Below are 60,655 nucleotides of genomic sequence, written 5' to 3'. Positions count from 1 at the left end.
GCTACGGCGTGATTCCCTAAAGCGACTTTTAGATACCAGAGATTTCCTACCCGAGCGCCCGTGGCTACTACATTGCCCTCACGAGTAGTCGCCGGGGCCGGACATGTCGTCGGGTGCTCTGTGCTTCATACACGAAGCGACAGGCTCAAACAAATACGGATGTACCCTAAGTTCATGATCCATTATTATAAGGGAATTAGAACATTTGTGTGACCACAGCGCTCTGGGCTTCCCGAACTTTTTGCTCGTTTTCCCGATCAACGTTGTTGGCTGTGACAGCTTAGCTGAATAGCTAGATTTTAAGAAGAAATCAATCAAGCTGAAAGCATGAAGCGTTTTCTGCGTTTTCACACTCGCCGGTCGTGCATGCCCGTACGGCGCACGAAACAGCTTGCACCACACATGACGCGGCAGCTACCGCTCTTCGCTGCTGTCCAGAATCAAGGCTGCCACGAAAACCAAGGTAAACGTGCAAGAGAGGATGATGGTGTGGTGAAAAATTGTGCTAGGGATTGTCATCCAAGGTGATTTCGAAAGAGGTGATCGAATTTGTATAGCGATGCGGAGCACCGACCGGTCGCGGAGGCTCGTCGACGGCAGCAAACAAACCTGCCCGAGCACGAGATGCGGCGAGAGGCCGATGGATGGCGTTAGCTTTGCTCAAGAAAGAGCACAGCACCGATCGCTAGAATGACTATCAAAGTAGGAATAAGGTTCCACATGCGAAAAAGGGGATGATTGTGTGGTGAAAAAATGTGTCATTCGCAATTGTAGAGATAGCAGCGATCTCACTTGGTGCTAAGCCTAAAGTTCTCAACAGCAGCGGCGATCCGTGCAACCTGAGCCGGCTGGAGCTGTTGAGGAAAGCGATCTGAAGCTCGTCGGGGACCAGCGTGCTGCGCTTGGGTTCCTCTACCTTTTTGGGGGCATTGCTAAAACATGCGTATGTGCAGCAATGCCACGTTCCGCTGACCGGCCGAGCAGCGACCCGGCACCAGCACCTCTGCACGACGCGGCAACCGGCGGCGGCCGCGCTGCCTGTGCGCATTGCAGGCCGCTACACAGAGCTTGTTCCCGCCTGTCCAAATGTTAAAACAAAGTTCCACATTCGAGGATGGGGATGATGGTGGGTTGAAAAATTGTGCTAGAAATTGTGACTAGCGCTGGTACTGAAAGCGGCGAACCAATATCTGCGCAACTTCCCTGCACCCATGAAAGAAGTCGGCGATGAGTCGTCGGGGGAGAACCGAACCCCTTTCTAAAGCTCGCCGCGAGCGAACCTGTTGCGTTTATACTTCCCTCAGGCTCTCCTATTCTAAGGAAAGATTGTGTGAGCCCTTTGTGTGAGCCCTCCATTCACCAGATGATCTTCTGGCTCATATCTCAACGGTAACAAAATGAGATCTTCAGGCCGAGCGGTCCCCGCCGCGCCGGCAGTTCCGGATATGACGTCGTCTGCCACCAGCCAATCGCGAAAGGCAGCCAGGGCTCTCAACGCGCCCGAGGGCAAGGGTCGTTTGTATTGACAAAAAAAGATGGTTTAGGTGTATTTACTGAAAAAATAAACATGTTTTTCGAATTCAGCGTCAGGAAAACCATGCTGTAATACCCCCAACAAAATTTTTTTGAAAGCTCTTCACCAGCCCTTTAACAGAAATACCCAAGAAAGTGGTGGGGAAACAGCCTCCCCGGTAGCGTAGTGGTCATCGCACCAGACCGGTATTCTGCAGGTCGTGGGTTCGAATCCAACCCGGCGGGGATTTTTTTACCACTTTCTTTCTGACTAAAAAAATTCTTCATCTGTTTCTGTGTCCTAACGCATTCCCCCCTTTGGTTTCAGAGATCTTCTGGTATCCCTAGGGTTCTCGAAGCCCTGTTGCGTATTTTTAGTACCTATCCTACGAAAAATTAATCGCACTACGCTTGATAGTCAATTGAAAAAAAGTTTTCATAAGAATGCCGCATCAACTTGAGTGTGTCAATTCAATATGAGCTAAATTCATACTTATCAACACAATATTGTTCAAATTCAGGGCGCACTTTTTGATTATTTGTGGCAATAAGCTTCCCCTAGCTGACATGTAAAAGATATCATTTAATAGCTGTGACGGCGTTGCATTTAGGTTCGGTAAAAAACTTCAGCTTGGCTCTCAAATTAGCGTTAGGATGATCTAGCTCATTTCGAAAAAAAAAAACGTCTGGAATGCCTGCAGCTCTACAACGCCCTGGGCATCCCTCATCTCCCGTCGTGTCCCTTCAGTAATGCTGAAGAGACGGGACGGGAAAAAGCGATGATCCGACAAGTGCAGTTTGGCACACTATAACTCCCTTCCTGCTGCAGCATTACATAAGACCCAAATACCTGCATTAATTTATCCACAGGTTGGGCACGTGTGAGAGCTGCCTAGTTCCAGTGGACCTAGAGCCCTTGCTTTGAGCTAATCTGTTGTACTCAGGGCCAACAGCAAAATTCAACCCTAACGAGCTCTGGCAGGTGCCTGCCGCGTTTGTTCTGGGACCTGCTGCTCTGCCCACTGACAGCAGGCTTCTCGCACTTTGGCACCGCGCCTGAGGGGCACATCTGGAGAAGACTTCTATAGTGGTACATCGGCGTTATGAGCCTTACTATCCGCAAAGGCCCAGAACCTTGCTTGCCCTGTTCTTCCCCTTGTTTTCTGGTCTTTTTTTGACATTTTACAGCAGCCTCCCAGGGGAAATTTAGGTGAACAAAGGTGTGAAACAACAATAACAATCAGAGTTCAATGCGGAGTGTTTTGATTATCAATGATATCGGCTCTAGATAATTGTCCCTAAACGCTCCGGACTTATGACGGCCATTCTTCAGTGTTGTGCATAGTGAACAGGGACACTTATCCTTTCAAGGTTTGCCAGCAACAAATATTCGAGGCAAATCGCCGAGTCTGAAAAGTGCCTGTCTTTTCAAAACTGCATGACGAGGCACATGTTGTCTTGCCCAGGTATCGTTATTTTGTGAAAGGGACACCCTGAAAAAGGCTGAGGCTGCTTTAACCCAATGCCCTCAAATTATTCTCTGTATTTCCCGTTTTGTGTTTCCGCCGCCGTCTAAAGGAGGGACGGGTGTATGGGACGACTTTATGTAAGGCCTAACATAAACCTTTGACGTATTATGCTGCTAACTACCCAAAGCGGTACGTACGGCGAATATGACGTGGCTTCGCATGTACTCGCCGCTTGACATAGAATAAATCTGACGCTGGTGCGTGACGGCCTGGCATTTGACCAAACAAGAAGATTGAGGTATAACGAAGTTACAGCTATTCACAGTCTGATGTACAATTAGTCTTATGTTTATTGGCACGTCGTTACGCTCAACGCCAAGGCAATGTGAAGCAAACATTGAAAAGGACAGGGGCCCATACACATAGGGGTGTATCACTGAGCTGGGAGTAACTAGCACTTGGCGCATGCTATGTGCCCCTACAGTGTACAAGGTAGTCCATAAGCCACACACAAGTAAAGGCACTCCCTGGCAAAGTTAAAAGGCAACCGACAAAATAAACATTTCCAGGCCACAGCAAGCTACAACCTTCCGTGGAAAAGCTGCGATTTAATCTACGTAGCGGAGAGAGGCAGTTTTAAGCAGGCTCCAGCAGTACATGCACAGCGTTTAAAAGAAGAACGTATTATCTATTGCTCTGGTCAGACATGGAGACGCATCTCAAGATGAAATAAACTGGGCTAATGTCAAGATAATCAAAGAGAGAACTGGACCTTTCGGCTTTACTTCGAATCGCTGACATTCCAGACCATGGAGCACACAATTGTAGCGGCAAGCCGCAGAGCCGCAGGCAGCAGCATTGCGTGCGCCAACAGCGCGTTTACCCGCTGGGAGGCTCGCGCGTCCCTGGCATGAGCAGTGTGGACGTCCCTTCGTTCTGGAAATACAACCAGCTTGACTCCGTGGTCCGGTCCTCTCCTTCAATGCCTCCGTGGCATGCGCTCTACCCAGTCATTCGCTATGACGGTACGTTCCTACACGAGCACGCACGTTGCCTACGTCACATCCTAAAGGAACCTAACCGAATCCCTTGGTCCCTCATCTTCCTTTTGGAAATGGCTTCCATACAGAAGCCTAAACGTCATCTATTTTGTAAAATTTTGAGGTTGGAATAAGTAAGACTTTAATTATTTCCAGGTGTATATTTCCCAACTATTACCCTCCACCCGTCCCGGATTTTTTGGTTTCGTTACTCACAATGCGCAGGCAGTGTTACAAACCCGCACAAAAGCTCGTACCCGCAGGTGCCCATTCTATGTGGGGTGACTTCAGCCCTCGCAGTGTTAGGTACCAACAGCGCAGGATAAATAGGAATACGGGTATTCTTTGGCGCTTATCATGGAGTTGATTTGTTTTGAGCGGCTTACAAAACACACATTTACCTTCACACTGTAGGGACGCAGCTACTACGGATTGTGCGCTTTGTGGTGACAGCGCAGTGAACGCGCGACGAACACAGATACGGACATCAGCCACTATCCGTCATAAGCCCTGTGCGTGTTTGTACGATAAACAGTGATCGGACAAGTAACACATGTGGTGCGTACCAAACCCGGAACATGCGCACAACGGCCCCGTATGGTATAAAGGCTGCTCTCACAGGTGTGGTAGGGGGAGTTCGACGAAACTGCTCGGTGGCAGCAGAACCAGGATGTGAGTAGCAAGGGGCAAACAACCAGACCGGCGACCCCTGGTCAGCTCGGAGAGAGAGAGAAAGAGAGAAACTTTAATCACAGTTGAAGTGAGCATATTATAATCAGCACATTTGGTGGGAGCACACGGAGTGGCTTGGTACAAGGACTCGAACGTTGTCGTGAGTGTAAAGCAAAGCGCCGTAATGTTTTCCCGCACAATCGGCGCAGTGCCTTCTTTCTTGTCGCGTTGTTTACATGACCGTATATGTTCCGAGCTGCTGTTTCAATAGAGTTTCTTGCAATATACACTACAGAGGAATCTGGCGCTAACGTCTATGCGGCTCACATCAAGGCCGTCTTTGTCGTCATGGACCGCCATTATATCATGTGCTCGCCTTAGTTTCATCATAGGGTTGGATTGTAATGTTTTAGTTAACGCAAATTTAAACAAAGTGCCACAAAAACGTGAAGAATAGTGTGCAATTATGTAAGTGGAAAATAAAAACAGGCTGTTTTAAAACGAAGGAAAAAGGAAGTAAAGCGTATTTTTGCCGGAACGGTTCTACCTGCTATTCCGCAGGCCAAGGTTGTAGGTACGCTGAATGTTAATGTTTGGGGGGGGGGGGGGGAACTCATTAGAGGCACTCATTTTATTACTTTTGCCAATATTTCAAATAATAAGTTGTTTGAAGAGTTTTCAAATTGTTTTGATCGTGCCTATGAAAACGTTACCTTCGTGGAGAACCGGTGCACCATCCACCAGCTAGTTTAACAAGAAAAAAGATAACGTGGCATTAAACAGTCGTGGACGGTGACAAGGTAGGACGCCTACAAGCGCCCGTATCTGCCGTATCTTGTCTACGTCGAAGTACGTTTTGTTTCTTCTTTTCGTCGGCTACAAATTTCGCGGGGGTATATTACCCACTCAGTCATACGTCCTTCGACTGCGGCATGACCAACGTCGGGTACGATCACGCACTGCCTGCCTTTTCACCGAACACGGCAGAACAGGGAGGATTTAGGCTTGCTTGTAGCTCGTAAACGTGTTAAAGCATAGTGAAGAACGCAAATCCCAAAACCGCTTAAGAATTCAATTGTCATGCCAAGCCAAGCCAAAAAGAGGGGTTTTCCCATAAACCCCCACGACGACATGGCTTCCGCGGCGCAGTTTCCTCTCTAGTGTACTTACTAAGAAACTCTATGGCTGTTTCTACTCACGTAATTCTTTTTGTTTTGCTGTCCCGGAATAAACCGAGGATTTCTGTTTTTTCGTGTCTGCGTCACTTCGTGAGGCAGGGTCAGGCTCGCGAACCTTTTGCCCATGAAGGAGGTTCCTTCAATACCTACAGAGCAGCCCCTGCCTGCCGAAGCCTATTTCGGCCAAGGCTTTACCGGGTTTTGAAATTTTTGTGCTAGTCGCATAACTGAGTCTTGGCATCGTAAGATTACAAAAGTCGTATGAATTATGTTCTTTCTGTCATGAATTCACCAAGTTGTTTAACCTAAACTAAACAGGTTTTTTTCTTCATGATACTTCTTCTTCCAAGTGAAGTTGAAGTGCGATTACAAAATAGACTTTGTTTCTTTTTAAGTCGTGCATTTTAGCATAAAAGCAACTCACCTTGTTTTCACGAAATTCACTTTGTACCCTGGCACGTCAAAACTCTATTTAAAACAATGCTATAAAAGGAACACATAATATCTCTTAGGTTGAAATCATATTTTTTGTTCATGGTGCATTCACATTTAACGTCGACAGATGTGCCCAGTGGCGATTTTAGTGCCTCATTACGTAAAACGTAGAGCTAAATGTCATAATATTACTTTTTGTTCTTGCAATTTTCGCAAATATGGAAGCAACGTAGTGGTTTTGCAGAGCGCGGAATTTGCAGACCAATGTTGGTTTTCCGTGGTGGTAGCCAGCGGGGCTTGACAAGTTAGGGGTGAAGGGAACCTCGTTTCACTCCAGCGGCAGCAACCAATTTATAAAATTACATAAAGAAGTTGTAATAGTTACCGAAGTTCTCGGAGGTGCGCTGGCTACCCCATTAAAAGGCAAGAAGCAGTTGCATGCACTTTTAAGTACACAGGAAAATGGAAGGGAAATAAGTCACTCCTACAGCATCCTTGATTGGGCATCGTACGGATTAACGAAAGGCTGTTGATTGTAAACCTGCCCCAATCGAGCAATGTCCACTGTTTTCAGTGTTACCTAGTATTCCAAAATTAAATTTTCCAGTAATCAAGACGAACCCTACCCTGTGCCGGCGTTAGCGTTTTCCACTATTGTATATATACCCATACATACATACATACATACATGCATACATACATACATACATGCATACATACATACATACATACATACATACATACATACATACATACATACATACATACATACATACATACATACATACATACATACATACATACATACATACATACATACATACAGTGCAGACCCGATAGTACAACTTTAAAGAGACCGCGAGAAAGCGCCGTATGATCGGGGTGTCGTACCACCGGGGTGGGGGTAAAGCCGGCCTTGAAGATGTTTTACGCTACAGGTGGGCTAAGAACTTATTTAAACTGCTATATTGTACGCGTTCTCGCGTAATTTGCGAACATTTAGCTGAAATCCTTTAGCTGACATTATAGCGTGGTCTTGCTACATTGACTTGCTGGAGCGGCCAGCGAGGGCTCACAATGGCGGTGCCGACGGGTAGGTGTCTCCACCCTTCCGGAGGACGCGCGTGAATTGAGGCACTCTAGCCAAAAAAACAGTGGAGTAACACCGCGGGTTTGAAAGACACTGATAAGCAGAGAGCAGAGATATATGGAGAAAGAGCGTCGCGAAAGAAAAAAAATTGAATCGAGTGTGCGGGGAAAGCGGCTCTTCTGTCATCACCGTGGGGTTGAGTCGTATGTGTTTTCGCGTTCGTCGGCGGCTCGACGGGAGCTCCAAATTCACGACCCGCCTGCCACCGGAACTTCGACTTCTCGCGGTTTGGAGCGTTGACGTACTGTTGCCACTGCTGCCGCGCGGGGCAGTCGCAGGTTGACTCCCGCTCACGACTACCGGCCTGCTTCCTTGCGTCTGTTCAGTAAGTCGGCCGGCCCGCCTGCAGATCTTTTGCACATCAAGCAGTGTCAAGCGGGGGTTAAGTATAAAGGTCAGGATGAGGCGGCGAAGCGGTAGAAAATATGGGAAAAGTGACGGTTTATGCACGCTATGGTCCGTCGTACAAAGCGACAGCGTGCACCCGAGCGTTGTATCACATCGGCGTTTTTAATGCATGGCTTCTATGGGGAGTTTGCTGGGACCGCAGTTATCAGTCGTAAGAAGCGGGTCATAGTAAGTCCGGGGGACGTATAAGCGGAGTTCTACTGCACATACATACATACATACATACATACATACATACATACATACATACATACATACATACATACATACATACATACATACATACATACATACATACATACATACATACATACATACATACATACATACATACATACATACATACATACATACATGCATGCATGCATGCATGCATACGTACATACATAAATACATGCCTGCATACATACAGTGCGCGTCAGGCTTGTCCAGGGCAAACGAGCGCACGGTTCCGGAGCATGCTGACGACACCTACTGATAGCAGCTGGGTTGGAGGTAGCTTGCCATTGCGCATGCGCGGTTCTCGAACAGGGTCTGGCCGGTTGTTGCTTTGCATGGGCCACTGTATTATGCAAGCGCCACCAGCCACGAGGGGCGCTTGTTTTCCACAGCGTCGTCAATGAGCGGTAACAGGCTAGATAGACGCGTCGACAGGGTACAATATCGCCGCAGGCAGTTACGTAATCGCACAAAACGACCCGCCCTAACCTTCAGAATATCACGCGATGCAAACGAACATCACGCAACAAGAGTGAACTGCAGCGCTTTCGGTCGAACCTTTTGAGCGATTACGTAACTGTCTGCGCTGATAATGCATCTTGTCAAATTACGCGCTTAGCTCCCGTGTCTTCACTTACGGCTGGCACTGCAGAACGGAAGCACACCGCGCGGAAGGTGGCGCCTGCAAATTTGAGTTGTTCATCTAAACGACGACCGGCCCGAGCCTGTACGAGATGCGCGAGCTCAACGGCATGCTATCTCCAACCCAGCCGCTATCAGCAGATGTCGCCAGCATGCACCGAAGCCGCGCGCTCGCTTGCCCTAGACAAGCCTGACGCGCACTGTACATACATACATACATACATACATACATACATACATACATACATACATACATACATACATACATACATACATACATACATACATACATACATACATACATACATACATACATACATACATACATACATACATACATACATAGAGCAACACACCACACAGGGAGATTGGCCGTGGCTGGGTAAATCATTAACCAAACATCCTATGCCTGTCAATCCCAATAGATCAGATATTTAAACGATTCAGTGCATCAGCTTCTAAAGTTTAAGAAACCATTAGTTCGAATCATAATTTCTTCAACTGACGCTGAAATGCGCAGCTGCCCTGAGGGGTTGCCCTTTACAGGTTACGGTAATAACCACATAAATACAAAAGGTTACTATTTGTACAAGCGCGGCATTTTTACATGTTACACGATTTTGACGTGCCTGGATAAGCTGTGTGCCGAAACAGTGTTCTTGCTCCAAAACGTGGTACAGGTGTGCCGTTTCGGCGGCGGGCCACCGTGCGTAAGTGTGGAGGTTCGCAATGGTCAACTCGTACGTGACGGGTATCCCCAAAATGTCATGAAAAGTGGTATATGTTTCCGAGTGCTGCGCCACAGGTGTCCCCATGCCTTTGATAGTGATACGCGTTTCCCTGTTACGGTTACCCTACTACAATTGAGCGGTTATTCCTTTTAGGATCATGCAAGCACAAGCATGCCTGACTAATACCTTACCCGCTTTTGACATGCCACTTTCCCCTATGTATGTCAAAGCATACCGTGTGAGCTTGCACACTTATCAACAGCGTCAATACTAAACGGTATGTCCGCTTGCTGGAGCACCCGCATGTTGGAGGAGAGTAAAGTGGCTCTGACGGCTGCTTCACGTATGTCACTCCATATATTCACTTCATCAAATCCAACATTCAGTCTCAGAACCGGCTCATTCGTAAAGCCGTTTCTCAAGCCTTCGATGTTCAGTTGAGTACCTCCACAACCAAGCTTCTCCACATGCTTCTTCAGAATACCATTAAAGAGCTTATTCAACGCCTCCATGTCGGCGCCTCCTTCTCCATCTTAACTCCTCTTCTGCGTCGCACACAAGCAAAATTAGGGCGCTTTGCCCTCCGAAACATCCAGGGACTTGTGCCGAACAAACGCACCTCGCTGTTTTCTCGGACAAGTGGCGTAAATATACTTCCGTGAGAAGGGTCCCCAAGAAAATGAATCGTGACATTCATCCGAAGTGAAGGACCAGCCGCCGCCAGGCCCATAAATGCATATGCGGCAATCGCTCTGACCTGCCTTGTAGAGATGTGGCTTGCTACGCTGGCAGCATAACCATTGTTGCAGTAACTACCTCGCGAAGAAATTTAATTGTGTGCGCGCCCATCCGCCCCTCCCCCGAACACTGAAGACCTCGTCATTGGGTTAGCCCTCCCTTAATCCCCGAGCAGTCATAGTCACAGATACCCGAAGGGCCTGCCGAAAGTTAGCTGCCGGGGAGGGTGGCCCCAACGACAGCCCGAATTCTTCAACGCTACCATCTTACCCGTTGAGAGTTAATCATGCAAGCTCCTGCGCACTTCTGGGTAGCGGGCAACTACTTTGTCAACAATAGGCTGGCTATCTGACCCACCAAACCCCTCAGATCACCGCAACCCTCCACGACTTCTCTACATTCGAGACTTTATCAAATTTTACCAGAGCACCAGACAAACGTTTTCCTTCCCACGCCCCACCATAAGCAAAAATCGGGAAGCTGCCCTCCAGTAATTATAAACACGACCGTTAGACTTCCCAGAACGAATGGATTAATTTTTGTTTCTGACTAGATACCCTCTGACATATAGTTCTGCAATGTGTACACAACCCAGCCCTACCTCTCCTGTATCTCGACCAGTTACTTTCCTAAGCTGCACGAGACACTGTACACAAGCTGTTGGCTGGAGGACCAGGCCCTTCCTGTGATTAGGGCTGAGACGGTTATTGCATCACATGGATTCCTGGACTAGGGTACCGCTTGCACAATCGCGTTGCTTAAAACCCTATCTCTCTCTCTCTCTCTCTGGCTTATAGCGCGGCCGATCTAACAACGAGTTATAAGGTGAAATCCCTGTAAGCCTCATCTTTCACCTGGAACGTCGTTGGTGTTCACACTCGTCGTATAGGGACCGGTCACTACTCAGAAGGCGCGACGAATAAGTACACCCAGCGCCGCCCCGCGGAAGCTTGAGCAAACTTTCGGTCGGTGAGAGCCAGACGGCGGCCGCGCGTTCATAAGTTCGACACCTATCGGTTGTTTGTTTTTCCGATTCTGCAGGTGTTTTTGAAAGGTACTTGTGCTGGAAAACTGTTCCGGCGAATAGTTTCCCTTAGTCTTAAGTGCTTCTGTGCGGTTTCCGGACAATTACGGGGCTGGGCTACTGGCGCACGCGGGGCCGAAACTGTACGCTGTAGGTTGCTGGGCACGCGTACGCCGTGAAAGAAATTGACGGGACCGACATCGCTGCGAAGTAATATTCTCAGCAAGGGAAGCGTATCTACAGCGCTTCTCTCCACGTCTACCAATTTTTTTTTTGTGTATCACGGCCCAATAAAGCGACTCCAGTGTATACAATGGCGCTCCACGACAAAGGCGTGTTTGTGTTGTTTTTTCTCTGTTCGCGCAACTACCCTACAGTTATTTTTTATGGGGCCCTTCTTCAGCTTGGTTGGTGTTGGCACTAATTACAACGCATTCTTAACGTTATTAGCTGATGATTAAAGTAACCAAAACCCAGTTCCATACAATGTGAAATCTGCTGATGCAGCGTATCGAGCTGCGCGTTCTTTACGTTTACATTACGTTTAGTTTCAACTTCTGTCTTCTGAGTAACGTTAAAGGCGCCTGAGCGGCTGAGTGTGATACAATTTCTTAAGGCCATTCATAATTCTTCATACCCGCATTTCCTCCTCCTCTCCCTCCACTGGTTAAAAAATAATAACCTCAACTTTCAGCGTATGCAAAACGTATTAAAGGGGTCAAATAACACGTATGAGTGCAACCTTTTTTAGATATCTTGCCATGCTCTCGTTTGGACTGCGAGGCCGAACTCTGTACTCTTCAGAGAAGAAAGTAGGGCAGTAGGCGGGATGCGTCTTGACATTGCTTTTGGCACCCCCAGCGAAGTGCTGTGAAAATATTCTTGTGCCGCCTTTTGGCATCCAATCGGTGGCGTGGATGTCTTTAAAAAAAACGTTGCTGCTGATGAAACAATAGCGGCGGAAACCTGAATACATTGTGTTACGCGAAAGCTACGGCATGCGATTCCCAAATAGCACAGTCTGCGATGTGTATGAAACACTGAAGCTTAACATTTTAGTTTTACGGACATTCGCGTCTATTCGTAGCACAGAAGTTCATTTGTTACGACGCTCGTTCTCCCACGACTGCCCGGGAAACCTGCACAAAACGATGCCAGGCTGCCCATCGCGATTGTGGCAGTTTCTCACGCAGCAGTAGCGGCGCTGCCACAAATTCTTTCGTGCAGCATTTCCATTCTTTCGGACACTGCAACTTGTCATTATAACTCTGTTTCTTAAAAAAAACGTACGCCACACAGCGTCGAACCGCACGCAGCACGCGTGTTTTCACGTGCGCTGAACGGAAGGCCGCGACATCCGCCGACCCAAAGTTGCTAAGCGGCGGCGAGAAGCGGCGCTGCAGTCGCGGGCAAACTTCAGTATCCGGTGCCTGTAGTAAAAAGTGCGGGAAACGGAACGCCACGCATTTTAAAGACTTCTGCCGCCTGTGGACTCCTCCAGTAAGTCAAAGCGGAATATTAGGGATGACTTAGCTAAATATGAAAATTAAGGGGATTAAGTCTTAACTCCTGATTCTCGATTAATAAAATACATTAGTATAGGCCAATTAAAGTGGGAAAACGTGGATAAAAATTCAGCCCTATCGCTCAGATGTGGTTATAACGGTGGCCGGGGCAATAGTCACGCCGGAAGAAGAGGAAAAATATGGCGGCGCTGGACGGGAATTATACCCACTAGAGCAGGGGTCTCAAACTCACATGAGCTAGCGGGCCGCAGACACGAATTTTAGTCCCACAAGGGCCGGGATAGTCAAGAAGGTTGAAGCGAAGGGGGGTGGGGGAGGTAACAAAATGTGAGACAACGCTGCCATTTGAAAGAAACAAGTAGGTCTTTCCCACATGTTGCACATATACTTGGTCATTCCTGAATGGAGCACGAGAACGCGGGTTCGATTCCGGGCCCCGGCGGCCGCTTTTCTGATGGAGGCGAAAAGCAAAAACGCCCGTGTGTAGAAGATTTCGGCGCATGGTAAAGATCCCCAGGGGGTCGGAATTAATCCGGAGACCTGCACTGCGCCGAGCCTCATCGCCTGCGTTGCGTGGGTGCGTTAAAACCTATAATCAATTAAATAAATTCCTGAATGGAATTGGCTGTCACAATTTGAGACACATATCGATACCGATCTACAGGACGACTAAAATCAGGACGCCGGTTTTGAAATATCAAAAATTTGTTCCACAATTACGCTTCCACACATGGTGACCGCATTGGGTGCCTCGCAAAAAAAAAAGAATTGTAGGCAGTTGCGTCTGAGTATCTTACTAGAATGAAACGTTATTGATAGTAAGAGACGAGAAAATATTCCGAGTATCATTTAGAAAACTGACAAAACTTTATTCCTTGAGAAGAACAATATAGCTGCTATTGTTCTAAACATGCTATCTTGATGCCTGGCAACGCTTGGCTGCGACTAGAGAAGAAGTGTCCGCATGAACTTCTTGAGCGGAAATGAACCTCATGGTCGATCGCAGGTTCTCATCAGACATCCTTGACCGGAGAGCTGACTTGTTCACCTTTAAAGGAGCCATGAAGAGAAAATGCAAGTTGGTTTTATTCGAAAGATTTCGTGTTTTATAGTGCCCCCAGCGCTTGTCCGGATACAAACGGTGCTTTATTCACTGAGAAATTAAACAATTTAGGTTAAAATTTTGATTTTCCCGCTCAATCGTGCGTTTTCGTGGTCCCAAGTGACATCACGGGAACCGACCGCTCTGCAGCCTAGAGTACCTTCATTCGCGCATCCGCCGTACAGGGTAGAGACACGTAACGCTGGCGCCGCCATGTTCGGTTGCTCGCTCGCCGCCGAAGCAAGTCATTGTGTCAAAACCGCGCTAAAATTATCGCCGCAACGCGGTTTACTGAAGAAGTTTGAATCATATTGTCTGTTTCGCGTTGCTAGGTCTCGTGGGAAACGAAAAGAATAACGCGTTGAGCCCGTTGGCCCAATTGCGGCGGCACGGGACTGTTCAAAGGTTGTCTCCACCCTGTAGCGGTGTTGGTTTGTTCCCACGTTTCTTTACGTTCCGTAACCTAGATGGCGCCACCATACCGTGGCAAGCGTTTGGTTTGTTTTTGCCCGCATTTAAACCTGGCTTGTTTTTGTTCTGGGAGAAAATATTCGTTCCCTGAAACAGTGCTCGCTCGACAAATGGGGTCACGTAAGACACCGTTGCTTGCGTCAATCGGCCAGTGTCGTCTGAGAAAACCCCAAGCCCCATAGTGCTGTGCAGCTAAACCAAAGCATGCTGTGCGCAGTACGAACAGCAGAACGCATCAGTATTTCTATGTTTACATGTGCTTTCGTAACTTCCACTGTTTGTCCCATCATTCCTATTGCTTTGTAAAGAATGTGCCCTAAATTTAAGCGCAAATCGCTCGTTCGCCTAGTTTGTAAGCTCTACCTAATTTGCGTCTGCTTCTGCCAGCCTCCGCCAATCGCAGAGCTTAGCCCATGTGACATCACAGGTTCTGTTGCGGGAAATGAGCTGGGAAATGACCATTCCCGTTTTTCCTAATTATGTAGCTTATTTGAGCGAAGTTTACGTTAAAAGTGGTGTCAGTATGATTCTAACGAGACAATCTTTTGAATGAACCAAACTTGTGTTTTCTCTTCATGGCTCCTTTAACAAGGAAAACAGGTGTTCGAGCAAGTAGGTGCTTCTGAACATGGCAATGATCCTGACAGTGTGTTGACGTAGCGCCGGGAAACTTGCGTCGTCAAGAAACCTGGAGAAGTCTAGTACAGCCACGTCCTGAAATTTCTGCTTCAACGGGGTGTTAGCCTGCAGCTCAAGAAGTTCCATCTGTAGTTCGGGCGCTGCGTCATCCACCGGCACCGAAAACGGCAACGAAAAAATTCGGAATTCATCGGCGAGGCTGGTGCTGTTTTGGAAGCGTCCCTCGAATTCTCTGAGGAGATCTTGGAGGAGGTCAGCGAAGTTATCACAGGATTGTTTATCCACGTTCGCCAGCGACTTCAGGGTTAGAAAATGATCAAACGTCTCCCAAGGCTACAATTGAAATTGAAAGGACTGAATGTCGTCATGCATTTTTGTGATCAGTTTGTTTTTTCCCTGAAGTTTAACGTTGAGGCAGCTCAAATGATCAGTGATATCAGTGACGAATGCAAGGAAGAGAAGCCACGTTTCGTCTGACAGCTCAACAATGACCCTGTTCTTGCTCTTCATGAAGGCGTCCGTTTCCTCTCGGAGATCAAAAAATCGTTTCAGCACTCTTCCACGACTCAGCCATCGCACCTCTGTATGGTACAAAATTTCACCATATTCGCTGCCAACCGCTTCTAAAAGAGATAGAAATTGGCGGTGGTTAAGAACTCTTGAACGGATGAAGTTCACTGCGCTCAGCACGATTTTCATGACGCTCTTCATTTGCAGAGACTTGTCGCACATTGCTTCTTGGTGCAAAATGCAGTGAACCGCGGCAAATTGATTGGTGATTATGAGTGGAGCGAGTTTCGTCCGCAATCGACCAACAAGCCCACTCTTGCATCCCACCATTGATGGCGCACCGTCTGTAGGCAAACAAACCAACTTTTCCCAAGGTAGTCCAGCGTGTTTGACCACTCTATCGAGAACAGAAAGAATATCCGCCCCTGTTGTCGTGCCTTTCATTGGGATTAAGTGCAGGAGTTCCTCAGTGACATTCAGGTTTTTGTCGACACACCTTACAAAAATAGCACATTGTGCGTTGTCTGTGATGTCAGCGCTTTCATCAACTGCAATAGCGAATGCTTCAAACTCATGGCATCGTTTGATTAATCCTTTATCGATGTGTCCAATGATCTCCTCAATTTTCTGGGCGACTGTGTTTGGGGAGAGGCTTATTTTCTCGAATGTCTTTTTCATGCTGAGACAGGTAGCATCAGTGGCTCCGAGCAGGCACTGCTTCATGAACAGGCCTTCAGTGAAGGGCTTTGATGATTTGGCGATAAGTTTAGAAATGACGAAGCTTGCCCTGACCGTTTCGTCGCTTGCTGGGGCTGCTTTTTGGAACAGGTTTTGCTGCTTTCCCAAAGACGCCTTCAGTTGAGTCACGGTGTGTTCGCGAACGTTGCCAGTAAGAGCACCATACTTCTCCTGATGGCAAGACATGAAGTGGCGTAGAGCATTGTACTCCTACGGCACAGAAACAGTCTTGTGTCAGACTAAGCCCAACCCCTTGTCCCTTGAGTCCGTGCAGAAATAAGAAAGTTCCCATCGCTCCTGAAAGCACCTCTTCTCGTTTTCGACCTTGCGTTTTGCAGACTGCTTGGACAACGACATTGTGGCCCGTTAGATTTCCACAGCAGAAACCTTCGTCGTTTTCAGACCTTCAAAAAAACAAAAAAAAACAAAAGGGCAGAAAGACACCTGCCACATTTACGGAGGCGACAGGCGCGTAGAAGCACGTTTATGTAGGGGGCCCTATCATGATTGACTTGGGGCGATACCTTTCACAGTGCTGTCAACAGGTTACGAGTCGGAGGATAGGCGCTGAGTTTTGAGTCTCGGTGTGGGGCGTTTGATGCCTGGAACTACACAGTTTTTACGTGCAATGTGCAGTCTTTTGCTCTGCAGTGCGATGTCGCTCTCTCCCAGGCCATGAATAAGGCTGCGATCCGCCCCTAAACGCACGTGGGCGCATTTTGGAGCCAGAACCCAGAATCCGACGTGTGGCTACGCCCTGTTCGCCACATCTGCAGCGAAGTAAAAGTGTTTGACATGAAGACGAACAGGAAGCCGCACAACGCCCGGAAACCTTCGCGGTTTCGCGGAAGCCTGGAAAACTCCGGTCAAGGCGCGGTCTTCTCATTAGCAGCATACAGCCCCGTTTGCAGGGTCATAAAACGACGTGGGGAGTTTGTCCGCGGCCTGTGCTCGCCCAGCACTGTGCGCACTCTGGAGTGTTCGATTCACAAATCTCACTTGCTCGCGACCATTGTGCACTCAACTTAACGGCGCCCGAATAGAGGGGCCTCCGGAAAAGCGGGGTTTCCACTCTGGTAACGCAAATCCGTGAACGACGAGAGAGAGAGAAACATCTTTAATGGGCAAGTGAAATCAGCCAGGCTGGGCGCTCGACTTGGTACACCAAATGGGGGTGAAGGTGTGATGAAAATATATGAAAACTCTCACGTACACATGAATCCTCAAACACACAGACACACACAAAAAGCACACACACATTCAGGCGATATAATCATTTGTCTGAGACTTCATAGCTCACTCACAAGTCCAGTTCTACGGAAGGAACGTTAAGAGCACTTTTGTTGCGCGACTTGCCATGCCGGTTGTAAGCCAGGGCCCAAGGAGGTGACTCGAAGAGATCTGGGCGGACGGGGGCAGGCCCTGAGAGAGCTGTGCCGTGGTACGCTCAAGTTTGTAGCGAGGACATGCGCAGAGAACGTGTTTCAGATCCTCGCGAACTGTACAGGTAGGGCACAGAGGTGAGGAAACTCGGCGTAGTTTAACAAAGAAATGCTTAGTGTAAGCCACATTCAGTTGTATTCGATGCAGGACAGCTTCATCTCGCTTGCACAGACCGCTTGGCATCCCAAAATCGACACTGTCGGTGTATTGTGCGCAACGGATCGTAGGTCTTATTTGGGTCGGTCTACAGCAAGCGCTGAGAACTCTTGGCAAGCGATGACGACAGAGTCACTCCGTCTTGCCTTGTGAAAGGCACTGGAGTAATAATTGGTCTGAAATGCGCTGATACAGCAGCTCTGTCGGCTTCGTCGTTGCCAGCCACACCGCAGTGAGATGGAAGCCATTGCATAACAACGACGTGGTGGTTGTTTATTGCCTGCGTGTGTAGGCCATTCATTTCTTGAGCAAGCTGCTCTTGTCACAGGACCATGAGGTGCTGAAGGGCTGCTCGAGAGTCGGTAAAGATTGACCATGCCTAAACTGGAGCAGTTAAAATGTGTTGCAATGCAGCACGCAGGGCCGTGAGTTCAGTAACCATCAATGACGTTTTGTGACCTAGTTTAGCGGTAATTTTTGTGCGGGTTAATGGGATCCATATTCCGATGGCAGATGACGTATCCATCACTGATCCATCCGTGAAAATGTGAGTGTAATTTTGGTAGGTAGTAGCAATGTGCTCCCATGAAAAGAATTGCAGAGCACGCAGAGGCAACTTAGCTTTGCTCTGGATGGCGGGAACGGTTAATGTTATTTTCCAGGATGCAAATATTCGTGGTGGCTTGGTATGCTCTGGTGGGCTCTAATATACTGGTGGTAATAAGGCACTTACCTCGGCTTCCGAGTCACAAGCCATATCCAAGCTTTTTCGAGCGGTCTCTGGCCATCTGCGTCTTTGGCTACACAAGCAGGGCGCGCACTCACGCATTTGCTTAAAAAACAAAAATAAATGCACCAAGACACTCATGAGAGTGCCACGGGCAGCAATAGCAGGGTCCGCGGGCCGCATGCGGCTCGCAGGCCGCGTGTTTGAGACCCCTGCACTAGAGGGAGTGCGCATGTACAAGTGCGGCAATGTTTTCCCGACATGTCCACGCAGGTATACGCGCCTCGTTGTACGTCATTACGGAATGTGAAAGAAGCATACTGCCAAGCAAAGTAAATCACGTGGATGTATGTGCATTGCCACTCAGGTTGCCGCCTTCAAGTCGTATTAGGGATGGCGAAATAATTCTCTGCTTTTTTCACAAATGTTGCCCGTGATGTGCGCCAGCGTCACACCATGGCCCCTTGCCACCATTCGTGATGAAGTGTGCCTTCAAAAACAAGCCCATTGATTAGCCTCCCTCCAAAGCGAGCTGACCGCTTGACCGCTGGCCAGCGTGTTAGCGTACGCAGCATTGTAAAGGCTCTCGCTGATTTCACCGGGTTTCCGTGAAGAATTGAAGAGTTTAAATGCTTTGTCAAGGGCTCTGCAACACCTGTCGCCCGGCAGCGAGTCGTTAACTGCAGCGAGTCGTTTAATTTGTGCGGAGTTTTTGCCTAATAAAAAAATCTATCATTTAAAGTTTTTTTTTCTTTTTTTAATTTAATATAACCCTTTGATTGAGCACCACTTCTTTTACCCAAAAGATATAGGCCATGATAACATGTTATTACGCTTACAATAGGGACAACAGCGGTATTTTACACGAAACATTCCTTTGGAATGTAATTTATTTCCTTCGAAAGCTTCTAAACAAGCATGCCATATGACCTTTAGTTGTTTCTTGTGGTCAAGGGGGGTTAGTGAAGCAACTTCTCCAGCGTGACTGTTTACACCTGTTCACGATTTGTGCATATACGATACAAATATTATCTGCTCTAGGCATCAACCTCAAGCCCCTAATTATGGGTGAGAGTACACAACTTAAAACGTTGCGCAGTGGTCATACAGCCCTCATTACATTCTTTTAAAAAAATAGCAGTTCTCAAAAATGTGGAAAATTGCGCGGCAAACCGGAGAGAAAAATAATTGTGGAAAGCGAAATTGTAGGCTGGTATGCAATCTTTATATCTCGTTCTGAGAAGGAATACCACCTGGCTATAAATAAAAAAATTGCGTTATTTGCTTTTACGAGGAATTGTTAATGCGCATAATAGTATGACTACGATGAATTCTTACTCCTTGAGAGCAAGTATTATTTTATTTATTTATTTATTTTTACATACTGCAGCTCCTCTTGGGGCTATAGCAGGAGTGGGTACATCGCACAAAGCCATGCATCGAACAAGTTCAACAATGAAACAAAAGCAAAAAGAAAGAAAGAAAACACGGTAACGACGAAACCAGGTGTTGAAACGCAACATAGAAGGAAGTATACAGCTTTAGCGGCATGGTGAAGGGTTACAGTAGATCGACCTAATGTACACATCTAAGTACAAAAGTGCACTCGTACAAAGGGGGAGAAGAAACAAAGCGGTACATGTGCGTAGCTTACAATAGTTGTATTTTAGAAGGAAATGCACGCAAGTCTAGAGAGCGCACGTGGCCAGGCAACGAATTCCAACGCTCAATTGTTCGCGGAAAAAAGCTATATTTGAACGTGCCTGTGCGGGGATGATACGGAGGGTGTGATTGCTTCTGGTCTGAGTGGGGTTTGCATATGTGACATATGTGTTAGATGACAGGCGATATGAACAGTGAATGATGGGGTTAAAAAAATTTAGTGATTCTATTTCACGACGGGCAGTTATGGTGGTTAGCTCTAGAGATACGAGGGCTGTGGTTGGTGAAAAAGTACAGCCATACCTGCGACAGATGAATCGGATGGCTTTCTTTTGAACGGCTTCAATTTTGTTAATTTCGCCTATAGCGATATGGCTACAATTTGTAAGGAACCTGTAAAGGAGCGACGTTACAATAGTCTGCGATGCTGCTTCCAAGGCATATTTGTTGCCCCGAAGTATGTGCAAACCAGATATCCGCGCACTGCGCCTGTGCGCACCGCCCGCGGAAACCAGTTCCGCGTGCGCGACGCGGTGGGGTATGATGGCTACCGTGGGCACGGAGAAAGAATTATTCTTGCTCCGTGACCGTGGGTAGCGGGAACGTGGCTTGGTGTATTCCCTGCACGTTTGTTCGCAGGTTAAAAATGGATAGTCATATACTAAAATCTGAGCTGGTTTTATTCTTCTTCGTTCGGATCCAATTTAATAGCAATAAATCGTGAAGGCAAGCTTACTTTGAAGTGGTACATTGGCGTTAGGCCTATGCTGTATGGCAGCCATTGTGTTTTCGGCACCTACCAAGTTACGACGGTTGCCCTAGCCGGCAGGGTCCGTGCTATCGCGTACAATTACGCATGTTGACGTGGATGCGCAAGTGCGTAATTATTACGCGTCCTTATAATTGGGCCTTAACTGTTGCTCCTCATATCGACCATTCGCACTGTCAGTACGAGCTAGTAGTGATTTTGTTTTAAAAACTGCCCAACCCACGTGTGTGCACATTCAGCGTGTATGCTGTGTTTGCTACCATAGGCATTTTTTACGATTCGTTCTTGCAATTTTTTACGATTCGTTCTTTACGATTCGAGCGGCAGTGCAACAGCTACCGACAGCATTTTGTTCAGCAGGCCATATGAGTGGTACCGCACATCATAAAAGTGCAACGTTGCAAATCATTCAATTAAAACAAATGCCAATGCGAAAAAAGGGGCAAACAAAACATACATGGTTTACTGAACAATGCACGTATATGTTAGCCGTCAAACGCGCTTGCATGCCTAAAGGATGTCGACAAGCTAGTGATTGTCGATGCATCGATGCTGTAGTGGAGGTTTTGCACCACTACACAGATACGCGCGGCATATATCTGCACCTCATAGAACAAACAATCGAATAAAAAAGTTGGCGCAGCTGGTACTAGTGGTGCAGGGCTGGAGAAACAGCAGAGCTAGTGGCCCCTCTTCCTTCGTCAAAGACCCGGCTGTTGCACCTAACTTGGATTTGCGAAATTCCCGCGAAAGGTCTCCATGACTGCAATGCCCGGATCGATTTGTCCGCAGATTTTAACAACTCTCCCAAAGTGCACCGCGTTAGCATGCACTAGAACCCGGGGAAAATTGTTCCGCCAACTCGGGGTCTGTGCACCTCACTTGGGGCGCGGAGGCACGTCAACTGGCGAGAAGAACAGCACCGGAAAGATCACGCTTCGAATGCTGGGCAGAGTTTGGAAAGGTCGAGCCGGCCAACGCCGGACGCTCCTAACGAAGCGCATGCTCACGGGTTCTTCTGAAATTTTTCTTAGTTCCTTTTTCCCGAGCTTGTCACGTGACGTGGCGCAAGCCCACGCGCATGCCTGGACAATGCCTGGCGATCACGTGCGCTCGGCTCGGCTGAGTTTTCTGGTGACGCTGCCAGGAGGAACGAAAAGCTTACACATACCTGCTATTCAAAAGTTTTTTTTTGTGGTCGACCAAGCTGGAGGTACGTGGCGGTGTAAGTGATGCCGGACACAATGGACGCCTGCACCAACTTCAGGATGTCGTCTTCCTTGATTCCTCAGTTCCTGTTGCTGACTCTCCTCAGCATGCTCGAGATCTGCTCGGAGGCAGGTCTCGATCTTGTGTGTGGCCATGGGGGCTTTGCCGTCGTCAGCAGCAACAAGCCCAGGATGCGGACCTGCTGCGTGGGCTCGATCTTCGTGCCGTCGATTGTGAGGACTAGGTCCGGGGGCGGTTCCTTCTTGGGCCTACCTGGCTGCACCATCAAAAACTCCGTTTCGCGTAATCGTGGACGGTCGACACCACCCTCTGCAAGGCTTCCTCCACCCACGCGTTGGAACCCGCTCGGGACGTCCTCACCGTAATGTCGTCGGCGTATAACGCGTGGTCCACGCCTTCGACAGGCAGAGGCAGGAGGGCCAGTGCCCCTATCTTGGAGCTCGATCGGGTCCGACTGTTTCCCTCCTGTCCTTATAGTCGCCGTGCGCTTGGTCAGAAAGTCCTCGAGATAGCCGTAAGTCCTGCGGCCGCAGCCCGTCTTGCGGAGGTGTTCGAGCCCGCTTCCGTGAAACACGTTGTCGAAGAGCCCCTTGAGGTCCAACGCAAGTATCCCGCGGGGCGGGTGTCTAGTGGCCTTCTTGAACACCAGTTCGTTTAGCTGGAGGAGGACATCTTGGGTGCGCAGGTGCTGGCGGAACCCCTACATAGTAGCCGGCATCTGGTTCGTCTCGTCCGGTAACCCTTGGAGTCTCCGGAGAAACATGCATTCCACAACCTTGCCCCCGCAGGACGGAAGCGAGATCGGGGCTGTTCTTCATTGTCAGTGGTTCGCCCGGCTTGGGAATAAACCTCACTTCTGCTTCCTTCCTCTCCGTGGGTAGTTCCGAGGGTTCCCAGGCCAGGTTGATGGGGTTCAGGAGCTCGGCCACTGCCGCGTCACTGATGTTGCCCAGGAGTCAGTAGTTAATGGCGGCTTTGCAGGGTGCGCTCTTCTTCTTACTCTCGTCAATTGCCGTCTGTAGTTGCGTGGTGGTGCAGGGCTCATCCAGCTCCGGATTTTCCGGTGCCCCGTATTCCTCTGGCCGCGGGAACAGCCCCCCTCCATCTTGAGATACTTCGCCTTCAGGTCTTAGATGAGTCTCTTGCGTTCCCCGCCGTAGGCGTTGAGGACCTTGGTGAGGTTCCATTCGTGGCCACCCTACCGTTCAAGGGTCAACCAGGAGTCGCAAAAGGCACCAGGCCTTGCGCGCGGACAGCGTGCCCTGCAGTCCGTCGCACGTTCTCATCCAGTTCTCCCGGAACAGCTTGGCGGCCTACCCGAAGATCTGCTTGGTCAGCGAGGTTATGCGCTTGGATAGCTTTGTGTTCCTTCTCTGTCGTTTCTACCTCCGCGTCAGGGAGTGTCGAGCCGCCCACATGTGTGCGAGCTTGGCGTTGACGAACGGTGTCCTTGCCGTCGCGACGATGGCCTGCGTGAACTTATCGAGCGCGGCCTTCCGTTCTCTTGCCCGCTCCGCGTACGGTCTTCGACTACTCTCCTAGGCCTCGGTGGAAGCGTCAGCCGCTTCTGCCTCTCACTTGTGCATGTGGTGCCAGTCGGTCATCCTCGCCTTGCCGAGTTCCGTTCTGAATTTGGGCCCTCTGATCGTCACGCTCATGATGTCGTGGTCGGATCCCAGGCTGACGTCCTCGTTCCGCCATGTCGCGTCGATAGTCCCCGCGAGCCACGAGGGGTCCGGAACGGTGTCCCGAATCGTGCCAATTCCCCTTGTGACCGGGATGTGTGGTGGTCGGGCGACCGGACCCGTGCGATTTCCAAAGAGCTCCTCGAGAGCCGCAGTCTCCAGAATTTCTCCTCCGCAAGGAAATCGGGTAGCCGTGCGTCGTTCAGCCAGCGACACCCCAAGACAGCCGCGATTGCCACGACGTGCAACGGGAGCAGGGAGCGCACTCTGTCACTGTGGCCTCGACACGTTACCTGGACATTTAAACGCTGCCAGGGACCTGTGCCGGTAAGCACCACGCACTGTGTCTTGTTCATTCGTTCCCCAACTGTGATTTCCGCCCGTTTGAACTAATCACCGTTTCATATACCACGCTGCCGCAGCTCACCATTGTTGTTTAGTTTTTTCTTCTCCGTTTTGTGATTTTGCTTGAGGTTTCGGCAATTATAAAACCTAGTCTCGTTCACCAAGTTGCTGCTTCTATTTATTATTGTCCACAAACCTGACAGGAGGCAGTGAAAAGGGTGACGATAGTGCGCAGGGATATTCATCGGTGGACGCATGGTCCTCTTTACCCTGTTGAACTTTATGGTTGAGACTGGTCTATACGGCATCCTGTAGTGCATGAAGCCGCTTGCATCCCATCACTTCCTTTTTTGATCTTTCCATTCGTTAGATTCCTTTTGGGAAAATAGCGCCATAAAAAACGCAAGTCCTATGACCATTCATACTCTTTGAATAATTTACTTGACATTTTTTAGCTTTCTGAGGAGTCAACATATTCCAACTGCTGTATTTCCGATCCGTAGTAAATGAATAAAAATATTGCAACCTTCCGCTTAGCGACCACGATGGCTGAGCGTGAAGCTTTCTTGTGACACATTTTTTATTGATCGTCTGTGTTTGGACTGAGTTTTGACCATGTTCAAATGGTTTGTAATGTCTTCCTTGTCGCAAAGCTTGCATATGTCCTCCAAGTACTTAATTGTGTGCGATAGACTTCTTGCAACTTTTGTGGGGAGGGGGGGGGGGGTCTCAATGGGGACCTATTCCTAGGGATAATTTGTTTTTTCCATTAGTGTCTGGTTGCGCTGGCCTGACGCATGTGTTTGTACACCAGCTTGTGTCTCGTTTTCCTTTAAGAAATAACGCCTCATGCACTTCTGGTCAACGTTATTCAACAGCGAGTAAGTTTTCATTTACCTTTTTTGCTTGTCTCCAGGGGCGAAGTTAGTAAGAAGCCTCCCTGGAGGGTTTTTAGAGGAGGTGGTCGACACCTTTCACTTTCACACCACGAGGATTTCCCTGCAACATCTGTTTACCCTTTCCAGGGAGGCTCTGACGAACACTTATTAGAGTCTATTCCCAGTGCCGGTTTATAGCCAGCCTTACAATGGCCACTATACGGAGAGTGTTTTGAAGCATGTCACGCATGCGTCTTCTTCCAAATACAAAAACGCATTTCTTTACGATGCATACATCCACAGTCGCAGTGAAAACAAGGTAGCGCGAAAATAAATGTCTGTTCTTTGGTCTGACAATGGCCGCTTATGTAATAAACTTGAAACTATTGATCATTGTTTTGTTTTCTGTCGGGATGTGGTGTTTTTCTGGGATATTTTGGAACGAACGTTTAAAAAGGACATGAACATTACCCCTTATACAATTCGGTTCTTGCTTTTGGAGATGTTACTGGAGTGCCCTATGATATATTTGTTGTGATGGGATTGTACAGCTTGTTGAAGTGCCGCATGACTGACAGGCAAGCGGAACCCCCTCACCCAATGAAGTCCATTTTTAGGGAGCAGGCTGCGGTGGTGCGGCGCATTTATGCGGCGCAAAGTGATCCACCAGAATGGCTGCCTCTGTTGGGCGCATGCGTCTGCTTGGCGGAGTTTTGACGGACGGCCAATTTTAACTGCAGTGATGTGCATTTTCTTGGATGACTGATAGCTTTTGTAGGCTGTAATAAGTGCAGTATTGCACGCATTAAAAAAAGTCGAAATGGAGAAATCGGATACACACCGGCTACACAACGGGAGGCACCCAGGTTCGATTCCTGCCACTGAAACGTTTTTTCTTCCCCTTCACCCACGATCATTCATCATCATCGTAAGAGAAAGTTGGCTTCCCTGCACAGCGTTTCCGCGTTACAGACGACATCAGTGAGAACACTAAAGCTTTCCTTTAATACTATTTGTTATCCAGTTTCGCTACTCCTCGAATTTTATACCTTTTTTTTCTTCGCAGGCCATCAAAATAGGGTTGCCGCCTTTCCCCGAAAAAACAAACCTGCCATTCGTGGGGAAGGGCGCTCCGGGGGACTGGTATATATAATGTTAAATTTGTGCTGAAATAAGGCACTAGGTTTTCTGGACATGCTCCGCAATTTTTATAGCGTTTTCCTAATGAGAGTTCAAGATGACGTTTGCGTTGCAAGTTACTGAACTTTTGGTTGTTGAAATTGTAATTAAAAATTTGGTTTTTGAAAAATGAGGGCTCGTTCTGTCGTCTTTCTGTGTCCTTGTTTATATTCGCACTGTAGCTATTTTTTTTAAATGACTACCAACTCGCCCAACAGTAAATTTTGTAATTGCTCTAATGCCGTGAAAAGTAGCGGCACATTCTTCGTAAATTAAAAGCATTTCTTTGCATATGAATACACCATACGAACTTTACAAATGTGCGCTATGCATATTATATTAAGTATTTGATATTCATATGTACGTACACGCTCAATACTATGCAATATTGGCAATGCTATGCCACCTGGTCGCGGTGGCGGCATTTCATTGTGCTGCTCCTCCCCTTGGTTCTCCTCCATCTCAGGCAGGTCGCTCGCCAGCCTATTTTCTCTGCTCGCATGTCTTTGCGCAGCTTGTCGGCACATATTTCTCCTTTCAGTTGCTGGATTAACGTTTAAAAAAACACATAAAATATCCCGTCATGATGGCCAAAAAACCGGCCAATGAATGCCGATTTTAAGTACAGACCACCAACCGGCCCGCTGTCAAAAAAAAAAAATAAACGGTCGCGCCGGTAGAAAACCACGCAAGTGGCAACGCTACATCGAAAACAAATTGCTCAAAATCTCAAAATGGCGATTGTTTTGGCTACTTTTCAAACGTTGAGATCAAGGTGACGACCTATTTTGGCTACTTTTGGCAATTTGCTGACGACTTTGTTGTTCTGAGGAGCTGGAAACACTGTTTTCAGCGACATACTAACCGCGTGCTCATCTTTTGTAACAGATAAAAAAACTCCGCGAAATATGAAAAGAATACTGCGTGACGGTGCTCCCTCCTGCATCATAAAGCAGTGTCACCCAACAGGCTCCCTCTGAGTTAACCAGAATAAATAAAGAAAGGAAGGCGAAATCGCGACCGAGTTAGTGCTTCATTCGCAGCATGTGCCCGCGAAATTTGCTCTTGCTCCTCCTATTGTCGAGATGATGAGCTGTAGATTAGACGGTGTGACAGTTAAAGCAGCTGCTTTCAACTAGATTATTTCAGAGCGCTGCTTTATGATGCGAGTGGGAGCACCTATTTATATTTTTCATATTAGGATGTACCCTGTTTGATGCAATAAAAAGATCGTCATGAACCGACTCTGCTGAAATTTCCTGAATGTCTATCAATAAAAACCTTTGTTTCTTGAAATAAATTTTAGTTCGAAGAATTAGCGTCCGTTTGTTCTACTGTGTTGCCTCGTACCGTCTTGCGCGATATCGTTGCTTCAGTATGTTCCACCAACTCACCCATATGAAGCTCCTGCTATGAACTAGGTTTTGTCAGAGTAATGCATTTTCTGCTTTTAAAAACGTCGGTGCATAATCTTCGGGACACCCTGTATATGCTGACGCTAGTTCTATTTCTCTCGGGACCTGAACCAAGTTTAATAATAAAAACCTGCATATATGGTCAAACAAAGATCAGATCAGAATGACCCCCTCGGAAACAAGAGCAATATTTTTCGTGCAAAAATTATGCGGGCGAAACCCAAAACGTAATTACGTATGAAGGGCAGATAATTTGAATTATTTAAGTTCTGAAATTATTGATTATTTCGTGAAATATTTGCTGGGGCTTTCTCATTTACGCCCACTGTAAAAAAACTATCGTCTACATCCGGAGCGTTACGTAGACTTAGGTCATGCCTTCCTACTCAAATGAAACTTAACACATATAATGCTCTGTTTGATTCACATCTTGACTATTTCAGCCTAGTTTGAAGTACAACTTCCCAGATGTAGAAAAAATCATGCAGCAGAAAAAAATTATTGTCCACAATACTACCGTTTTATATTCCTCCCCAAGTTGTAATTTATTTCAAAACCTTCATTTTATTCCAGTTGATAAAATGTACCGTTGCTGCCTGCTGCGCTATATGCCGTTTCTCATCTGGCACATCACGAAATTTTGCAACTGTGGCATTCTTAAAAAGCACACTGATCCTGTACACGCAAGAAACACAGATTGCGGGATCCTACCCGCTTTTTAACAAATTATAAATTACAATAGCTTCATGCAATAATTCATTTATTTGAGATGCATACAGGTGCCCTGACAATTTCGCACGTAAGAGTCTGCGCGAATACTTTGTCAACTTGGAGAACTTCATTGATTGGTTGACAAAACCTGTGCTACCCTGTTTGTGCAAATGTAACGTGTATATGTTTACTCGTGTAAAATTATTGTTACTGTCGATGTGCGTGTCTTTTTGCTATATGGGTGTTGTGGTTCAATTGCAGTGTCAGTGTAAATTGTTGTATTTCATGATGTATGGATGTCTATCGCCGCCATCATGACTTGTAATGGCCTCCTTGGCCCCCTTGAAGCTGTGCAAAGAAGCTTTTTGCCCTGGCAGCTGTTCCGCTCGTTACAAGAACAAAGTTTATTGAATGGGGAATGAATGAGTGAATGAATGAATGAATGAATGAATGAATGAATGAATGAATGAATGAATGAATGAAAATGTTTATAAAACTTCTGCACTGGGGACGAGCGAAAAACACCCGAGAGGGCATTTGTATTCCGGTCGAATTGCCACACGAATTTGTAGGCGGATAATACTGCGCTAACATGATGAGAATTAAAAATTGGTGGGATGACCCTAGTTATCACGAACGAAAAATCTGTTTGGCTTGGTTTTCTAAACACTATGCTCACAGTGTTGAATAAAAGTCTTCCGTATGACTGGATTCAGCTTGTCGTTTGTGCTGAAGTTCTCTCACAGACGGCCCTGTAGGAGGGCGTGCACGCCGAGACGGGGCATCTGGGAGCGCACGAAACAGCCATTAAGCCATCATTTGGTAACGTGACACAGCAGTACTGATTGTCCAAGCGAGCGAAGTTACGACGCCTTTACGCCTGTGAATAACGTGGCGTGAACTGACACTCTCCGCGCTTGCGCCTGTGACGCGGTAAATCACCTTGCGAGACTTGGCGTAGTTGAGGTTTCGCCCCAAAACCATGTTGTAAGCTGCGCGAAGTCGTAATATCGTAAAGAATCCCCATACTATACTGGACAGGCGCACGTGCATACCACAACTTTACCGCTGTGCTCGCATTCTGGCATATATGTTGCATGAGATTACTTTAACCAACCCCACAATTTTAATGGAAAATCATGCAAGACACAAATGGTATTTGTTTAAATTTGTCAATGTAAGGTGGACATTGGCGAACTGCTCTCAACTTCTAATGCACCGTAAAAGTGAACTTCGCGGTTTGAGAACCCAGATGAGCAAGATTGCTGCGCCTTTCCATCGAATGTGCAGGCGACTTTTCTTTGCCTCTGGGTAGTGTTGTATAAGCGGTGAACGTGCTGCTCACTGCGAAAGTAGCACCACAGTATGGAGATGGTTGCGACAGGCGATTACTCTAGGGCCCTTGATATCGTTACATGGTGGCTGGAAAGACTTAAGACGAACAATGAGGCATGGTGAAGCGATGTATTCACAAGACCTTGTGATGCATTTACAATCCGGCCATGACAACTCGAGCAATGTTTACACGGCCCCGTCTTTATCGTCGTTGCTAGTGGATGCTAGTGATGCTAATCGCCTTGCCCGACTCTGTTCTTCTCTTTGCACTCCCTTCTTTGAGGGCGATTGTGTCAGCCGAAGCCACCACAAATCGCAAAGTGTAGTGGGTAGGAAATATGTGAGAATAAATAATCAAGAAGTTTTTTTAATTCTCGCTACACTATTTTCGGTTCCTGTGGTTTTTATTTCAAATAAAGTGGTGATACTGCTGTTGTAATTCTTTTTAATGAAAGCATGCATCGAATTTTTAATGAATTTTGTTCAGAACAGCGTGTATGACAATAGGTAAGTGTGACGAAGTCCCACATTAGAAACCTATTTTGTGAGGCACGTTTTTAAAAATTGTCACCATAGTTACACCGTGAGAAAAGTCGAAACTGCATCAGAACTGGTGTGCAGTAATAATAATGGCACGCACAGTCCACTCTATCTTTTATCTCTTCGGTCTTTCGGTGATTGGGGTGCTCGTACGAAATGCCGCCAGCGGCCAGACATTCATGGGCGATGTATGGTCGGTTAGACTCGAAGAGGCTCATCATAGCACCCCATGTTGGAAGACGTTTAGCGTTTCCTGCTTAATGGCGTTAACGCGACCCTCAGTGTACCCATTCTCACCCACATCTGTCCGTCCCGCTTTTCAACCCTTGTCCTTACTGCGGGGACTATGAAGATGCTTTCCCCCACACCACATCTGGCACTGCCACGCCGTACTTCCTCTTCCCTACCCACCCCACCAGACTCCTGGCTGTCTACTCTCGTGCGCTCGGACGCCCAGTCCCAGTGCGCTCTTGTCGACAGGGCTCGGCCCCACAAACCTGCCTTACTAAGCCTGACAAGTAATAAAACGTTTCTCTCTCTGCTCAGCGTTGGTATCATGCGGACTCTAAAATAGAAGGCAAAATAAGCAAATATCTGTTATTGATATATATCATAATAAAGGCTTAAAATTCAAAACACTGTGCACCTTTTCTACCTAGGTCTGGTGTTTACACTTTGCGACAGCACTATATTTTACCATATCTTTGTAGAATGTCTCACATCCTGTTACAATGGGCTGCGAATAACTCTCTGGACAGTGACAAGTTTACAAACAATATCACGCTTCTCCAGTAAGCTGAAAAATGACAACAATACACAGAACAAAATAATCTAAACGACAAAACAGTCCCTCAAAGCAGGCACATGGAAGCTGCAACAAGGAATTTATATTTGAAGCTTCTTTCTAGAAAAATATTAAAGCACTTCAGCAAGGTGACATTCTAAGCCCTTCTATTTTCATTCTTTGTTGGGTAAGGAATTTATTTTGGCTCATTATTTGTGAACTCACGTGTTTGGTTTGGTTTGTCACAACATCCCTGAGTTTTGGTAAGTACATTATTAAAGATGATGGTCGATGGTGGGCTTCTTCAACGCGAAACTTTTCGTTGGTCTGCTAGTCTGTTCCTCAATTCAGCCACCTGGCTAAAAGTGAAAAGAAGTTGTTAATGAGACGTTCATATGCAAAGAACATTTATAAACTACAAAATCTCGTAGCAGTATTCATAGCTGTCAACATTTTATAGCAAAAAGAACACATTAGACATATTTTAGGCAACACTCGACCGTTACTAGAGGTGTCGCTCGGTTTTGTTTCCATAGTGGGGATGTCACACCTTTCGACCATCAAATTATTATCAAGAGTGGTACCCAAATATAACGTAACAAGGGAAGACAGGTTATTTTCTACCTCGACCAAACAGCACTTGTTTGTGGTGATATCGATCCAGATGTTTTGGGGGAAATGTCTACCTTCTGAAACAAAAATTTATGATGATGCGTGGAAAGTAACCTTTGAAGTCATACAATAGGTCAAAAGATGATTTAAAAGCTAGTAGAAGATCACAGAGGAAAAACCCCCTCTCATAACCTTCATATTAGGACAATAATTATCTGCAAATTCACACCAGTGACCAACATACGGCATGAAAGGTGGTGGAGGACAACGGACGAACTACCTGGTTTAACGACCGTCATATCCTCATTCGGTGGTCATTATTTCCAGAAGAAACTTATATTTTCGTTCGTTTATTGAAAAAAAGAACCTGTAGCTAGGCACACCGGTATAATCAGAAGCTTATCACCTGAAATGGCAAGAAAGCACAGTTATTTCTCTTTTGGAAATGAATGCTTGGTGATAACGCGGAAGGTCGTTACAATCATAAGCGACAATTCTCCGATGCACTCCATCAAGTTGACTAAACAGTGAAGCGCTGTCAGGCGGCCGATGTTTTAGACATGAACTATTACCTGCCCACATCAAAGTACGTCGGTTTAGCGTTCGTTCTTGCCACGTTGACGCTGCTCCACCCGCACCGCCGCCATCCCTGCATGCTGTTGTCGCTTGATCGATGCTTCAACCAGTATTCCGCTAAGGTAAATCCAGCCAATGTCTAGTTGCTAAAATTTAACCACTTTCAACCTTATTTTTCACATGAAAGTGCTTTATGCCAGGGTACACAAACCTCAAACCTCACCGACATCATGTCCGTCCCGGAAATGACATCACCAGAAAAAGTTCCATTGGCACGGCGGCGCTATGTGTCGAGCCCACGATCACTTTAGACGCAACGGGATGTGTGAGACGCTCTACCGACTGAGCCATGAAGTCATGCCTGTGTAGCTGTACGAACGCGCCATATGTCACTCCCTCTAACTTGTCCATTCAGATGGTTCTGCCGTGTAGGAGAGGTGAAGCGAAGTAGTGCGTCAGGACGATAGTTGGCACATTGATCGGGCAGCGTGTACCAGCGGAGGCTGTTGCGTTTATATGTCCGCCGCCTATGTGGAACGCAGCTCAGCTTGTGAAACGACGCCGCCGCGTTCCACAAGCTGAGCTCGTCGCAACGCAAGCGTCTGGGGTACACGCCATGGAGCAGGGTCAATGTGGTCGCACCTTTGCCTTAGCGACCCTCCAGCAGGACGTCGCTCGCCAAATACACCCACAAGACTGCTCCCTGCTCGCAAATCATGCTGCTTTCGCTGTAGGGCACTGTGACTTTCCCAAATGATTCGCTGACCATTCATTCGGTTTCGTTGGCGCGGTTTGCGAGCGCCTGGGGTTTCAATGGTATTAACACAATGCTCGGGCGCGTGTAATAGTGTTTAATGTTGATGCGTGTATCGGTTTAATACCGACGAAATATAAATAGCGATGTTCAAGTTGATATGGATGCACAATAACTCTTCAAATGCACTTATGAAATAAAATTTCACTTTTGTTTTTTACTGATTCCTAAGAACGAAGGATCAACACATTTATTTTCCGCGCTTGTGCATGGGTTTGCGTGGAAGAGTTGTCTGCGCACACGGGAACGCCGTAGTCTTCTTTCGCCAAGCGTTAAAAAGCTTCGCTTTAAATTATTCCTTGAAGAGGGGCTTGCGTTCGGGCTAGTTGGTGTTCCATAACTACTTCTTAAGCGCCAAAAAACTACAGGGACACAGAGTGAGACAGGGACAAGCGCTAACTTCCAACTAAATTTTATTGAGCAAGCGTGAAATATATACATGACAAAAGGCGATAGGAGAAACAGAAAAGATTAAAATTACACACAAGAGATAACAGACGAACTTCCAAATTTAGTTGCAAGTTAGCGCTTGTCCCTGTCTCACTCTATGTCCCTGTAGTTTTTTGGCGCTTAAGAAGTAGAAATCATACCTGTTTCAAAACGTCTATGAAACCGCTATAAGCGAGATTCATAAGTAACTTATGACCGAGTGAAGGGCGTCAACACACTGCTTAACCTTTCGGCATTAGCCTCTACCGAAAACGGAGTGTTTGACACGCTGACTTAAAGCTGACGTCTGAGACTTGGTAACGCATGTATGATGCCCGGACATCTCTCTTGCTTGAGCGAGGAATACATCAACCTGCGGAATAAAAGTGAACAGTGAATTGGTAAACCAAATGGGCCAACAGTAGCTTACGTTTTGGTATGCACACATAATTATTTTTGCGATGCTATGAAGTTACGTAGGGTTACAGAACGAAGGGAATCTGATGTAAAGATGATTGCCTGGTAGCTATCTCCCCACATTGACCATTTCATCAGCAACATTTGCGCTTTCCCTTTTATAACTTTATGCGTCATTATAACTAGTTAAATATAAAGCCTAATGTATCGCGTAATACTTTACGTTGTACTCATGCAGATCACGTGGTAGCTATGATACCACCATAATCATGGCTGGAAGAGCACGTACGTCCTTGAGTAGCACCTTTATAAGCGATGGTAGCCAAAACCTACCGCATTTATTGTGTTGCCTGTAAGCCCACCGTCGAACAGCCAGAAGCCTTCATGCAACGCTCTACGTACTATCAGCGACGCACTACAGAAAGAGGAAAGGATAAACTGAGGAATGCCTGCCGGACCCTAACGGGAGCTAGCGCAGGCGTTTACTCCCATATAGCCTTTATGAAATTACTGGCCCGAAAGCCCTTCCAGCCCAAGCACACCATTCTTATCTGACAATTTATGGCCTTTGCCGGAAGAGAAGTGGCACTAGAGGCAGGTACTGATTGCGCCTTGTTCTGGTTCCACTGCCAGGTGGTGTTAGATGCCTTAGGCATGCCATTGCAGCCTGGTTGTTTATCGCTTTCTAGTGGCCAATAGAGTGCTCATTCAAGGTGATAGCAGTGCAAGGACCTGCGGATGAGCATACCTACAGAGAAAATTACAATTAAACCACAGTCCCTTCCTTTAGGAAATGTGGTATGTAAATCTGAATGTGGAGATAACGAATGAGAATGTCTGCTGTTGAAATGCCGAATGTATATCTACATTACATGTCAAAGTGTTTAGTTCTGCACTTAAACGTGCATCTGAATGTGTGCTTGCCTCTGAGTAGCGGGGTTTACAATCCTCTGCAGTTTTTGCGTGGGTGATATAACACAAATTCACCGCTAATTGCCTAGCGTGCCGTTCGTTCCCATGGAGAGCCTTTGCAATCCTGCACCCCCCGATTTTTATCACCACGTCTCTGTACACTGCAAACTTCTCATCACCCATCGACTGCCACGGATACGCGTGGGATTAACCACTTCGATATTGTGTGGCAGTTATGTTTGCCATTCTGTTGCTAATTTGGCCTTCACTTAGGGAGCAGAGTTAGAAACGTCAAGGTTACGTCATTACAAAGAAGTGAACAGACCTCAGGGTCACCATTTGCACTCGAGATTGGCTACCTCCTTGATTTGTATTGGTTCTGGCGCCGTGTTTTGACCCAAATACACTTGAGTTGCCACTTTGGGATGATTTCTGGATAGTTATCTTGCATCTTGAGAAACCTGGATGCCAGGTCAGCTTGGATACCCTTTCAGCAATGGTATGTTCGCTTATTTGCTTGCATAGTTCGTTTGGGGCTTGGTGGGCCGGAAAGTACGATTTGCCGATTCATGCATTAAACAATTTTTATGGGATATTAACTGTCATGTCTCGAGTTTCCCTATTTTCAGTTTTTTGTTTGCTTACACTGACAAGTACATTCAAATTCACACTTATGGATGAGTCATAGACGCTCATTCTCAAGGATGAGGCAGGCCAGAAAAGATAGCGACAAAAAAGCTACACAATATGAAAATCTTGGACGGCGGATGAAATATGGCCGTTTGTCTGTTTGTTTTTTACCCCAAAGTCGAACATCTTCCTCGCAGCCCTGGATTATTTTAAGGTAACATTTTGGTGTCTCTGTAAATAAACCGGCTATAGCCACATAAAATGTCACTGTTGGCGAGGAGATTATGTATTTGAACTTCAGCATTTTTAATAACCTATGCAATGTTAGTGTGCAGAAATATTTTATGAAGTAGAAAAGGAGCCTACTAAAAATTGCTACAATTATGACGCAACCAGATCCGGCCACATCGATTTTAGGCTGCCCCTAATAATGACAACATGTGAACATTGTGAACAAGGGACCCGTAGGGGCCCCGAAACGTCTTTACTCGTTTATTTGTTTTTGACAAGGCGAGTGCTGCTTGTATTTCATCACAGAACATGGGAAGTACGCACGCCTCAAAAGCTTAATTTCTTAGGTCTATGCATTTTCACTAAGTTGCTTAGTGATCTACATCACACGGTTTGGTGAGAAGCGTCGGCCTTCCAACTTTTGAGGAAGTCCACATCTTTTGTTTTAAACAAAAATTAAGCAAAGGTGGGAGAGAGGGCAACATAGTTATGACGTGCAGGAGAGAGCAGCCTCATTGTTCGGTACGCTAAACCTACTTACCCCCCGTTACTATTGTGTTCTGCAAGAATACAAGAAAAATGGTCCCTATCATATTTATTTCTGTCCCTACTGTTTAAATATTTTTGTATGCTCTGGCCTCTGGCATTGCTTTTGACACCTTAGAAGACACGCAAAGCTGCGCAACCTTGTGTATTTCAGGCTTCTACCTCGCTCCAGGATGCTGTTCTGAGAAATGGTAAGCCTAGGAGAAAATGGTTTCCTTCTGAATGCTAAACATTTTCATGAAATCTCCTTCGAAAAAAATTGCTGTTTTTTTTAACATGCGCAAGCATTCTTAAATTGTAACGGGATGTTATCGGACATATAACTGGGAATAGAGGCGTGCTACGCGCACTTTAATTGGCCCTTATTGTCTCTGGTGTCAGAATTCTGAAAAAGCGGCGCTTTACGTTATCGCAGAGAATATTTTATGTGAGTTCCACAGAAATGACACCTAAGTTATACCAAATAATTTAGCGAGCTCGAAGTAATACAGCATCAAAATAGATATTTCCTCGGGGCCCTTCAGTCTGCTTACGGGCAGTGAAGGCTACGCATCATGACCTCCCCCGGCAATACTTCGTCAAAACTTGTTTAGTACTACAACATATTCGCGTTTCTTTCTTTGCGTTTACTTCTTCGCCTTTCGAAGCAGTTTACTTCTTCATAGCAAAGTGCGACACTTCACGAAACTGATCCCCCCCAAAAGAATTCTATGTGGCAGGGGTGTAGCTGTTCTACTCACGCACCACTACGTTCTTCTGCAACGCGTAGCGAGATGAGCCCCGAATTCACTCAGCTGGCCTTTTTTCTGCGGCTGGCAACATGATTTAGCATGGCGGTAACACGTTCCGCTCGCTCTCTAGAAAATCTCGATTGACTGCCATACACACTGCAATATACCTATTTTACTGTTCAAGATAAATTATTTTTGTAAAAACTACACCGCACTAGTACATATCCTGAATTCTGACATTTCTGTAAATGTTTATAGCGCTTTAAATTCCATATTTTCTGTGGCAAAAAATTTCGTACCAGAATATAAACATTATCCAACATTAGCCATTTTCTGTACAAAAAAGCCAGTTTTTCACAGCGGGTTTCCTTGGTCTTTTCACCGAAATACCGCATGCCTCTCGCGGACTTCTCTAACCAAACAGAAAAAAAAACGGCCCAGCGTCTGAATTTCGGAGTACGCTAGTGATTCCCAGTTGGTAAAAATTATTCCGGAGCTCTCCACTACGACACGCATCCCTGCCGGCGGGTACCTCGGGCTCTTAAAGACGCCCTGATTTGATAAACGACTTTTTATGCATCAGTGCCGTATGCGTATAAAAATGGGTTGAATTTTTTTGCTAGTTCCAACACGTCTCCCATATTGTTCGTTACATTACATTTGTCGTTTCCGAGTCCACACAGTATACCCTGTCAGCTTTGTTCTTCGCTGCCTTCAAGCTTGCTTTTTTGGTATATTTGTTTAAATTTTGCCATGTATGCACGGATGTTGCCATCGCTTTGTTATCCTGTTTTTCCAACTCCGGTTTTTATTTGATTTATTGCACTTAATACTGTCACACTTCGTTTTTTACACTAAATGCTTTGTTTTATGAGACAATTCACCAGGCTCATTTTTCCAACTTTGCCCTCCTACCATCACGGCGAATTGAATGAGTGCCGTGTGAAGTTAAATTCCATCACGACCGCGCAATCTGCAGGTTCTCTTAATAACACGAATTTATTTTCAAGAAATTGTAATTCTTTCACCTGCTTTTATTGAATGTATGTTCGGGTTCTTTTGCTTTGACTTCTTGATTCTTGCTTATAGGAGTTCTAGCGTAATTATGGTGCTAGCAATCCTTTGATAACTGATTTTGACTGATTTTCACTGCCGCAAGGGCATGGACATATTACACAATTCCTGGATTCCCTCATATGAACTTATAACCGGTAACTTTCTGAGCAATACCTTTTGGCAAGCTCACAACATTATGTTAAGTTAGATCCTCGAGATCGGCACTTAGTGAGTTGAGAATTTCAAAAGGTGATTAATAAACTGTACGAGCCATTTTTATTGTCACGGAGATTTAATGCTCACCATCATATTTGGGGGTCATATGATGTCACTGCGAAAGGCTGAAAAAAGAATATAATGCTCATCTCTAGTACCTGCTTTTTACAAGATGCAGCATATTGCTCACAACTCATGACACACAGCCCGAAACTTACCTCGCAGTAAGTTCCCTTCATCGCCTTCTCTTGCTTGCTTGCTAATGTTTCATTTGACTTTGGTGTCTTTGCAGGGTTTCAGGCGGAAGTGAACAACATGTTATTTTAAAAGAGTCAAGTTGAAGTGAAGAGCTGGTCGTGTGGGAACTTATTCATGTGAGAAAACAATTTGCGGTAATGGCGCGTACTGCAGCGGTGGAAATCAAAGATCCCGGCTTCATTGCCGTTGTAGGTGGCGCTTCGCCTGGGAAAAAATTTTGCAGGTGGTTACTGGCAGTCCTGGCAATTCTTCTTCTGCTCGAATGCTGCTTCGACCTGACTACAATCAAGCAAACGGCATTGTCTGTAAGTTATTTGGCTGGCTACTTAGCGCATAATCTGTATATTATTATGGCAAGAAGCATTACGGAAAAATTGGGATGGGGAGTATAACCAACAACATTATTGAAGATTGTGGCTTAAGAATAAATAAACAAATAACGAAAGGTATAGTGATTACGAATATGCCGACATCCTCAAAACTGTTGTTAAGTTAGACTTCTAGAAAGTACACATCTTTTGAAAAGTGAAGCCGAGAAAGTTCGGAAATAAGTTAAGTCAACTTCTATTAGCCTTCGATAGTGGGCTGTACAACTGCATACTATTTTTGCACTATTTTAACGTCTCTGTTGGCATGTCTAAGCACTTAGTATTGGTTCCTGTCCCAATGTTTGAAATGTTTCTTGTTTTTTTCTTAGGTGGTTTCACCAAATATTTCTTGGATTAAACAGGAGCTATTTTCTTCGCACTGGGAAAACACACGGTCGTGCACGACGAATGAGACGCGGCTCTTGAAGGGTGTTCCTCACGATGTCATAAGTGATGGAAGTCGGTCAAACATTGTAGGCCGTAATCTTTGCCCGATTATACCACGACATTTGGGTAAGTTGTCTATGTCCAGTTACCTTTATGTATTGCAAGCTAACTGTGTAAAAGTTTTGAATTGCATGCCGGAGCCCTAGTGCCCCGTGCCCTGTTTAGGGCCATTTCGAAACGCTTTGAATGAAAGAGCCCACAATGAGGCTGTAATGTCGCTTGCTGGCATGCGCAGAAATACCTGTTTTCTGGAATATTATTTTGGCACAAGAAACCTCGTTTATAACTTTTGTAACGCAACGTGATAGCCGTGATTACAATAAACTCTATGCAGCAAACAGAATAGTATATCTCAAATTCGTGTACACGCTTGAGCCGAGCTCTGTGTAACGTTACCTGCTATCATATCATTTTCCCTGCTTATCGCGTCAGGTATTCGATAAATGTGGAAAATACGCTCTTAGTAGCAATGTAATTGCGGCAAGCCATTGGCATCCCAAGCAAAGCCATTCGTCTTCTAACATGATACAGATTTTTTTTAGAGGAGCGGTGCATGCTGTGTACACTGTTCTTCGCTGGTGTATCTTAGATAATAGTGAAACAGACGCCTCCCTGAAGCATGTATTTACTGGATCGCATCAGAAAGTCGAGACCCATTACTTAAACTTCCTCAGTTGTGAAAACTTCAGCGCAATTTTCTCCCCCTGCCCCTAAAGTTTTAGATACATTTCTAGGCTAAACCGCAATATTCCAGGAGTCTGCAGATTTGTTCAGTGGAATCGCTACAATAATCGAAATATCTGGGGTGCCTTTGGGGCGTCTGCGTTAAGGAATTGGGGTTCGCAGATAAAATGTCTTATTTTCAGCCACAACCGGCAAAATATCAAGCGGTTACGTAGCTTTGGCGATGTCAAAAGCTGTTGGAGCGTTGATTTTATGTTGCAATACTTGCCTCCAGAGATCTATGCGGTGACTTCATCGGCGTTTAAAGTATGATGAAGCCTTCGACAGGAGGTGAGTAGTTGGAGGATGTTTAATCATGGGACGTCGAAGAGGAACGGGGAGAGGAACGAGCTTTGGGAAGTGTCCTTACTACCCATGGTAATCATGTTTGATGCCAGTGTGCCAACGACAACACGGGCAGAGCGACCAGAAAGAATGTGTGACATAGACACAGGCGTATTGACCGAAGCTGAGGTAAGCAAGGTTGGCCAGCATTCTGTCGTAGCAAGCGTCAGCAATGTGAGCTGGAGAGTAAGAACGGCGTTAGGTTTCAGCGAAAAGCAGTCATTGCCATCGAGGCGGTTGGCGCGTAATGTGGTATCTAGCGTAGAAATTACCGGACAAAAATCAACCATGGTTTGTGGTAAGAGGAGCTCGGCTTTTATAAGTAAGACGAGCAAGGACTACGTGGTCGGGACGTTTTTTAACGCCCTTCAAGTTGGAACTACTCGTCGGATGTCTACAGCTGTAGTTTCTTTACTTGGGAGGAATCATCTTAAGTTTCGGTTTTTTTTCATCGCCAGGATTAGTTCCCCGTAGTGTTAGCCGTCACTTAGCTTAACAAGTAGCGGAAATGCATTTCTTGGTTATAGAGCCACATAATGACTGAGCCCTTGTTCATTCCTAAGCAAGAAGTAAAAAAAAAACACGCACTTAAAACGCGGGATGTCGAAGCATTTCACTTTCCCGATAACGTGCAAGGAAGTGTTTAGCCCAACTAACAGAAAAAATTCCCCCGCATTTCCCCGAGGGGGAGAATGTGAAAGTGCGAATGCACGGTTGTCGGCCCGCTTGCGGCGCTTGCGCTCGGCCGCCGCAGCCCACCGCCTCGCCGCCTTCTCTTCCATCTCTTCCATCGGGTTTGTAGTATCACGTGTACACCACGCAGTTATCAAGCCGCTATAACGTAGCTGAGTCGCCAACGCACGCCGCTGACGACGTAGTTTGAATGCGTTAAAGATATAAGGCGCGTCACTAACACTGATATCAGCGTCGCGTCCGTGGCTTGGTCGGTAGAGCGTCGCGCTGCGGCCGCAAAGTCCTCGGATCGAAACCTGGCGCCGGATGCTGTTTCTTTTTTAAATATAGAGGAGCACTGCGGACGCCGCCGCCGCCGCCGCCGCCGGCGGTGGATGGTTTGGGGTCGCTTATAAAGTGCATTCGCACTTAATATCCGCACAGAGCATATATGTAAAGTGCGAAATAGCAGAGTCGATGGTCTTGAAGGAAATCAGAGGAAAATCTGTCCCAGAAGTTATTTGTGGAGAAAAGGTATAGATGCTAAGTTTGTGCGAAAAGTAACTGCTTTGCACTTTCACATCTTAGACACCCAAGGTCGGGTGTATAAGATGTTGGTTATGGCTACCCCTTGAAGTGGTTGCAGTTGCGTAGATTGAACCGCTGACTATTCCGACGGTTCAATAGGTGACGCGAATATTCTCGGTACGTCATTTTCACAAGCTGGGATCAGCACACAGGAAGATTTCTAGGTGTTTTAATGAAGAGTATAGATTGCCTTGCCAATTTCCTTGTAACGCCGTCGAGAGAATAAAAGGAAAACATATCTTGTGATAAACAAATCCGCAAGCAAGTATAAACAATGAAGGAAGTCAACAAACGAGCGAAATCGCATTGCGATAGTGCTCGTCATTTTATGTGTTATCTGTGTAGCGAAGTGCGCGTTACTTCAATCCAATCCAGTCCGGTATATAAATACATTGATACTTACGGACGCGACATGTTTTTATACTTTGAAGGGACAGGTGCGCCGACGAAGTGATTTCTCCATACAGTCTTGGGTGGTATTGGCCACGGGTAATTTACATGTCACTAAAGATTGGGATAGGACCTTTCTGCTTACGTGACAGCAAATGAAAATCTTTCGATTGAGATGACGAAGGTATGGGTTACCTTCGTTCCGTTAAGTTCAGTCTAAATCTGCAAATTACAATCAATTAATCCTGCTGCAAGTGTGCTAAGAAACATTAATAAAAGGTGTTGATCGACTGCATTCGTGGGGCTTTCCATAAAGGGCACATAAAGAAAAATACATGTGTGGGATTACTATGGAGTTTTTTTTTTGTTTTCTATCGCTTCCTTCCTTCCTTTTCAGTTGGATATATTGCCATCAAGAGGAATGTCTCCTCACTGAAGGCCGTTGAGGGCGAGTTCCCGGATGTTAGGATGGGGGGGTTCTTCCAGCCCAAGGAGTGCACGTCACGACATCGGGTGGCCATTCTAATACCCTATCGCAACCGTGCTGACCAACTCAAAGTGTTCATCTACAATTTGCACAGGGTGCTTGCTCACCAGCAGATAGATTACGGCGTCTTCGTCATTGAACAAGTAAGTTACGCCTGCCACTTCAAGCAGTGACAACTGCGTAGGCTGAAGAGCCGACGGTTCATTATGCGACGCGAATATTATCTGTACGTCGTATTCACAAGCTGGCATCAGCACAGAGGAGAATACACAGTTGCCAACACTCCACTCATTGAGTGCGTGCTACTGTCCGTCACATTCTGCAATAGCGGCACAAAAAAGCGGCAATAGGAGTTAGCAATTTGCGGTTCCACCTGCCTAGCGGGGCACGACATGTCTTTCCAGGGCCCCCGCGCCTATCATAGTTTTACTTCAGCGAGTCCCTGCACAACGTGCTAAGCTCCGAAAACATTGCCTCGACATGGGGGTGGGGGGTAAAAGTAAATGGTACTTTTACTTTCTAAGAAACAATGGTTCCTAAGGTGAGAAACCGTGCCGCGTGTGAACTTAAAAATAACGTCAGAAAAACGCCCCGCAGCGCTCATTTTATATCTGAGTGACGTTACACAGTCTGCTATGAAAATTCACGCAAAGCAACTGCATAAATACCCCAGTTGGAATTGTCAGACATCACGAAAAATCTTTTTGTGGGGCTCGTCTCTGCACATACGCCTGTGACTACGTTTGCCTTAGATGCTTAACGTCCTGCGTCGTGGGTACTTTGGATCAGCGGCCTCTTATAACTAAACCGAAGGTTTACCGCGAAGGTGTCCATGGCTATGATGCGAGATTTTGTGGTATCAACGCGGAAAGACCAAGCTTACACCGATGAAGTCACAAGGTGTTCCATAATATGGTATAAGATGGTTTATTTTTCCCCTGAAGAAATATCTTCCCCGCAATGCTCTTGTGTTATGAAGTGAAGCCAATTCTGAAGAGATCACTGTGCGCGGTTTTGTACGTTCACTGGCTTTTAAATTATGTGTTGCGCATTGAAGGCTACTCATGAAACATTCTGCGTCTAGACTGCCGTCCGACGGTACTTAAGCACTCAACTAAAGCACCGTCCATCGTTGTTTTCTGAAGAAATGCACTGACGATTATTATACTCACTAATTCGAATTTTGTGAACAGGGCGAACTGCAGTCTTCTCGGTCACGGCGCATGTCTTCTGCTTCTCAGGAAGTCATCGCGTCATCAGCGAATGCACGGCAGCGTGCGCTACTGTGCTGTTATCTCGCAGCACGTAGCCGCCGCAGGCTGCCATGTGGTTGCAAATCGCGTTTGAAGCCCCCGCGCAGATGTCACGTGTTTTGGGATGGGCCGCGCATGGAGTAGTAGCGTCTGCCGAAAGTATGAGGGGGAGGCAGTGACAGAGATGGCGCCATAGCAGCGCGTGCCGCCCTCCACTTCACAATTTCGCGCTCCGTCTTATGCGGGTTGAGCATACTTCCCTCCCTCGTACACACTCGCCACATTTTCCTCCACTGTCTTCTTCCTGCCTTCACTCCCTCGGTTACGACGCCGCTTCCGCTGCCATCGCTGCGCAGAAAAATACCGCGTGTGGTACTTCTAACCAATACCCAACGTAACGCCACCTAACGTACCGTAATCTAGAGAACAGAAAACAATAATTTCAAACACAACAAACTTACCTAATCCATTCAAATGATCAGTGGCACGAAATAAAGAAAAAAAAATAAGGCAAGATCAGGAATTCAACCACCGCCTGTGATGTCAGTGAGCTAAGACAGAATTTCTGCACCCCAAGGATAGACGGTCTGACCTGTGCCAGCCTTAGTATTGAATGTTGAAATGTCGTCGGATGGCACTGTATTCACGGCGGCAACGCTGAGACGGAACGCCATCGGACCATACTTTACACACTGCGAAAAAACATTTGGCCATGTATTTGCTCACTTCGTTGCAAATGTCGTCGAAAGGCAATAGTCGCCTGCCACCCCTGGTAAAAATTACTCCCTTCTCTTTCCGATCACCTCTCATGCTATCTCCCCGTACCGTTCCTCCCACAATAAGCGCGCTATAGAGGTTTGCTCAAGTCAATTTAAATTTACTGCGTTGCAGTGCTCCGCGCTGGGTTCCTCGATTACAGCGTGTCGTACTACGGTTACGCGCGTGAATGGAGTCACCATACTCCAAACGCGTCCTACGTGCCATATACTGGAACTTTTCGTTACCTTTGCCATTTGACTTATTGAAATGCCACCAGTTGGATCACGAGCGACCGCTTTTTGTGTTTTTCCGAGCGCATTTTTCCTTTAATCAAGCATCCATGTATTTTTAATAAATTAACACTGCCAATATCACTTATTTATTGATTGATGTTTTGCCTCCTATATGGAAAATTTCCTGCTTTTGCTCAACAGTTGAACAATGTTGTATGAACATTAACATTACCGCCAGATTTAGATATTTAGAAATGGCTGTGGAAATATGAACGTTCCGTTTGACATCTGCCTCTGTTTTGGCCGGCCAGTGAAGGATATATATATATATATATATATATATATGGTAAGGCGTTTATTGTACGACTAAGCCGTCTCGGAACACCGGACCAGCCACTAACGATGATGATGATCAGTCTCGTAGAAGACGAAGCGTTCCTCGATGTGTTTGGTGATGCGGATAATGGAGCAGTGAAATAAATGATTTTCTACGCTTCGTAGTCTCGCGCTCACACTTATTCCCCCCCCGCCCGTTAAGGCGGCCTCCCGGCCGCAATCACACGGGAGGGCGACGATGGAACGGCTTGAGCCGAGACACGTGCACAATCTCGGTGCCACGGCATCGGCGGTCGGCAGGTGGAGTTACGGGGGTTATGCGGAAGTTGACCGGTGAGGTTTTCTCTAGGACGGTGTACGGTCCAAGGAAACGGTGAAGGAATTTTTCGCAAAGTCCAGGAACCCGGAAAGGGGTCCAAAGCAAAACTTCATCGCCAGGTCGGAAATCAACAGTCCGGTGAGATGCGTTGTAGCGCTCTGTCCTGTCCTGCTGACACTCAGTAGTGCGGTCACGGGCAAGCTGGCGGCAATACTTCACGCGAGAGATGAACTGTTCAGTGCTTGGAGCAGAACGTGATACAGGGGCGGTAAAGAAACATGTGTCTAGTGGCGAGGACGGTTGGCGGCCGTATACGAGGAAGAATGGGGAATAACCGGTGGTGCGTTGGGTAGCCGTATTGTAAGCGAATGTTACGAAAGGGAGTATTTGGTCCCAATTGCTGTGATCAGGTGCAATGTACATTGAAAGCATGTCAGAAAGCGTGCGATGAAATCTTTCAGTAAGTCCATTAGTTTGAGGGTGATATCCGCTGGTCAATTTGTGAACAGTTCGTGAAGCATGCAAGACTTCTGCAACGATGTTCGAGAGGAACGTTCTCCCCCGGTCACTTAGCAGGACACGAGGGGCGCCATGCCGCAAGACGATGCGGTGCAAAAAGAAGCTAGCGACCTCTTCGGCACATCCAGTACGCAAGGGAGCCGTTTCAGAATAGCGTGTCAGATGGTCCACAGCTGTGACGATCCAGCGGTAACCGGTAGGAGTTCTAGGTAGCGGCCAGTACAAATCAATCCCCACAACCTCAAAAGGCTCAGCGGGGCAAGAGATAGGTTGTAGCTGTCCAGCCGGAGGTGATGTAGGGCGCTTGCGACGCTGGCAGGAGGTACAGGACGCGACGTACTTGGATACGCTTGTGGACATGCCAGGCCAAAAGAAACGGGCTCGGATGCCGTCATACGTTTTCTGATATCCGAGGTGGCCAGCGGTCGCATCGTCATGAAAGGCCTCCAAAATTTTCTGCTGCAGTGCCCGGGGTACAACGGGAACCCACTTTTCTCCAGTAGGATGGTAATTTTGACGATGCAACACGCCATCAACAACCCGAAATTTTGTTTGCTGGCGGTGCAAGCGACTGTTTGGAGGCTGTGTTCTACCACTCAGTCTGTCGACAATGCTTTGACAATAGTGGTCTTCTTGTTGGAGCTTTTTAAGCTCAAAGCGTTCACCGACCGCAACGGAGCTGACAGGCGCAAGCGGCAACGTTTTTGCCGGCGGCGTTAGGCAAGCAGTATGTGAAGACGATAGCGGGCAGCGCGATAGCGCGTCTGCATCGAGGTGTTTCTTGCCCGACTTGTATGTGACAGAGAAGTCGTATTCTTGTAAACGAAGAATCCACCGTCCAAGGCGTCCAGTAAGGTTCTTTAAAGTCGATAACCAGCAGAGTGCGTGATGATCGGTTACGATGGTGAAATGGCGGCCGTATAAATATGGCCGAAATTTCTGGACAGCCCAAACGACGGCAAGGCATTCTTGTTCTGTGATGCTGTAGTTTTTTTCGGCGGGCGTGAGAGAGCGACTGGCATAAGCAACAGGCCGCTCTCTTGATTGGTCGTCCCGTTGGAGGAGAACGGCGCCAATGCCGGTCCCACTGGCGTCGGTATGGAGAAGTGCGGGTCTTGTCTCATCGAAGTGGCACAACACTGGGCGACAAGTAAGCGCACCTTTAAGAGCGTGAAAAGCTTTTTCACAGTCGTCCGACCAGGTGAAGGGAACGTCGGACTGCAGAAGCCTGTTGAGAGGTGAAGCAAGGGTGGCAAAACCGGGAATAAAACGGCGAAAGTAAGAGGCAAGGCCGAGGAAACTGCGGAGGGCTTTTTGTTGTAGCGGTCGAGGAAAATTGAGCACAGCTGTTATTTTGTCAGGGTCTGGTTGGATGCCTTCTTTGCTGACGACATGACCGAGGACTTTGATTGTTTTGCTGGCAAAACGGCATTTCTTTGTGTTGAGCTGAAGTCCAGCATTTGCTAAGCATGTAAGTACTTCGTTCAAGCGCTCAAGATGTTGAGGAAAAGTCGATGAGAAGATCACAACATCATCCAAATAACATAAACATGTCCTCCATTTGAGTCCACGCAGGACTGTATCCATGAGACGCTCAAAAGTAGCTGGGGCATTGCATAATCCAAAAGGCATAACATTGAATTCATAAAGTCCGTCCGGGGTAGAAAACGCGGTTTTTTCTTTGTCAGATTCATGCATCGGGATTTGCCAATAGCCGGATCGGAGGTCAATGCTCGAGAAATATTCCGCACCTTGTAAACAGTCCAGAGCGTCATCTATCCGGGGCATGGGGTATACATCTTTTCGGGTAATTTTGTTTAGTGCACGATAATCAACGCAGAAACGCACTGATCCGTCTTTTTTACGAACCAAAACGACGGGCGACGACCACGGACTAACAGAAGGGCGAATGATGTTGCGTTCAAGCATGTCTGAAACGTGGTCCTCGATGATCTTCCGTTGAGACGAAGATACACGATACGGACGGCGACGGATGATACGAGAGCCATCCGTGTCAATGCGGTGTGCTGTTGCGGAAGTCTGCCCCAGCTTCGACGAAGAGAAGTCAAAACAAGCTGCGTGTCTTTCAAGTAAAGCAAGGAGGGACTCTGCCTCGTTAGGGCTGAGGTCAGAGCTAATGGTTGCGACAAGAGCGGCCGATGACGATGCAGGATCCGAAAGGCGCTGGCCTGCTGACGACGAGCAAATCGGCATAACAGACATGACCTGGCTGTCAGCAGCAGCAGTAGCAATAGAAGCACCTTTGGGCAGCAAGATCGGCTCTGAACTGATGTTCGTTGCAGCAAGTACCGCCGACCCATTCGAAAACCGAACGAGGCAGGTGGGAATGACGACTCCTTTAGGAAGGAAGGACCCTGCAGGAACGGCTAAAATGTCACCATCTTGAATCCTATCTAAGCACATTGTCATTAGTGTCTCTTGCCCAGGAAGCAAAACTTGATCAGCTTGTGCCACCAACCGAGGCGGCTCCTCATCATCAACGCTGGAGAAGTGGGTAGCCGTGAGTTCGACAGCCGGTAAATTGCAGGAAATGACAGCGGACGCCGAAGATAGAAAGTCCAACCCCAGAATCAATTGGTGTGCACACGGAGTAAGCACTGCACAGGGAACGTGATGACGGCTGCCATCTATGAATACTCGAACTGTACACTGCGCGGAGGGTTGCAGTACGACTCCGTTAGCATTGCACAGTGAAGGACCTGTGTAGGGAGTTTTAACCTTACGGAGACGCGAACACAAATCTGCATGAATAACCGAAACGCTTGCACCAGTATCCACAAGAGCATTAACAAAAATTCCTTCCACTAGCACAGATAAAAAGTTTGATGGTCGTTGAGGAGGACTTGAGCATTTTCCGAGCGACGCAGTTTCACCTCCGAAAACTGCAGGCGCTAGTTTTCCGAGTGGTTGTCGGGAACGTGGGAAGCCGGGTGAAGAGGAGACACGGACCGTCGATACGGTGAGGGTGATCGGCGGCGTTGAGGACGGGATCGAGCGCAACCTCCACCACTTGTAAGGGCCTTGGTTACTCGGTGAGGTAAGGCGTTTATTGTACGACTAAGCCGTCTCGGAACACCGGACCAGCCACTAACGATGATGATGATCAGTCTCGTAGAAGACGAAGCGTTCCTCGATGTGTTTGGTGATGCGGATAATGGAGCAGTGAAATAAATGATTTTCTACGCTTCGTAGTCTCGCGCTCACAATATGTATATATATACATATATATATATACTTGTTCGGGTCGAAGCTCTATTACGAGGACGTGGTGGCCACCAGATAGACAAAATTTTCCGCGTTCAAGTAGCCCAAGAAAGGCAATTGTCTTTAAAATGCTATAGGAACAAGGCTCGACAACAGCGGCACAAGCATAGTTGTCGACGGCGTGCCGATACTTATGCGGCGTCAACGATCGTGGCTGCGAGAGGGCATGTAAGCTGTGAGCGGGAACTGACAATGCATATTGAGTCAGAGAATGCCGCAAAGAGCTTTCTGCGCCAAGAGACCAACTTGGAAAAGTTTATGTTCGCGCACGATGGTACCAAAAGGATTTTCGCGATCGTCATTTCTGCTTGAGATACAACGGTAGCGAACGTCTGTGGTTTTATAACGACCCTACTTCTGACATGAAAGCCCGACGCCCACTCCCCGGGGAAGCACCGCGATAACACCCCCGAAGGCACACAGCTTACCTGGACCACTACGTGCACACAGTGGAATGGCCAGGGAATTTCTTTCACCAAATTTTCCTGGTATTGAGCCACTGATGCCACCATTGGTCACAAATTTGGAACTAATAAACTATTCCGGGGAGTTCAATGACCGCTATGCATTAAAGGCGTACACAATAATTGAAAAAAAACAACCCTCGTAAGCTCACCAAGAAGTAAAGAATTTGGGGTAAACTTCGAAGATCTACGCCCATTAAAATGAAAGTGAGACGAGCAGATACAATTTAAAGGACAGAAATTATGAAAACGATAAAGTTATTGGGAGTTGAGAGGCTAAGAAAGCTTTTAATGAAAAAAGAATGTTTTTTCCAACACAAAACGAAGCAATTCCAGGTCTGGCTTGCCGAGAAGGAAAGCGAGGATACACTCGAGAAGCAACCTATGCGAAGAAATACTCGTAACACAAGCAGGCTCATGTATGCTGCGGCAAACCTTGGTAGAGGAGTTTACACGTCGTAAATAAATGCCAAAATACCTATCCGTTCCGAACCGCGACGAAACTCCGCCTTCCTGAACTATTGGGGGTTACATTTGATAGGAGGGTTAACTTGTCTAAAACGCAAATTAGCATGAAGCCATTATTTTTTGGCTGAAAAAGGAGGTAAGACACGGTAACGTGCAGGCTACACTAGAGTTGGTTTGATCGGTTTGAACTGTTCGTGAAAAGATAATTGTGAGATAGTGATATGTGGATATAATAAATTGTAATTGAAATAATAAAGATAATATTCTTTGAAATGAATAAAGATAGTTATCTCCTTAATATAATTATTTTCAGGGGACAAGGAGAGTTAGGCTCAGTAAGCTACAATTAGTAGAGAACTAGATTGCAGATATTACCACCTAATTTAAGCAAAAGCTTTTAATAAACCTTTGCATGAACGTACGTGGAACTGACTTCTGTTGTATCTTCATACAGGACATATTCACGTGTAAGCACGCTTCAAAGCGAAGAAGCTTAAGGTAATCCTGCGTTCCTAAGGGTCCGTGAAACAGTCCTGCCATAACATCACTGCACAGAACCGTTAAAATAAAAACCATAGCATTTGATTAGGCGGCAAGGGAAGATAAACTGAAAAGGCAATTGAGGTAAAAATTATAGGCCAAGGGCACTTTAGCAATTGGAAGTCTTCTTGCTGCGGGCCTGGACGAACGATTGTTCGCTTGCTGCCGGAGTTTTTCCGATGCTGGTAGAGGCTGAGCCCATACTGTCTGGTGACATTTCTGGCTAATAATTCCCTCCTAAGTTGTATAAATCGCACTAGAACAGTCGCGCGCCCTTCCTCCAATCAGTTCATTGCGGTTTTAGCTCCTACACGCAGTGGTAGATGGCGTAGCATTGACTGAATGGAAGAAAAAGCGACCAACGCAGTTCATACAAAGAATCTTTATAAAGAAACACAATCAAACAATGGGTCGCAGAAAGTGTCGTAATAAGACAAGCGGGGAATGATGTGCCGAACATCTTTCCAGAGTGCAGTGGTATGAAGCAGCGCAGATGAATTAAAGGGCTGTGTTTACAAGAAACAAGGTAAGTTTTATGCTCCGCCGATGTATACATCATTGCGACATGCGGATACAGGATGTATGGGCACGTGGTGTTGGCTTTGGGCGTGAATACCTTTGTAAATTAAGAGTATAAGTGTAACTATTAGTCGTGTTTACAGCGACGTTTAGGAAATACAGTCGAACATGGATATATCGAACACGGGTATATCGAATTATTGTCTATATCGAACTCATATATTATCCCCTTGAAAATTCTGTGTAAAAGTATAGGAATTCGTACGTTTATATCGAACCGTATTTTTCCCGACATTGGGTATATCGAACGCCGCGCGAGTTGGAAGGTGCTCTTCGGAAGTCGCTGCACTCCCGATTGAGGTTGAGGAGGATGTGCAGGAATGCGCGGGCATGGCGAAGACTGGCTCCCGTAAACTAATCCCCCCTACCGGAACGAATTTGCGCTTGCCCAGTCGGGCCCCGCTACCGGCCGCCGTAGCGTTAGCGGACGGAGCCCGGTATGCTAAATCTCTCTAGGCACACAAGCCCGAACGCTGGAAAAATGTGGCAGTGCGAGGTAGGGAAGCCCCGACTGCGCACGCCCCCCCCCCCCCCCCCCCCCCTTTTTTTTTTGGCTGCGTACGTTCCCCGGCTTGCCGAAAAATAGTTTTTATTTCTCTTTCTCTCTGAGTCTGTCTTCCCCCGATGTCGTCTCGGGAAAGGGAAGAGGGAACGAAGGCGCTGGCGGCCTCCTCCTTCTTTTGCATTTTGCTGCTGTTGCTGCTGTTTGGCGAGTGGTCCCGCACCTTTCGGAGATCACTGTTTCTCTCGGAGATGACCATCGCGAGCCCTTTGTTGGAGTCCGTTCAGAGAGCCTTGGAATTGTTACCTTCAAATTTCTTGTGGTACGTGCGCGCTGTTCTTCTTTGGCGTGCGTGTTGTACATGGTGTGCGAAGGCGCAGCGTGCTGCTGGAATTCCCTAGTTGTGCAGCCTCGAGAAGATCGAGACCAGCGTCTTTAAGCAGGCTAAGATCAGCGATTTTTTTTCACGGAAATAAAGCGTCCTGTTGCATCGTGAGTGCGGAATTAGTTGTCATTCTTAAATGCGACGATTGGTAAGTGATCTTCCGCAATAGGTGAGGTCCCAGAGCCCATATTTTTTATATCGAATTTTTCATATATCGAACTAATTCGCGATCCCCTTGGAGTTCGATATATCCGTGTTCGACTGTATGCCTTTTTTATTAGTGTTGTGCCTTAAAACGTAAGAATAATAGTAAATTTAAGGGTCGCGTGGCTTCAAGCAAGTTTCTGAACAGGTAGAAGAATACAATTGTAGCTACGGGGGTACAGTAATTCTCTTTGCGGAAAAAGGTGCTTCGTGTTGCTTTCGGCGCCAATATGCCAGCTCTCCCGACACATTCGCAAATATGTATACACTTGTCGCCAACGCCATACCAGTGGTAACATGAAAACCACAATGTTTATGAGAAGATCCCCTTGTCTCTTTGATAATATTTATAAAGTAATACTTGTAAGACGATGCTTGATGGCGTGTATGTTAAACGACGTTCTTCTACCTCGCTTTGCTGATGTAAGCGTGTAAAATATTTACTTATATAATTAACAATGCCCCTGACATTCCGAAAAGGGACTTCAAGCAAATCCATAAAAAATATTTTCCTGGGAATACTGTGTAATAAACGTTTTCCAACAACAACAACAACAACAATACTGTGTACACTACTTTTTCAGGGTGACAACCTGGAGTTTAACCGAGCCAAGCTTCTGAACGTAGGATTCCAGGAGTCCACATTGCTTCATGACTATCAGTGCTTCGTGTTCCATGACGTGGACCTTGTTCCAGTCGACGATCGCAACGTGTACACTTGCCCTGAACACCCACGGCACATGTCCGTCACAATAGACAACAAGTCGGGGTTAGTCTATCTTATTAGGCATCAATATAACGCTGTAGCGTTTGTTTCATATAGAAATAGCATATCCGTACACTGCGTTGAATAAGCGTTTTGTTATGACTACTCGTAACGACATAAAAAGAAGCAATGAAAGAGTACCAAGAATTCAAAAGTAATAAGAAACCTACTGAAGTAAAATACTGGCCATAAGCGGGTTCGGAAAAGATTCGTAAACGTCATGTGACGGAAAGATAGATAGATTTACACTTCGCACTTTCTCCCTCACACACTTTTAATATAAGTATCGGCACTATAGACAGCGCTAATAAATGTTTTAAAGCGTCAGGCGGGAGAATTCTTTCGTAGAAATTTTGGTTTGGTAGAACGGGTGGTCACACGCTGTAATACGCTGCTGCAGACTTTCTGTAAGAGTACACGAAGTAAAGTGGAAAGCAAACGACAAGGAACCTCCAGAGACGAAATTTGAGCAGATCTGTCGGTTATTGCCTCAGTTGCCCAGAATAGGCAAGGAATGATGCTTCTTTACGCCCATTCCAACATAGTTCAGGAGAATTTGCAAGATATGCAAGTACAACCTATGGTACGGAAGTGGGTAGCCTAAGAATAAAGGGTCGGCCAAAGCAGCTTTTACTGCGAGGTATATTTTGCGAATAGTTCCTGGCTGTATAAAACCGGATAGAAGCGGATTGGTGCCTGCTTTTGAAATATCTCTCTTACAATATTACACCCGTATTCCGCGCAGCACACGAGAGCAGTATCTCACGTCGGCATGTTACTCTTCGGATTTAAAGCACGACGAGGTTACTGCTCATTCAAAATCACCAAGCTGTCGTCTTTTCTCGGTGGGCATATAAATATCTGCAAGGTTTAGGAATAACGCCACTTATCTACTACTCACGATAATCGCGGTTTTCGCACATGGCGCAATGTACAGTTGTTTTCCTGTTAGGGAGCTGCTGTAACAGTGCTCCAGATTTATTAAATCGGAACTCCGTGACCAAGATGCTGTTTCTTTAGTTTCCTTTAGCGTTAGGTATGAATTCAAAATGTATGAGAAATTTTCAATGTACGAGTTACACACGGAAGTAACAGCACACGGACCATTGAGCGATTTGTTCTAGAGGGCTGCAGATTACTGTACGCCCCACGTGATCCTTCAACGTGACTGCACAGCTAAAGCACACATTTAACCTTCATCTTTCATTACAGAAACCGCGTCCACTCTATTGTTTTCGGCGAAAAAAATTGTTGTAGCTTCAAATATATTGCTGCATTTAGTCGCAAATTTTTGCTCATTTTTACTTCCCCATGTACGTTTATAGGTTCTCGTACAGGCAGATGTTCGGGGGTGTAAGCGCAGTGAACAAGCAGCACATGCTACGTGTGAACGGTTTCTCTAACCGCTACTGGGGCTGGGGAGCCGAAGATGACGACATGTCCTACAGGTAAATCATGTGTAAAATTTGTGCTACGCTAGCTTTTTGTGCAGAATGAAAATTAAATGACTGTCGCTTACACCTTTTTGATAAAATATAAAACGCAAGGTATACACCCAGGTTATGCTTGAAACAATCTTTTTGAAATGCGTTTCAAAGTGGCCAGCGCAGCCTTTTCTGTAATCATCGACTAGGGTTGAAACGAGATAGCAGCATTGATGCTTACAAATATGGTCCCTACCATGGCCACTGAAAGTGTGAAGAAAGCACATTAAAGTTTTGAATGTGGCAAACATACAACCCACAAGGAGTTCTGGCTGAAAAGAGAAAACAGTTCAATTCCACTTTGCGGCCCTTAATATTTCCTGTCAAATAAAGCCAGTTGCAGTACTTAGCAGCCACACCACAAGAACTGCTTTATGGTCACCATATGTCAATTTGTGAGGGTAACTAGTAAGAATTAATTCTGGAGCAGTATATTTTTCACGCTGCTTGATCTGCGTTGCGGCTTTTAGTGGCCTGAACAACGCGATGTACAGATGCTGTCAAAAGTAATCGAGGCAGGTATTTGTGAATATTACAAATTCTATCTCTTACTGGCTTTAGGGCAACCCTTCCGCTTTACAGGAAGGTTTTGCTATTGGGGAGGACTCCTTTATGCGCACACCAATGGAGCCAGACGAAGAAGCAACCAGAACACGAAATTCCTGTAAATTTATGAAAGGTAATATAATTACTTTTGACGGCACCTATACGTGATGAGGTATATGCATTCCTGTACCCCACCTACCTTCCCTCTCAAAAAAGGAGACCGGCAAATGTTCTTAACGCTCGGATCAATTTAGCGAAAAGGTAATGCAGCCTCTTCAGGTGGTTGCTCAAGTAGTGGTGCGCAAAATTTTGAAAGCACCGAAGGGTCCTTTTGCGTATGTCGGGATGCCACAATGTCAGTCGCCGCAGTAATCCGCCCACAACATTTGCGCTTTAGACAGGCCGCTGTGAAGCCGCTAACTACCGGTGTCTGCGTCTCTTCGGCCGAGTATCCTCTTTAGTTACCCACCCACTGCTGCTTCAATGCGCAGCCCTGACGTCACGGCTGATGTGCGGTTTCATTCTACTCCGTCATGCAGCTTTTGCAGGTAACGTTCATTCCATCTGTATCTGCGATGGAATGTCGCAGATCTGCATACACGATCTGCCACAAGAATTACCCCCAAGCTTCCGATATTTCAGGGTTCGTTTTTTTTTATACGCAGCGACTTCGCCTTGTCTATAGCTTTGCGGCGTCCTTGCGCTGTCCGAGATATGTGGACACTTGTCGAACTTAAACTTGACTTCGTGGCGTGTTGGACGGGGGCCATGGCGGTATACGGATGCACAAAAGAATACAAGTAATTTTGAGCATCGTGTCCTGGTTATTCCATATACAATGTCTTAGCACAACTCACGGTATAAACAATCTTGGTGTTATAGCAACGTGCGTGATCGGTATTTTTAATTGTTCTGACAAAAAACAAGGTTGGTGCATGCGCAAACGTTTCTTCTACGAAGAAAAGATAGTGTTCCTTAAGATTTGATAAAAATTCTTATTTTTTGCGAAACAGTTCTTCTATATTTTGCCGAAGTTACGGAACTTGCCTCTGTTGTGTGCTGTTCTAACAATGTGGCAGGTATTATGGGATTGTATCGTTACCTTTACAGTGAATAGGGGGCGCGCTATTTTTGTGTTTCTTAACGGATAATTATTTTGCTCAGATTTTGAAAGTTTACAAAAAGTTTTTCATGTGTTATTAGGCTCTGGAATCAAGGGTTCCAAATTCATCGACGACCAGGGAACGTTGCCAGATACGCATCCCTCAAGCACGTTAAGGCGACGCCCAGCGCACGAAGGTGAATTTGGAAGTATTTCCTTCTATTTGCCCTAAAAATATCTACTTTTTGACATTTAGATATGTTATCTTCTATTTTCTGATTTGCATTAAATATAACTTAAAAAGTCACATCGGGTAACAAGGCATGAGTAAAAATTGTAAGGGAATTGCACATGTAAGGGAAGCAGTCGGTTTGAGTTTTTCGTTTTGCAGTGAGGGAAAACTTCTGTAGTTACACGCAGTCTCATGTAATGGTGTTTTTATTTACTCAGAAAACATAGTAAGCGTCATTTCATGTCAAACGTCCCAGCCGTAGAGTGGAACATCATGGAATTGTTCAGTAAAAATTGTGGGCCATCCTCGCATGTCCCAGAGTGTTCCCTCAAAGTGTTTTTGTTTAGGAAAGTTTGTTCTTTTTTAGCCATCCTTTTATCTCCAGGGTTTAAACCAAAGTAGCTCTGCCAAGAAATTCATAATAAATAACTTCTTATTCAATCGTACACGTTTTGGGGGACATCATGTTGAGACTTGGGGCTGCTCTATGCCACACTTTTAAAGTATTTTTGCTTTTTTTTGCTCTTATTACGCCACTCATAATATACACGATGTTGAGCATTTTCCAACATTTTTTAGCAAATACAAGCAAATTCTCTCAGCAAATAAGGAAATTGTTTCTGTATATCACGATTGGGGACAAATGTTAAAAAATACGACACCAAAAAAAGGAGAAATGTGCACATTGTTGTGCTCGTAGTAAAAATTTCAAATACAAGGCATTCGGTAGTACAAATGATCGCAGTTTATTCCAGAAAGTTTAATTAAAACAGTTTTTTTTGGCAGACAAAAAATTCTAGAATTTGTACACCCAGACTACTTCACCGCGTTGTTCCACAGAGAGAGAGAGACAAAACTTTATTAAACTGAGCTTGTCTTTAGCGTGAGAAGTTGGTGGTCGTTGTTATCAGCCCAACGACGACCGAGGCGGCCCTTGCGATCAGGGAGGTCTGTACCTCCCTGTCGTGGGATGCCAGTGCTTCTCTCCACTGCTCAGCTGTGGTGATTCGGGGATAGGGGTTTTCGGGGCAGGCCCACAAAATGTGGGGTAGGGTGGCTGGGGCTGTGCAGAGGGTGCAGTTCGGGAATGGGACTTGTGTTGGGTGGATTAGGTGCAGGCGGGTTGGGTGTGGGTATGTGTTTGTTTGTATGAGCCTCCAGTCTTGCTCTTGGGCTGTTGTGAGTTCCGGGTGCGGGGGTGCTAGCTTTCGGCGGCAGAGGCGGTAATGTTCCGTAATATCGGTATAGTTAAGGAGACTGTCTCTGGATGACCTTGCCCCGTGGGATGGGTCGGGCGCCACTCCAGCTCGGAAGGTAAGATCGCGAGCCTGAGAGTGTGCGGTTTCGTTCCCCTCCTGTCCCGCGTGGGCCGGTGTCCAGAGTATGTCTACTGGGGTGAGGGGGGTATTCTTCTGAAGAATTTTGAGCGCCAGGGATGAAATGTTGCCCTGGGCGAAATTTTGAATAGCGGTTTTGGAATCTGAGATAACTGTGGGGGGCGTGGGGCGTTGCGTCAATGCTACGGCTATTGCTGCCTCTTCCGCCTCTGCTGGGTTTTTCGTGCGGATGGTTATTGCATGCACTGGTGGTTCGTCTGTGCCTTTCGTTACGACAATGGCGAATGCTGTTTTATGTCGGTATTCGGCGGCATCCACAAAGAGGGTGTTTTGACCTGGAGGGTATCTTTTTTGTAGGTATTGGGCCCTAAGTTCTCGTCTGTCTTCTTTGCACGGCATGCGCATGCCTGCAGAAAAGACGAGCGAGCCAGCGGGTTCGCGCTGCAATAATACCTTTCCCTGCAATGGCATTTGGTACGGTCAAAAACGGGAATTCATACATATACACTGAATGTCAGGTTCGGGACAATAATAACCAATAAAAGTATAAATTTTGAACGAGACTATGTTTATGTTCTATCCAAAACCCAAATAAATACACACACTATGGACAGAGGAACTAAAGAGCACTGAGGAACCGAAGGATAGTAGGGGAAAATGCTGAAGAGATCAAACAAACGTTAAAGAGTCAAAGTCAGGGAATGAAGGGAAACAGAACAGTTCGAATAAGCGGGAAAGAGTTCAAGGTGAACGACAAGGTCACGGTAGGTGTTCGCTGCGGGAACGGGGCTGTCCTACCTCACGTCCCAGAGGCGCAGTCGTGGTGATGCGGTGTTGCATGGTCTAGCGGATGTCGTTGCCGAGGTGGTCGAGCGCGCTCCCAGCTCCCGTTGCGGAGAGGCCAACGCAGCAGTCTTGGAGAGTCGCTGTCTCTCAACAACGCACAGCGAGACGACTTCCTTGAGGAGATGTCTTGGAGGCTGCAGTCGTGGATGACCTCTTGGGGCCCGGCACGGGTCCGGTCACCCGACCGCCGCGCATCCCGGTCACGCTCCACGTTTCTCAGTCTCCCTTCTCTCGGTGTTCTCTGGTTCGTCTCTGCCCGCCGGCCGCTGTCGCTGGCAGCTTCTCATTCGCAAGTTGCCGGCGCGAGCTCGTGCCGTGGTCGCAAGCACATCGCGCCGTGGACGTTGTCGATGAATTTGGCGCCGCGTGCATTGCGTGTTCTTCTTTGTCGTCGTTTTTTTTACGTTTTTTCGTCTCGTGCTGGTCCTTTATACCGATGCGATTTCTTCGCATGACACTGAAACAAGGTTTATTGAATTGTACATACATACATACATACATACATACATACATACATACATACATACATACATACATACATACATACATACATACATACATACATACATACATACATACATACATACATACGTACATACATACATACATACATACGTACATACATACAAATGTAATCTTGGAGTTTCAAATTGTTTATTTATAGCATATTAGCGTTTTTACGTGCTTGAAGAAGCGTTAAATAAATTGGGCAAACCATTACAGGATGGGGCTCCTGGCGACATGGAGACAACGCTGGAAAGAGGACGGCCTAAACAGTCTGCATTACAAGCGGTTGGACTTGTTATTCAAAAGGCTTTACACCTGGATTTTGGTCGATTTAAGAGAAGCGTAGTGATGTGAAGTTCGTGACGCCGGGACACCAGCCGTGCGTACTCGTCGCTTTCAAATTTGAATATTGAAGCTTCAATTCCCGCTGCCCGTTCGCTCCAACCCGACGAAGCTGCCGTAAGTTGGAGTTAGGAAGGCAGTATTACAGTACAATTACAATTCAATATACTCTGGTACAGCACCAAGGCCACAACTTGCTAACCATGTTGAGCATGTACGTGGGTTACTGACTGCTTGAGTGGAGGGAATTATGACTTCCGAAACCCTTTCGCACGGTTGAGCTGATGTCAATGTTCCACCAACCGCTGCTACCTGGAATCTGCGTTGTTGACTTCATGCGTCACTACTACCAAAGGCATACTTACGACCCAAGAGTGAGCTTCATAACCTCTCCATGGAAGCCGCCGTTAAGGCAACAACGCCCGCATGACATTTTTGTTGGAAAATCATGTTTTGTGGAGCCTGTTTAGAGATCCGGCACTTTTGTTGCTTGCTGTACAGTATTTTACAAAAAACTGAAGGTCAATCGGTGTAAGGCACTGTAAACAACATCAGACGTCTTAAATAAGAGTGCACGATAAAAATACAGACAATTCACTTCCGGTAATGGTGCATGTCAGCAAAGCTTTGTTCGGCTTCTGAAATTACTGTAAGTAGTGCTATGTGTGGCGCTTCAGACGAGAATATCCGCAGTACTGATATACTGCCGGTCTTTCGTGGTTTCGTGTCGGAAGCCAAAAGCCAAATAGCATGACATTCCTAACTTGGATAAGTAGCAAAATAATTCGGTTCAGGTTAAGAACAAGCGAGCTCGACCACGCTGTCGCAAGCCAGAAAGACCCGGATACATTCTTGCATGGTATACCGTGTAAAGCTGTCAGTGTTATATGCAGGAATGAGAAATTAAGCAAGAGAAAAAGACGAAAGAAAGTTAGAAAGAAAGAAAGAAAGAAAGAAAGAAGGCAATAAGAAAAGAAAGAAAGAAAGAAGGCAATAAGAAAAGAAAAAAAGAAAGAAAGAAAGAAAGAAAGAAAGAAAGAAAGAAAGAAAGAAAGAAAGAAAGAAAGAAAGAAAGAAAGAAAGAAAGAAAGAAAGAAGAGCTTTCATCACTAGCGCGATAGTTTCTGATAGGGTCG

General features: G+C 46.4%; 1 protein-coding gene across 1 annotated transcript; it reads left to right on the top strand.

The window, feature by feature from the left end:
- Positions 1-32,235: 32,235 nt before the first annotated feature.
- Positions 32,236-60,432, top strand: LOC144172359 (beta-1,4-N-acetylgalactosaminyltransferase bre-4-like). Its single transcript, XM_077701114.1, has 9 exons — positions 32,236-32,261; positions 38,582-38,607; positions 38,684-38,796; positions 39,189-39,372; positions 42,422-42,654; positions 52,942-53,126; positions 54,449-54,571; positions 56,357-56,452; positions 59,394-60,432. Exons 1-9 carry the CDS (start codon positions 32,236-32,238, stop codon positions 59,521-59,523), a joined length of 1,116 nt encoding a protein of 371 aa, XP_077557240.1. The 3' UTR covers positions 59,524-60,432.
- The last annotated feature ends 223 nt before the right edge of the window (positions 60,433-60,655 follow it).

Source organism: Haemaphysalis longicornis, unplaced genomic scaffold (assembly GCF_048455015.1).
Source record: "Haemaphysalis longicornis isolate Haplotype H1 unplaced genomic scaffold, Haemaphysalis longicornis Haplotype H1 scaffold_20, whole genome shotgun sequence".
Lineage (NCBI taxonomy): Eukaryota > Metazoa > Arthropoda > Arachnida > Ixodida > Ixodidae > Haemaphysalis > Haemaphysalis longicornis.
The sequence above is the reverse complement of the archived record's forward strand: the minus strand, read 5'-3'. Positions and strand labels throughout refer to the sequence as shown.

Coding starts and splice junctions, on each gene's coding strand:
- LOC144172359 (XM_077701114.1), top strand. CDS start 32,236: ATGAACTATTACCTGCCCACATCAAA. Junction 32,262..38,581: donor TATTACCTGCCCACATCAAA/GTACGTCGGTTT, acceptor GTTGAAGTGAAG/AGCTGGTCGTGTGGGAACTT. Junction 39,373..42,421: donor GATTATACCACGACATTTGG/GTAAGTTGTCTA, acceptor CTTCCTTTTCAG/TTGGATATATTGCCATCAAG.